Below are 57,971 nucleotides of genomic sequence, written 5' to 3' on the forward strand. Positions count from 1 at the left end.
TTAGCTAAAAGTTTAAACCTCAAATTTCTCTTTTCACCTACACATTGTTTGCTGCAGGACCAGCATAGTGAGGAAGTGTTAGCAGTGGGAAATTTAGTAGAGAACCTTTATTACTTGAATGAAAGGTCCTTTTTACCTAGTAATATACAAAATTACATTACACATTCATGTAATTCAGTTGCCTTGTCATCTGAAACTTTGATTTGTAAAGCTTCTGCTACCAAAGAAATGAAATCAAAAGAAATGTCCAGCTCTTGTCACTTTGGCACAAGATATTAGGACATGCTTCTTTTAAAGTTTTGCAACATTTCAATTTCATCACTTCTTACTTTACACAGAATCAATTACCTTGTGATGTATGTTCATTTTCAAAGCAACACAGATGGCCATTCCCATCAAGCCAAATACACACCAAAAAACCATTTGAGCTGGTTCATTTGGATTTGTGGGGGGCCATATAAAAGTGCTTTATTGACAAGAGCACATTATATGCTAATGCTAGTGGATGATTATAGTAGGGCAACTAAAATTGACTGCTGAAATTTAAGAGTCAAACTTTCCAAACCTTGATGCAGTTTTATAATATGGTTTTAACTCAGTTTGGATGCAAATATAAAATATTTTCGATCAGATAATGGAACTGAAATTTTAAGCAATGAATTTTAAAATTTTTTAACTAATAAAGGGATTTTAGATCAAAAGTCTTGCATTTATACACCACACCAAAATAGTGTGGTTGAAAGAAAGCACAAACAACTTTTGCAAATTGCACGAGCGCTTATGTTTCAATCAAATTTACCAAAATATTTTTGGGGGCACTCTTTACTTATGGCTACTTTTTGTTATCAACAGGTTGCCATCTAGACTTCTTGAATGGAAATCCCCTTTTGATCTTCTTTATAATAAGCAGCTTGATTATAAGATGATAAAGTGTTTTAGGTGTCTTTGTTATACAACAAACACAAAACCAATAAAAGACAAGTTTTTTGCCATACCAACCTAGAAAAAAAAGCCTACAAATTGTATGAATTAAACACAAAACAAGTTTTCCCTTCCAGGATGTTATCTTTTTCTAAAAATGTAATTCCATTTCAACAAGAACAGGCCTCTGATTTACCTTCACCTATGCCTTTTTGACGAAAATAATAGCCTTTTTATGGAACCAATAGATCGAGAATCAGAACCTCAAGCACCTACTTCATCTGCTATAGATCAAAGATCATTTTATTACTTTTTATAAAGACTCAATGACTGATATTATTCTAGTAGAAATCCAAAATCAAACATCTTATGATCTATAAAATACCACGAGAAGTACTAGAACTAAAAAGAACTGTCTTGGATGGAAGACTTTATAGTAAATTATTCCTCTACTGAACTCACTGTTGTTACTATTCTAGCACCTAAAACCTCACCCAAGTCCACAAAATACACACCTCAAACATATCTTTATGTTCAATCACTAGTATTTGCACATGCTTATTTGAGTTTTCTAGCTAATGGTACAGCTATTTAGGAGCCTATATCATACAAAAAAGCTAGTCTTAAAAGAAAATGGGTGCAGGCCATAAGTAAAGAATTAGAAGCTTTAGAATCTAATGCAATGTGGACATTGATGCCTTTACCAAAAGGAAAAAAACCTATTGGCTCAAAATGGGTCTATAAAGTTAAACTAAAATAAGATGGGACCATAGACAGATGTCTCATAGTTTAAGGTTACAATTAGGTTTCAGGGGTAGACTATTTTGAGAGTTTTTTTCTAGTTGCAAAATTTTGGTTATTATTAGGATATTTGTAGCACTAGCGACAACTTAATCAAGGCTAATACATCAATTGGACATAAATTGTGCTTTCCTTCATGGCTTTTTAAAGGAAGAAGTGTATATGTGGCCACTATAGGATTATAAAAGAACCAAGAATGTAGAGGTTTACAAACTCGGAAAAATCATTTTATGGCCTTAAATAGGCTTTAAAGGAATGGAATTCAAAGTTTTGTAAGAAGTTGAAAATTTTTGGATTCGTGCAATCTCAACATGACCATTGCTTTTTTGTTTTGAAGACTGCATCCTTCTTTCTTGCATTAATAGTTTATGTAGATGATGTTCTAATTATTGGAACTGTAGAAGATCAAATCGCAACAATTAAAAGGCTTTTGGATGCAGAATTTACAATTAAAAATCTTGGGTACGTAAAGTACTTTTTAGGGATTGAAATTGCAAGAAGTCAACAAGGAACTTATATAAATCAAAGAAAATATGCAATGGACATTGTTGTAGATGCTGGTCTATTGGGTGCCAAACCAACAATAAGTCCCCTACCTAAAGGCCTGAGACTTACAATTCAAACAAGAGAAGCTCTTCATGATTTAGAGAAATATAGACGATTGGTGAGATGATTACTATATTTAAATCTTACCAGACCCAATCTCACCTATTCACCTAGCAAAATTCATTGGGAAGTTGCCTTACATGTGCTCAAATATTTAAAAGGACTCTCATCAAAGGTCTTCTTTTTCCAACTTACACCTTCAAGTTGGAAGCTTACAATGGTTCTGATTGGGCTTCATGCCCTAATACTCGCCACTCGCTTACTGGATATTGTATTTATCTTTGTAACTCTCTCATCCCATGGAAAAAAAAAAAAAAAACTACCATCTTTTGTTCTTCTGCAAAAGCAGAATATCGAAGCATGGTACCCACTGTCTGTGAGTTATAGTGGGTAACCTTCATGTTTCTCTCCATCTACCAATTCCCTTATGGTGTGATAACAAGGCCACCATTCATATCACTGCCAATCTTTTTTTTTTTTTTTTGAATGTACTAAACATTTAAAAATAGATTGTCACCTAATACAAGACTAGTATAAGAAGGGATTTGTTATTCCTCAGCATATTGCTATAAATCGTCAACGGATAGACACTTTTACAAAAGCCTTGGCTCCTCCTCAGTTCTCTTCAATGTTATCCAAGTAGGGAATGTTTGATCTCCACCATTATCCAACTTGAGGAGAGATGTATAAATTAATATTTTCTCATATTTCTATATATTATTTTTTGAATTGGTAAATATATTAGCTGTAGAAATAGATGAGCTAGGACTGGTAGTTCTTATCGTTTTTTGTACTTTATTATTCTTATTATTATATAAATAAAAACATACTGACACGGAAATATGTGACAATTTTAAACATTATTTTTTTATCAACTTATATATATATATATATATATATAGAGAGAGAGATGCTTATTATGTCTATATTTTTATGAACCATTAAAATAACATCAGACATCATCCTTTCAAAAAATTTTAGTCTTTTTGCTGAAATAGATTTAAATATAAACTCTAACTAAGGGTCAATGTCTATAAAACTAAGTAAAATTTAAATATTGTGTTTTAATCTCAATTGAATTATTTTCTCCTAAAAAATTTCAAAGACTGAAAGAACATAAATGGAAAGCAACAATTTGTTTTGACGTAATTTGACGATGACAGAAGAAGGGAGAGAAGAAAGCAAAGAAAAGAAACCATTGCACACAAACCTTTGACTTTATAATGAATTGATGTTTCATTTTCTTGGTAGCCGCACTTTCTTTTTCATCGGTGATCTTGCCTAATTAACTTTGTTTGGAGTGTGTTTAGAATTATTATTGGGTGTTTATAAATATATTTAAAATTATTTTAATTTAATATTATTAATTTTTTAATTATTTATAAACTGTTTTTCAAATTTGTTTTTGAAAAAGATGTCAATTGATCTGTTTTTTATAAAAATAATTTTAAAAATTTTAAAAAATCATTATTTCTTCAACCAATATTGAAAAGAGTTTAGATTTAACTGCTACAAAATTGAGGAATTATTTATGATATTATCTAGAAATAATTAATATCAATTTATTTTAAATTTATTTTATATAATTTAGAACAAATAATTGTTTTTAGAATTATATTAATAGCTAATAATTTTTAGATCAAGATCATTTTATGGCATTTGAAATATATATTTTTTAGAATAATTTTATAATAATAAATAAAATTAAGTTAGATAAAATTAATTATAGTATTAAAATATTATAATAAAATAAATATCTATAAAAAATTATAACTTTAATAATTCTTAATATATTAATAACAATAACTAATAAAATTTTATTAAAAGATTTACTAGCTGTTAACTATAAGTTATCCATCCATTATTGATCAGTTAATTAAACAGGTTTTTATTCTATCAGTCTCATATTATAATTGAATGAAATCCAATTCAATTTAACCTAATATAACAAGTTAAGTTTTACCTATTGTTTATCTATAATTAAGAAGTTAAACTTTCAGTTGTATGGTACATTAGGTATACCTTAGAATTAGCCTTTTTTATATTACTTGAGTGACAGAAGGTAGTACATAATTAAGTCTCTTATATAAATTCCTTTTCTAGTATAATAATAACATTTGTATCTTAAAACAAAAAAAGTTAGCATAATAATGACATTTGTATTTTAAGAGAAAAAAAAATCTAATTATTAGTTAATCAAATATATTAATATATTTATTAAGTTTTTAATTTATTTTTAAAACTTAAACAGTAGTACTTAAAAATTATGATATTTACCTATATATTTTTTATTTATATAAATAATTAAAAATAATATATGAATTTATTAACCACTTAAAGTAGTAAAATAACATATATAATTTATAAATTATCTTAAAAAGTAACGATTGATTATTTATAATTAAAAGCATAAACTTATAATGATACAGTGGCATTATATTACTCTAGCTTAATTATAAGAGAAGTATATATAAAAATATATCTTTCTTACTAAAAAGTTTATAAAAATACGTTTCTTCAAAAACTAGTAGTAATAATAAGGATAAAAAGAAATACTAGCAATATCTTTTTAGATAATTATTTTCATATTAATTTACTTTATTTAACTTTCCAATTTAATAACTTACTATAAATTAAATTAATTTTTATTCTCTATTAGTAAATAAAAATAAAATAAATTTATTAATTTATGATTAATTTTTAAGACATTTTATTATACGAATAATAATATTTTTTTATTTTTAATGATCTTATATAGGTTTTATTCATGTAAATAATTATAAAAGTGTAAAATTATTAAAAAAATATTACTACCCACATAATAAATATTTAAAAATTAAAATTAAAATAATGAAAGTTTTAAATTATAACATATTATGTATATAAAATAGATTTTTTAATTTATTAGTAAATATATTTAATTTATTTTTATCTATTAAAAAAGAATATAAAATCAGTTTAATTTTTAAACATATAATAAATTATTAAATTGAAAAGTTAAATGAACCAATCCATATATATATTAATTTTTAAGACTTAAGATTTTTTTGATATTTTTGTTTAATTTTTTATATATAGAATTCTTATTTTGATATGTGTACTTATTTTTGACACATGAATTCAAACTAATATGTAATTTTATAGTTCTTTTATTAATTTATTAATTATTAAGTTATATTTCTAACTAAATACTAATTCTATTCCTAAGAAATAATATATTAATTATATTTTAATATTATATTAACTAATATTTTAATCAGATAGTGATACTAATTCTATTATAAAAATAGCATAATTATATTTTAATATTATTGTAATTAATAAATTAATAAATTAATTTTTGATTGGATAATAATTTTAATTCTAAAAATAACAACTTAAATTATATTTTTAATATTATATTCAATAATAAATTTTTAAATTATATAATAAATATTTTATTCTAAAAAAATAATGATATCATGATAGTATTGATTCATAAAATTTAAAATTAATTAATAGATATTTATATTATTATATAAATAAAAAAAATTAAAATTTTAAAAAATTATAAAAGTACTTAAAAATAATTTATTTACTATTATTTTTATAATTTTATTAAATTATTTTTATTAACTTATTTTATAACTGATAAACTGGAATAATTGTCTAAAAAATAAATTCAAAGCATAGTTTTGCTAGTATTTTTATATTATGAGAGGACAGGTGACGCAAAGTCAATGGAAGGCCCTACGTTGACAAGCATGTCAAATATCAATTTTCAATATGTCCTGTTTGCGTAAAGCAACTAAAGCAAAAATTATAAAACCGCACGCAAGAAAGACAATCAAACCTATGTTTGATAAACTTTTGAAGGTACGAAAGTAAATAATGATTATTTTCCTTTTTTTTTCAAAAATAAAAAGATTAATTTCTTTTATTTTCTTTTATCTCTTGTTTCCGAACGTTGACAAGAGGCAAGAACACTTTCCAGCCAAGTCCCATTAATTGATCATTACGATATCGTTGAAATGCTGCACGGACGGACCCATATACTATATATAGAAAGAGAAAGAGAATCACCTTGATACTAATCCAAATCGAGCCCGAAATCTTTTTAAAAATAGAAAGATCTAGGATAGGCAGCCAACCTCTTGGAGAGCCATGTGCATGGACCAGGCGAGTAGGGATGCAGCTCCGTGGCATGTCAAATGTCAATGTGTCCGGTTTGCTTGACTGACAAGTAAAGCAACCAAAGCAAAAATTATAAAACTGATAAATAATAATCTTTTTCATAAATTATTTTAATTTTTTTGTAAGTATTATTATCTACTAAAAGATAAATAATATTATGAAAAAATAGACTATTATAAAATTTAATAATTTATAAAAATTTCTATTTATTTGATTAAAAATATATATAGTTTATTGAAATTTAATTAAACAATTAGGAAATTAATATTACTATTTTTAAAATTACATATATATATATATATATATATATATATATATATATATATATATATATATCATCCAATTTATCGTAATCGATTAGTTAACATATTGGTTAGCTGTATTCAAACACGGAAAAAAATTATTGGTTTATCAAATTATCTATCGAACCATAAAAATATTCAATAAAAGATAAAAATAAATCTAATATACACACATTTTATATATATAATATAAAATTACACATTTTATTAAATAAACGGTCACGATTTATGAACTGCTAGAGAATGATTTATGATTTTATAACATTTAAAATTACATCAGAATTGACCGACTGTAATTTACTGATTTAGTTCTGACAATTATAACACAGTATAAAAAATATTAATTTTTTGTTCAAATTACATATTCTTTGATAAATGATAATATTTTTCATAAATTTTCATAAATTATTCTAATTTTTTTTATAAGTATTACTATTTGCTAAAAGATAAATGATATTATGAAAAAATGTACTATTATGAAATTTAATAATTTATAACAAAATTGATAAAATTATAAAAAATAATAAACTTTTTTGTAATAGCGAAATTCATTGCTAAATTATTAAAAATAATATATTTTCATATTTTTCATAAATTATATAAATTTTGATAAATTATATTAATTTTTCGTAAATATTATTTATAAAAAATAAATAATATTAAAAAATAATTACTCTTGTAAAATTTAATAATTCATAAAAAATTAATTAATTTATGAAAAATATTAAAAAATTTATAATTGCAGAATGTATTGCTTTCTTCATATATTTCACAAAATATTCTAATTTTTTATAAATTTTAAATGTGTATAAATTTTTAAAATTATTTTACGTTACTTTAACAAATCTCTTTGTAATTAATAATATATAATTATAAATAATTAAAACTAAATTTTTTAATTATATAAAATAAATTACTTGTCATAAAAGAAAATAAAGTAATTATAAAGTTTTCGATATATATATATATATATATTAAAGAAACCGAAACAAGATAAATTAATTCTCAATTCACTTCTCTTTCTCTTTGTCTTAAGCTTTTTCTTACATCTCTTTCTTCTTCTTTAACCACTTTCCTTTTTACTTGTCAAGTGTATGGGTATCTACTCTTTCACTCGAAGTTTGTTTTGGTCTCAAACTCTCCTTGATTTTTTATAATTAAGCATCAAGAAACGAGAAAAACCCATTTTCTTCAACAAAAAAAAAGTTTTCAATAGTCAATAGTTTACTGTTCATGAGAGAATCCCTTTTGCTTTTTTTTTTTTTTTTTTTTGAAATGCAATGTATATCAAGAATACAGACAAACTCCGTCTGGGGAGCAAAAACCCAGGCAGTTGGATGAACAAAAGAGGCCAACCAATCCACTGCCACATTAGCTTTCCTATTGATCCAAAGGAAACTAGCAAAAACAAAAGAAATACGAGTATTACAGGATTCTTTATATGGTTCATCTCACAAGTCATAAACTTCAATCTTCATGGCTGGAACAGATTTTGCTTGCAAAGAAAAATGTAACTAAGATCTTTGGAAATTTAAAACTTGTATTTACTTATTTTATTTTAAAAGAACAGTCGACTCTTCTTTCTTTTTCCTTAAAAGAAAAGAAAAGAAAAGAAAGAAAGATGATGAACTCTTTAATATCAGTCAAGTGTTGAAAAATACGATATTATCAGTGCAATGGCTGCGTATTTAAATGTATTTGGTATAAGCTGGTGAATTACGGAAGAAAGAGTGGATGATGAGTAAAGAGGAAAAACTTGTGGCCATGTTGTAGCAAAGTTCTGTCTTATTCTTGTCCTGTTAGTTGTCAATCTAGTAGTACCATTTCTCAGTCCTTTCATGCCGGGTAATTAAATTATTTTGTGTGACGTGAAATTGGTGTCATTAGTATTTTATTTAATAGAAAATAACGATGATATTTTTTAGAAAAAGTCTACATAATCAGTAGAATAAAATATAAATATTATTAGATTTTTTATCTATATTATCTATAATGGATAAAAAAAATAATCTATTATTCGATGAGTAAATTTTTTATTTAATAATTGTAATTCAATTTAACGAATCTAATGATTTAAAATATTTATAATAATGTAATACCAAATTAATTGCCTTTTATGTCACATCACCTAAATATAATGGCAATTCTTTTAAAAGTTAGTTTCAGTTTAATGAGTAGCTTATATAACAGTAAAAATTGAATTTGTAGTTTATTTAGTCCAAAAATTAGTTAAGGAGTAAGATAAAAGAGAAAAATAATAGGCAAAAAGATATAAGAATGTTATTTTCCTTTCAGATGTTTGGAGAAAAAAAGAAAGGGAAGATAATTTATGAGCCCACAAACTATTTTCTCTTCAAAATGAAAAGAAAGCGGGAAAATAAACAAAATTACTATCTTACTTTTTATAATAATTTATTAAATAAGAAAAGTAAAATATAAAAGTGGAAATTTATATTTAAAATACCAACTTTTCTTCTTTTATTTTCCTTCTTTATCCAAATATAAAAGGAAATAAAAATTTCATTGATTTTCTCTCGTTTATTTTTCTTTTTTATCTTTTAACTACAAAACATTCATACATGTCATCTATCCACCAAGCAAAATAAAATAGCTAATTCGTTCCTAAAATCAAAAAAAATAAATATAAAAAATTATTGATAAGTTAAAATTTGGTTTAAAGAGAAAGAAAAGAAAAAAGATAGGATGGATATAAGCATTTATTCATAAATTTCCACTATATGTGACTGGTACAACAAATTTCATGACAAGATAAGAGACCGTTAAAATGCTTATCTTGTGTAATCTTCTATTACAATCTCCTTTATTAATGAAATATTCTGTCACGACCCCATCCGTGGGCCCGTGACCGACACTAGGGAATGGGTAGGCATAAGACCACCGAATCTCGTAATAAGCCTAACACTAACTAACTTAAATAAATCTCAATCTCATTTTTCTAATGCCACAATTATCTTAACAATTAAATTTTACATAACTAATTCGGTCTGCCAGAAGAATTTGGCGAGACCCAAAACTCAGAAAATTTATAACTGATACATCTACTTGCGGAGAATCTAAGATTTTATAAATTAACATACCAAATCGAATACACTACCCAATGATGAAGAAGTCGGATTACTGATTAAGAGTTGCGGGAAAACTAACAGTCACGAATCTGAAAAAAAAAAGTAAATTGAGACTGTTAGTGTCGAGAGTGAGTTAAAATCAATAATCTAGAGACTATTGCAGTCTTTACAGAAAATATTAATTATTCGAATCAATATATCAAATATTGAACATAAATCCAAATCATAATATAATCACACTATAATAAAAAATAAATAAATAAAAATATATTTTTACTTTTACAGGATGAGTGGCTCAGTAGAACACTAATCCCAAATTCTAGTAGCCTTTTAGCTCTTTTAATCTAATAAGACTGGCGCCTAGAGAGCAATACTCGAGCAGGGACCTTACCTCCAGTCTGGTCACTTAAGTATCCAAATAAGCCGGCGCCCAGAGAGCAATGCTTGATCAGGGACCTTACCTCTGGCAATTTACTCAAATCAGCCCAGAGAGCCATGCTCGACCAGGGCAAAACTTATAATCATCTTATTACCTGTCCAATGATCATTACTGGTGCGCACGCGGTCCTGATGTAACCCATCAGGTGGCATGTTCTACGAAAGCCACATTCCCAAATCGCAATCATCACATTTAATAAATATCATTATCTAATAAAATTATTCAACACATATCGAATTAAAAATTTAAGGTAAAGCAACGTGCAATTCGTGTGAAAAAATAATAATATTTGTATTATTATAACGTTACTAATAATAATATTTATATTATTTTCAATAATTAATAATCAAATGAAATGATTTATATTACGATACTAGTAATCATATTAGGCATAAATTTCTAAAATAGCATATTAAATTCAGACTTAGCAATAGTGCAATGATTAAGTGACTTTAACTCACAGATTTGGCGACCTCCTAGCTCTACTCCGGTGCCTCGGTTGGAGCGAGCCGAACAGACAAATCATCTAATCACGGAAAATAATTTATCAATTACACTGAACAATTGACAATTAACCCTAGGTCTAGATTCCTATGATTGACTGTCTAAGAATCTCGACTCAAGAGAATTCTACTGAAAATCCGGCAGAACCTCCCCTATAACACGGATATTTACCCCCGTAAAACGGGTCCAGGACCTGCCAGAAAAAAACTTCAAATATCCAACAATTCAAAACAACGGGAGTCGGGTCCCCAGACTTCACTATTTTTCCGACTCCGTCACCTAGCACAAAACACAAGGGCAGGCAAACCGACAGACAATTATTTTCGACTCACAAATATCATCTAATACTCAACACAATCAATAAGCATAAATTACATCAAAGAATTCCAAAATGAACGGGCGAGAGAAAATTACCAAGACGCTTGATCGCTCGGTCGACTCGCTTCCAGCCGCCGGAGTCCGATCGACGATCCGAGCACACCATCGGACTCAAAACGATGCGCTGACGATGATCCCCACTTCCGATTTTCCAATCTGACCCCCGATCATCCGGAGAGATTTTCGAACGATTTCGGCCGTCAATTTGCAAACGGAGCCCGATCGCCACGAAACCGGTGCCATTGCGAAGCCTGTGCTGAGGAGAGTCGGGATACGCCCTCCGATCATCCATAGCTCTCTGGAGCTTGCCGAAAAAGCTGAAAAATGCGGTTGCCGCCTACTTCGTCGGAACTCCCTCCTCCGACCACCAAAGGGAAGTCACTTCGAAAGCCGCCTCTCTTTCTTTTTTTTCCCGCCGCTAACGCTAGACTACTGTACTTGATCGTCCACGGAAGGCAGCATGACCGATCTTCTCTTTCCCCTGCCACTTTCTCTCTCCCCGACATCTCCTTCCTTCCTTTTCTTCTTTCTCTAATTCCTTTCCTTTAAATACCGACATTTGACCCCTGAACTTTTTCTTATTACAATTTAGCCCCTCAACTTTTTAATTACTTACAATTTCATCCAGCAAATTTCCAATTAACCCCTAAACTTTCCTTTAGCCTTTCAATTAAGCCCTAACTAATTAATTTGGACCAAATTAGAATTATTAAAAATACATAATTAGATATATACCCCTGACCGATATATTTATTTATAAAAATACCAAACTTACAAATTTCCATTAAAACTCCATAATAATAAAATTATACTTTTAATCCTTATTTCAAAATAAATTTCTAATTTAGTCCTAACACACAATTAAATTAAATAGACAATTTGCTAAATATTTTTCAATTTAAAATTAAATACCACTAGCTAATTAAAATACTAATTTTTCTAAAATTTTTTTATAAAAACACCCTTTACAAATTCTTTCATAATTCTCCAATATATATATATATATATATATATGAGAAAATTTTGAATAACCAATAATATATTTATTCCTCCAATAATTTACTTAATTAATTTCTTAAGATTCAACTAATTGGGTATAGAAAAATAACTCATTTAATTGTCTAATATTAAAATTTCCATTAAATCATTTCAAATTAAACCAAATAAAAATAAAATAAAACTAATTTAAATAAAAACTCATTTAGTAATTATTATTAATATAATCATTATTAAGGGAAAAATTACGGGTATTACATTCCTTTTAAAACATTCTCTTATTGACTACTGCACATAATATCACTGCATGTCTCTTATAAAATTACATTATAAAAAAAAAAAGAGAAAAAAAGATTTTAAAAACATAATGGTAAAAATAATATTTTTACTAAAAAGACGGTAATTTTTAAGGGAAGAAAACATGAAAAGAAAAACGCAAGATGGATCATAAAATTCATTAATACTATATTTAGTTAAAATTTATAAAAAAATTTATTTCATTTCTAAAAAAAGATATGAGAAATAAAATAAAATAAAATGATGAGATTGAAAAAGATATTTTTGTGTTATGAGATGTATTGACTTACTAACGTAGAATTTATTTAAAAATTCTATCTATTTTATTAGAATTTAGTTTAGCTATAACGAAACTCACAATAATTTATTTATATAGAATATTAAATTAAATTTTATTTTATTTAAAGTATATAAATTTTATATTCATAAATTTTGTAAATTACAACAAAACATTGTGTAAAAAAAAACTTGCATTCTAAAGACATTACATAAATAAAAGGGACTAACACAGGGTGGATCAGTATCAAAATTAATTGTAATTATGGTTTCTACACTTACCTGATATAGGATTAGATTAGCAGTAGTAATTATGATTAGTAGCTATATATTTAGGGATAAATATGCAAATAAATGCCTTGTATTCTTCTTTACATCCTGTGTAATTCCTCAATAGGTAAAATTACAACATACACTAACTTCTATAGATCGCTTTGTACACATACGATATTGGAGCAACAATGACCACCGACCATCAATTAACCATTTGCAACCTCTCTTTCTTTCTCTTCTACCACTGCTCACCATTTATTGACTGTCAAATTCACAAAAAGGAATTACTTTAGCATGAAAACTTAATCATTTTGCCTCTTCTTAACTATCAAGACCCCATGAAATGCTATAACCTTCTTTCCTTTTAAATAATGACCATAAAAATTTATTTAGATAAAATGACTATAATATTTGAAACAAGTTACAAACAAAAAGAATTCATAAAGAGAAGACGTGAGAAAGAAATAAAAGTAATATAAAATTTATTTGAAAATTCTATTTATTAGTTGAATTTTAATTTAATTAAAATGAATTCCGTGAATTTAACTAAGTAAAAATCTAATTGGAATTTCTTTTCAACCAAACATACAAATTCGTAAACGAATTTTAAAAATCATTGAAAACTGCAAGTAGAAAAATAAACATGCATTTATAATTACTTTTTCTTTTGAAGCATTAATAGGTACATTCCATCTTCCTTTATTGGTTAAACTAGCTTATTCAGCTACTTCCTCAAATTAAATGCACCCAATAAGGAAATAATTTATTTTGTAGCCTTTAGGTAGGACTGCCAAAATTACAACTCAAGTTAAATAACGTACAACAGCAGATTAATTAGCTATTTTCCACATATAAATATCATATAGAAAGAAAAAAGAATTTATCGTTTGATCCTTTGCTTATCCAAAAAAAAAAAAAAAGAGCAAACATCTCAGGAACCAAACAACTTTCTAGTACATATCAAAACATGCAATAACAAATGTTAAGGCTACTTCGTTTCTACAAAGAAACCCGCTATCATGTAAATGATACCTAAAATCGTTCTTTCAGCAAATTCATTATGCAAATACATCACTAGCCAAATCAATAACACCAAGGCTTTTTTTTTTTTTCTATTATCATCATTTCAGTACAAGTATCAGAGTTCTGGCATTGCAAAGCTTTACTCAGATCATCTAGCAGTTTTCACACACCAAAGCTTCACTCTACGAGCCATATGTAAGCCTAAACCGCTCTTTCAGGTAGTCTCCACTGCGAATTGGAGGAAATCTGCAAAACAAGCCCATACATGTTATCCCCATTTCAATTAAAAGAGGATGTCTAAAAGAATAGTATTCTAAGTACACATATTGTTATTTATACAAAAAGTGTGCATCTTGTAATACAGCCTTGAATTTGAAGGATATCACAGTTAATAATGAAACCTTATTATAACGGTAGCATCAGCTTGTTGAAAGAGGTCCAAATAGATTGCAGAAATTTACAAGCCAAAGCACCATGTTTTCATGATTTATACAGTCAAAGCAAACTAAAACTGCAATTATTCATGATTGGATAGATGAAAAAGTCTTAAAACTTTTTATTCCCAGGTTGATACTACCAATCAAAGCAACTGAAAAATGTAATAATAAGCCAACCATCAAGAGATACCTTTTGGGACATGATTCACTGCAACAACTCTCCAAACATTGCACAATGCAGTTTGAATTAGGATCTAAAAAGAATGCCATCTGCAATATCAAAACTCAAAATATGTCAACTAATTACAGAATCATCAAAGTAAAGAGAGTAAATTAGAAATAAAAAGCATGTTTAAACATTCTTACAGATAGAAATCATTCTCACATTCTGAGTAAATGCCACATAAGGTCATGTTCCAGAATCTTTCAGATTAAATGTTTAGGCGTGCTGATATAATCTGTTGTGTGATAGGAACAATCACTAAAAAAGTGCCACATGCATGACATGTGATACACTTTTTCAATTCCTACATCTATATGCAAAAGTTTCAAGTTTAGGGACTTTATTGTTTTGATATTTTGCACAAGGTACATAAGCATCATCTAGTACAGGTTCAGGGTCAACTTCTTCCCATAAGCCGCAACTTGCCAACCAAACATTTTGCTCAACCAGGAGAGTTCTTTAGCATCCAATCCATCCAAAATAAAAAAATTAATTTCTTCAATAACTAACTAATCTATCTTAGAGGCATTTCTTCCTGAATCCTGATCAAACCTTATGATATCATCTAACTCAGAAAGTATAGGCAACAAGTTTATAATCCATGGAAAAGGTTAATATAATATTTTACAAATCCAAAATATACCAACAGGTTGAACTCACAAGCACAGTTAAGCTAAGTTGTAGAAGCATTAATGACATATAAGATGAAAAAAAAGAAGGAAGTAAACATAGAAATTAATAAATAATTACAGAGTAGCGTTCTTGTCCAACTGGCATCACACGGTGCAATGTGGACCTACAAATAATTGACCAAGCACAAATAGTAAAAATATTAAAAGAAGAGAAACATCCCAAAGCAAAAACTTTACTTATATATTTATTTGCATTAGAGTAATAGTTTTCATAAGCATCCAGAAAATGTTTCAAGGTGCAAAAGAAAATGGAATGCTTTACCGAAAAGAACAATTAGTCCACCTCTCCATCATGTCCCCAATGTTAACTATGAAAGCCCTGCAAGTTCAAATTTAAAGACCTATGGTTGAAATGGTGAATACAAACCAATTCGTAATAAATATGCCATGAGAATCAGACTGCCAGATAAAAATATAAAGTAAAACAACTACTTATGCCCACAAACACTTATTGACACATACTACATGTCAAGATATCTTCCACAATTCAAACTCAAATTATTATTAAGAACATAAAATGAATTTCAAATTAATTAGAAACTTCAAGTCCAAAATATCATAGTCATCTATGACACTCAATTTGACAGCCAAAAAACAAGCATGAGCAACCATAATACTTTAATCATTGTTTAGGTTAATATTACTTCTGAATATGTCAAAGGCAAACCACCTCCTTATCCAAATAATTCCTCTATACGGACGCAGACAAAAGAAAAGAAAAAAAGAAAAAAGACCACTTCGCCACAACCAACTTACCTATCCATCTGTAACACATCTTCCCAGGTCCGTGGTTCTTTAGATTTTTCTCTACAAACCTGTTATCAGTGAGAAATCACAATACATGGTTATAGAATTAGCACTTGAAGTTGTAACTCTAAAATTAAGTATGAGGAAACTACGAAGATAGTAAGAGGGAGAAAAACATATATACACATGCCTGAAGTCCTGGTACACCATCAGTTGCCAAAAGAGTGATCATTCCATAGTCTGAATGTGCCGAAGCACCAAATATTTTTTCCTTGGAATGCCTCAATTCACCTGAGATTAACAAAGTTGTTTTTCCAAAATTAGTTAAGTATTTTAGGGTGGGATATGTTCACTGTTGGATCTACTTGGATGGATTTCATATCCTAATATTCTCACGCCAGACAAATTAGGCACTATTCAGATTAGGACCTTGGAAGATTCTAGATTATGAAGCTATACCAAGGGAAATGATCTGTGAGCCTGAATCAGAATTTCTAGATGAACTGATGTTGAATTCATACCTAGAATTAAAATGATTATTAAGAGAAAACTATGAGGTCAATCTCCTTGGAAAACTCAGCTGTAGACATGAGCATTTTGTCTAATATTATTTCAGAAATTTAGCTTTTTAACAAAACCTAAAAGATCATTAAATAACCTAGACTGCGGTCTTAATTGTTGCTTTCTCTTCAATTACAGCATCCCATCTAGTCCATAAAATTTGCTGTCTAATTATATTAAGAAAGAGAAAAAGAAACAAAAAGAAGACAAACTGAGCCCACCCGGATAATGTAAAAGGCGAAGAAAGGCTTCTGGTTGATCCAAAGCTCCTATTTTCTCAAAGTAATCTTTATCCAAGTTCAGAGCCAAAGCAATCAGAGAGATTAGTCTTTTTCCAGCAGACCTGAGGGAGCATGTAGCACCAAGTAAGAAACTAAATCATTTCTTTATCTATTTGCTGTCTAAAATTCTCCAACTTGCAGGTTATGAGACTGCATATAAGATGATGCCACGAAAATAACGATCCAAGCAAAGCTAGTTTTATCCATGTTTAGCATACAGCCATCTTCCATTTTATGCATAAATACCAAATTCATACTTCCAAATAAAAGCGCACTTTTCAATGAATAATTAGGGAAATAAGAATAAATTAAATATAAAAATTAGATAATAATGGAAATCAAATCTTTAATGGGTTACTTTTGAAACTCATCTATAAACACACAAAATTAAACATAATAAATTGAAAAAGAAAAAAGACTAGGCGGATTAAAAGAAAACAACTTACAAAGCTTTATTATAGTAAGCCTCCATAGTGGGTCTCCAAGATGGGAGAACTTCTGAAATTTCCTAGCCACGTGAACACCTTAAGTAGTGATCATAACACTTAATTGCATAATGAACATCTCCAATTCAAAAAAAAGGAAAAACAAGAGAAGCGAATTATCAGCAATTAGGATACCTTGTGATGGCCATTGGTTGAGATCACTTTTCTCTAAAGGACCAATATAGAAACTTTCTTTACAGTCACCTGCTTTTATTCTCAATTTATTATTCGATCAAACAATTATAACTAAAATTAACAAAGCATATCACTTGTTTGGGATAAAACTATTGCAAGATGTCAACTGAACTGAATGCTTACAAAATCATATCACTTTCACATTTCATTTCTTTCAAAACTTACTAATACTTTTCAAGTTGAAGCAATTGAATTCTAGCAATTACCAAACATGAGAATTAATTTTTTATTGCATTTTTAGACTTTCCAAACAGGCTTATCATAACCAAATACTTTGCATAACATATCATTAATACAAACTTAAAAATAAGAAATAACCTTTGGAATTAGAAAGAGAAAAATCGAGATTCTCAGCGAACAAAGGCGTGTAACCTCTGTGTTCGTTTCGAAGCAATTTCATTTTCTCAGCGAAAGGTAGCGAGAAAAATTTCTTGCTCTCTTCAAAAACTTTCGCAATTAATTCCTGCTCTATTCCATGATTCACAAGGTAAAAGAATCCATATTCTACACATGCCTGCGATATGTATTTGAATAATCCATAGAATTCAGAACTCATGCAGTTAATCAAAATTTACACTATTTGTTTGTTTTTTTTTTTTTTTTTTTTGAGTTCAATCATATCAATCAAACCTGGCGGATTGAATTGGCGGTAGAGAAGTGATCGGGTAAGGAGAGGTCTACGATTGGAAGCTTTGCAGCTTCTATCATTGTCATTTCCTATTGTCTAATGATTGAAACTGCTACTTTGCTGCTGATTTTTGTGAAGAAGATGATGATGGTTTTCAAGGGACCAACTACTGAACTAAGGGTAAGTAAGGCTGAGGTGGGAATTGAGTTTGCGAAGCAACCTCAATTTTTTATTTTGGATTATTTTAGTTTTAAAAATTGCTTTTTAAAAAAATAAGTAAATAGTTTTTTTTTTTCTAAACATATGTTTGGAAAAAGTAATTTACTAATAAATTAAAAATAAGAAAATTTAAATATTCTTTTTGACAAACACTAAAAAATTGACTAGTGATTATATGAGCTAAACAGTAAATTTGACCCACGAACTCAAAGTCAATGCAACTAGCTTGAATTTTAAATTTATTATTTATATAATTTATACCGATTAATTCTTATAAATAAATTAAATTATCACAATTTATAATTTTGATTATTAGTTTTCATAATAAATATTTAAATATTCAATTAAAATTGAAATTTTTTAACACAATTCGACTAAATTAGAATATATAATTACACGGGTTTGGATCTAAAATAAACAAATTCGAGTTATAAACGAGTCAATCTATTTATTACATAAAAATAAATTAAATTTAAATAGATTGATATGTTTATCCCGCGAATAACACAAATAAATATATTTATTTAACGAATTCATAGATAAAGAGATATATATAATACATATAAACAAATCTAAACGTATTTATTTTCTCTTTTTATATTTATATAAATAATTTTATTATTTATAAAGATATAATTATATTTTAAAATAATAATTTAAATTTAAGTTATTTTATAATTAATATATATTTTTAAGAATTATAATAATTAGTCAATACATTTAATCTAATTAATAAATATGTCTGTATTTGAATTTGATATTTTGATACAGTTAGTTAAAAATATCGTGATCGAATTAATCATTTTTATGTTATATACATCTCTCGACACGACACGACACGATATTAATTATCAATTCTACATTCAATTAGATTATGTAAAATTAAATAATTTAAATTTAACTCAAAAATATAAGATTTAAAACTTAGTATAATTCAATGATCAAACTGAATCCTTTATTCTTTTATTGGATCGAATTAGTTATTTTTAACAAATTAATGGGCAACTTTGTTTTAAAAATTGAATTCAAATGAATTGCTTATGGGTTTCGAGTTCGGATCAAGTTAATCCTTTACCCAACTTCGACATTTATGATTTAGGACCTCATAAAAAAATGGAAAGGAAAAATGAATTATTAAAAAATATACATATCATCAATTCTTCGTTTTTCTGTTATATCATATCAGAATCATCTATTTTAATATTTGCATATATAAAAGCTCTAATATTTGAGTAACTATTTATTTATATATATACATATATTTATTTATTTATTTTAAAAATATATTCATAATTTACATACATGGATAAGATAATTTAATTTTATTGTAGATTGATTAAATGACATAAACAACTTTTAAAATATTAAAAGTTATAGTAACTTTTAGAAATTTAATTATCGATACCATTGTTTCAATTTGATTCATCAAGAGCGAAAAGTTTAAATAAAAAAGCTACCAAAACAAAATAACATTAACTTTTAAGAAGCTAGAACCAAACCAAACCGAAAGGAATAACCAAATCAAATCAAACTAATCTGGTTGGTTGGTTTAATGTTCCAGTTTTTATTCTGTTTTACGACCCCCACCCTAGGATCCGGCATGACCATAATTTATATACAAAATAAACTGTCGGGCCTAACCCACACAGCATCCAGGCCTCCATTGGGTTGGATACAGAGACGAAATTCTGACCAAGCCGATTTACCAAACTTTAAGGGCATTTTAGAGATTCAACCCTATAAAGAACTCATGCCAACCATGTGGGGCAGCAATATTAAGACGAGCAATTGCATTTTGAAAAACAAATAGAATACAAGTTAATAAAAATTGCTGGCAGCAATCGAGAAAAGGAAAATGAGAAACCTGATGCGAGATTCTAATTACTTGACATGATACAAAAATGAAGACCTCACATTTGATCAAAAGAACAGCAAGAAGAAACAGAGATGATCCTGAATCTCAATTTTCAATTAGGAATCAGTATGTAGTATGCTTATATACCTCTCCCCGCGAAACTCACAATTCAGCAGTGCGGCCCTCGTTAACCAAAAAAATTTATGGCTTTGTTTCACTGCTCACTCATTTTGCTTTAGTGGTGCATCCCTCTCAACCAAAAGAGTTAATGGCCTTTTCTTCTTTTCGCTGCTGATTCATGCTGCATCCCGCGCACCCCGTCTACAACGAAAGACGATCATAGGTAGTCACAGGAATCAATAGTATACAGAATGGCCAACAACACTCTTCATCTTTTAGCAAACCTACTTCTTCTAATTCCTCGTCCGGGTGTTGTAAAAGAAGCTACTCCAACAGCCCTCTCCAAATTATGCTCCCCTTCCTCATCACTGGACTCATCAGACCTCCATCTTAGCCCACCATTTACATTTCCTTCATCGACAGTGAAACCCTTCTCTCTACTGCTAAGATGTCAGAAAACAAAATAAATAACACAGAAAATGGGAATGGAGGATTAACATTGCAACTAAAGAGCAGGAGAAAAAGGAAAATGCAGGAGAGGCTTCTTGTAGCAGAAAAGTTTAATAAGCAATGAAGGCTTCAAAAAGGTCAGGCACCAAAGTTTAGAAGAGTTCAGATTTTACCTTATACCAATGTCCATTGGATCAGCTTCAGAAGTCACATTCCAAGATCCATCATCTGGTCTATAAGAATGAACCCTTTTAGTAGACGAACGTGAAGAATCATTAAGAAAGCCACGACTGCCACCGGACATAGCAATTGGAGTTTTAACCTTGTGGACATAATGGAGACTTGTATTTTGAAACTGCTCACTGAATCCATTTTGTTCCATTTCTGGTGAGAATTCATCCAATTGACCATGATGCAGGTGGCTGTCAGAAAGGACATTGAATGAAGTTTTGCTGACATCCTTTAGTCGTGTGGCGCTCATGGGACTAACACAAGGAATAACATGATTTGGGGTTCCATCATAGTTAACACTCTTGTGAGTGTTAACTTGTGGCTTCAGTCCTTTTCCTGCATTTGTAAATAACCTTTCATGGAGAACTGATGGAGGGCCATTATCGCCAAGGCCAAAGTGAGGCTTGTTGACAGATCCACTGCGTATTGAAGTTTCAGTAACTGATGATTTAAATGGAGTTATATGATTTGTCTGCAGAAGGAGAGAGGAATTATCAGATGGGGGAATCAGTAAACTGCTTGACTTTAGCTGTTGGACCATGGGTTCAGACTTTGCTGGTATTTCAACTTGTTCGCGCCAGACATTATAAATCTGAGGCAACAGTTTTCCAGTCTTTGCTTGCGGCTGTTGGGCTTGTGGTAGCAACTCAATGGATTTAGCCTGTAAAAAGCACATAAAATTCAGACAAAATTATGTCCCCAAATTGCAAGAATGTCCCATGTGCCTATATACATCCTCCAACTTGCATCAGACAAAAAGATAAAGATGAAAATAACAAAAATTAAAGACAATAGTCAGCAGTTAGGCCTCTTCTTGCCAGGAACGACAGTCCAAAAACAAAACATACCCAGAAGAAATTCCAATGTTACATGTAGAGTGCTTGTAAAACAGTCAGTCTGTCATTGTGCTCCCGCATAAATCTAGTTGGCCATTGTAATTGAACGCGACAAGGATTAAAGTTGAACCAAATCAAACTTAAAACCCATGAACATTTCTGTTTAAGTTTGACATGTGTAAAAACAAACTTTTATCCCCTCAAAGAACTTGGTTAATTTTGGACAAAAATGCATTCCTTGGTCCTACAAGTTTGAAGCACTTACAACAAGTCCTGTTCTCCAATTACTAGCTGATCTCATTCTTGATAAAACCTCTTCATTGTCAGAATTCTTTGACAGGAAGTCCTGCTCCACATTCTGAAGTTGCAGATCCACTTGGTATGCTTCGGCATATCGGTAGCGCTGGAATAGTGAAAGAACATAAGTTCACATGTTATCAGCTTATGCATCATAAGATCTTAATAGGAAATATGAAACACATTTCTCATAAAGTGAGTGCCATTATGTATAAGCAATGTCATCATTCACAAAAATAAACACTATCTAATGGAATCTTATTCGTCATCAGTTCATCCTGTAGCTGGGACAAGAAAACATATCAAAACTTTTGTTTTCAGCTTTATAATATATATATATATAGGTGAAATACAATATAACAACTTTCATTCCTGTTCATCTAATGTTCAACAGTCCAGTCCCTGGGTTCTTTCCAGCACCAGAAATCCAGAAGCACCCTATCTATGTCACAATGAGAATTCTTTTATAACAATTCAATCACCTTACAACCTGATGACCTGAGAAAAGTCCTTTGATATTATATGGTGAAAGAATATAGGCATGCCTTTTTCAAACTCATAGAAGATGATAAGTTCTAAAATCCTATAAAACAAAATAATAACGGAAAAGGCAGGTTTCCCATACCAATTCATACCCCACAGGAAGAGCCTAATGCATTGCTGAAAGCTCACTTTGACTTAGAAATGAAGTGATAAACATGTGAAAACCAGACTTAGAAGTAGAAGATAAATTTTAAATAATAACCTGGTTGTAGTAGACACACTATTGAGACATCTTGCAGTAACTTGAGCACAATGTAATTCACAAAATAAAGTGCAGAATGTCACTTATCCACAAGATACCATAATATCATTGAACATGGATCATTATCAAATAAAAGGTCCCTCTAAAACCAAAGTAAAGTTTAAAAACAAAAAAAAAAAGAAAGAAAGTTTAGTTTAAGAGAAGAGAATATCAGTATCACTATAAACTATTGTTATCATCAATGTAGACCTCGTTAGTATGCCAGAACTTATAAGTTGATTTCATCAAAATAGTCAATGCGCATCAAAATTCATGGCAACCACCATTTCTTTTCTCAAAAATTATACTCACTGATAAAAGTACACACCATGGAATTTCCAACTCAAACCTAGCTCAAATCAGCTAAGACCAGAGCTAGTAAATACCTGGAGATAAAATACAACCAGCAGACTTCCAGTGGTTGATGAAGGATCGTGTGTTGCACATTCTAAAAGACATTTATGGATATAGTTCTCCTCATCTGAACTCCAAGGCAACTCTATCATCCGGTCTACCAATTTGCTCTTGATGCAAAGACAACAGATTTCAGTAACCAGCACCTCGACCCAGTCCTCCCAAGTCTTGCAATCACCTTTTAATTCAGCGGAAGCATCCTCAGGCAGTCCATCCTTCCGCTTCTTTTCCTTAACTTTAGTGCAAAGCATTCTCTGATGCATAAATGCTTCAGTGAGAAGTCCACACTCAACCCTCACACGAATAGCTGTAACAGCCTCACTAAGTGAAACCATTTGTGATCCATCACGCCCAGACCAACGTAACACCATCAGAGCTACTTCCGGTGCTTCCCTTTCTAACAACACTTGAGCAATCTTAGGATGTGTTGTTGGGCCTCCAATCTCAGGAAGCAGGTGACAAGCTTCCTAAGCAATATAGATTTGAATAATAATCAGCATATTGAAATTAAGAAATAGGATAGATCATAACACACTAAGAAGCTGAAAAACAGATTCATCAATATCATACCTACAATGCAGCCAATTATACTAAACTTCTTAATACAAAAACCTAAGTTAGTATATCACATTGAATTTAATGAACTTCTCATGCACAATGCACCAAACTAATTGTTTAGTCTCAATAGGATCTTTTCCTTATGTTTTCGAAAAGTAAAAATATTACTTTCTTCCTGAAGAGTTTTTGCCGGTTATACAGAATAATTTCCAACAACTTTACAAAAGAGAAATGGCAGTTATATAATGCTGCAGTCTGAGCAAAAACAAACATTCATGATAGTGAAAATGACATTTCATAGGACAATCAAAGTACTATATTACTTAGTAAGCTTACCCTCTACCAAACTATTGGCCTCTCACAAATTCTTTCACATCGCATCTATTTCCTTGATCAAAATGAAAGTGGAGAGCAATCCAATTATTCATTATCAGCAAAATTATATTCAATTACCTTTAGAGTTTCATCTGTGTGGTCATCTAGAAGATAAAAGGCCAGTGATTCGAGTAATGCATGCCTGGTTATACCAAATGTAGCTGCAAAGTCATCTATGAGGTGCCTCCAAGTTTCATCAGGCATTGTCCAATACCGATCAAAAAGGAAATAAAGTAACTGATATCATGTTAAGGACAAAGGGGAAAAATTTGTCTTCAAACTGAAAATAGATGCAATCATCAGGACCGTGTATACTTAAAGATTAGAAATGAAAAGAAAAAAGATAATGATAATGACATGACCCAAACAGAGCAAGGATACGATTGCTTGCTTTGCAACCACCAAATCAGAACTTCCATGTAAAAAGAGTACATCAACGGCAGCTCGAAGACTTTCAAATGGATAGCATCCTGCCACCCCCTCTATCTTAGACCTAAAAAATGACCCACGGTCCTTCTGTAAAGATGCAAGTTCTAAATCCTCTCGGATATCCTGTAAATATCCTTGTTCTATCCCAAGATTTGATAAAGCATCTTCAATGAACAAAGAACCAGTCTGCATACTGGAGTCAGCAGATTGATTTATTATATCTGGCCAAGAGCGCGTAATTGCAGCTGATTTTCTCTCACGAACAATAGAACGCCATGATGAAAAATTAGCATGACGAGACTTAATATTCTCCAAAAATTGATGCTTTATGCACCATTTCATAATCTCCATATGCTGAAATAAAGCATAAACACCATGAAATAGCTAGTAATCAGAAGTCAAAAGAAATAAATTCCAACTTTCGTTTTCATTCAGATTTGCAAAATTGAAAAACCTAATATAAGTTCAATCAATATTCAAGATCCACTAAAATTATAATTGTGATAACAAGATGATCAATAATGTAAAGGACAACTTCAATCCTCTTTCTTGCAATTGCTAGTTTAGGTAGTTTTTAAAATTGACCTTGATGAAATCTAAACAATTAAAATCCAAACATTTTGAAGATTCTAAAATGCTAAGGGAGAAGCATTATTCAGATATCAGAAGGGAAAAATAAAAGAAAGGTAATAATGACATCGCTTATATAGACCTAAGAAAAGACTAAGGTTTAGAAGTAAAAATAAAGAAATTATAAGAGATATTTGCACATAATAAAACAGTAGACATATACAGCATTCCTTTAACAACTCGATTTTTTCTAAGCAACCGAACCTGCTTTGTCTTTAAAATGCTCTCTTGAAGAAGCTGCAGGTCATGGAGCCGTGCTGAAAGATTACCCTTAAATGATGACTCCAAAACTTCAAGCACATCAGACAATCCAGCCAGACGTACTGAAAATTTAACAAGAAAATTCAACCTAGTTTTCATTTCTTCTGCTTCAAGATTATCTTACACAAGTGTTAAGGAGATCACACTTAATAATCAGAAAACTAAATACATAATAAACAAAAAAGTAACAACATAAATCCAATATCAAATTTAAATAAAGGATACAAATCCCCTGAAGTTCCAATACAATATTTCTGAAGGTTTGCTTGCACCAATCCTTCACAACAACTTCATCCAGCAAGAAAGCAACAACAGGATCACTAGACACAGCAGTTTCATCCATACAAACATCTGTAACATCTGTTAAACTTCTGTTAAGGAATATTGTTCTGTGATCAATGAAAATAGAGTTTTACACAATAAGATTCTCTCAAGTTTCTTTTTTTGCTCTTCATGTTTTTCTTTGGAAAATGAAAGTATAGTGATTTATTACTGAGTACATAGCACTGTCATATGAATGAAGGTACCAGACTGTCTACTTCTCAAGCATCTCTCTCACTGTTAGTATCTTAGTTTGTTAAAACATTAAAGTAATAAAAAATAAAAAATGATGCTTTTATATTTTAGGGAACAGCCTTGGCAAGGATATGGAGCGATGAAGTGAGTGAGAATTTATTTAAGCATATTTTAATCCTAAAGCAATAAAAGGATACAGTGACAAATCAAAGAAACCAAGTTATTTTCCATAGAGACATCAAATAAAGAATAAAGCCGCTGAACATCAGCAGTCAATTGATTGTCTCCATCATCTTTCTCCTGAAATCTTTCATCATATTTTTTGGAAATAAGGCCAGCCTCTATGCACTCATAGTAAAGGCGAAGTCGAAGCCTATTACTATTCTTAGGGATAGGGACTCTACAAATGGGACAAAGATCACACCGTTGACTACATTCTGAGCATAAAGAGGCATGTCCACATGAGACTAACACAGACTGCACGTAGCGTCCACAGCTTCTTAAATCCCTAATTGCTCGACATCGCTCAACTTTTGCTTCACTGCATAACTCAATTAGATCAATAGACGCCAAGTGTTCCAATGCTTCCTGCAATAGGTATTAGACGCACATTTCCACATAAAACAAGTTACGCTCAACATTCAGCGAGATAAGCTTTTAAAAGCACTTACTTACATTGCTTTACCATAATCAACACCTCAAATTCAAATTTTCAATTTACTCCAACAAAAGCAACAAGAAAACAGTACGATAAGCGCATTAACTATTGCAAATTTAAACACCATTAAACCTAAAACCCTAAAAGAAATAGCAAAACGCTAGGGTTTTACAATTTAGTTCATGTTAATTAATTAAGAGTATTAAGAATAACAGAAACACGTACTTGAACTGCTCTGCTAGTATAGTTAGGTTGGATATGCATAGTCGTCGATCTGGAAGTTTTACCGCGATCTGCGGAGGTGGAAGGTGAAATCCGACCGTTGACAGCGTTTCGCTCCATTTGTTTCTTGGTTCTTTTTGAAAGGAAAATAATTTGCAAAGCTTAATTAAGAAGCAAAATATATAAAAGTTTTAGTGAAAGAAGAGAGGTCAGCGTTTACATGGCTTAAAAGAACGGTGATGGTGGTGCCATAGGCGTAGCAGCGAGGGCGAGAGGCTGTAAAATTCAAATTAGCATTTTTGGAGAATGCATTTTTTGCGGTTGCGATCGCGGGTTCAAGATTTTCGGGTCGGGTACTGGGCCTGGTAGTTGTGGTACAATTTGGCTATTTTATGGCCCGTGCCCAGCGCTACACACATTATTCAATGGGCCTGGATGGGAGGGGTAGGGTGGAACCACTTGATTTGAATGATTACAGGATTCTCAAAAAGAATGATTAAAGGGAAAAGGGTTCAAATATGCCCCTTACATTTACTCCAATAACCACATCAGTTCCTTATGTTTTTCTTGAATAAATATGAACCCCAAGGTCTCTAAATTAGTGCAACTAAAAACTTGTATGGCCAGTTCTCTTTACTTGACCAAACCCCACTACAGTTTTGCTAATATGATAGCATAGACCAACAAACAATGACACATCATTCATCAAAAATAATATTGTAGAACAATGTAATGTTTTACTAGTTCTATTCATAGCTTCTATGTAATTAAAGAATAGAAACCATGAGGCAAAATTCTTGTTGGAAAACATAAAATTTATAGGTTTTTAGGATAAATTTGTGTCCACTAATTTTTTGATCGCAAATAAGTACTCTTTTGGTTCTACTTCTTCATACATAACCATTTTTTTCTTATTAATAAATCCTTTTCCATATCACTTCTTACTTTTATTTCTTCTTCGACGAATTATCTGTAATTAAAACACATAACATTAATGCAACTATGTATAAATAGGTTATGAAATGCCAACATAAATAATAAGAGTTCTACAAGGACTTATCGTTAAAGTCATGCCTAGTGGTAGATTTTTGGTGCATTTTCACTTTGAAAGTATAAACTCCTTTTGATTCATAGTTTTGACTGATTTTGTGTTAAGCTTACTGGACATAACATAGACAAAGACTTCCCTAATCTACATTCGTCAACAATCGCTGGATTGGCAATGACATCATGATGGTAATGGTGAGTAGTGTATGAAAAAGGAAAATGGTGGTGATGGTGAAAAAAAAAAAAAAGAAGAAAGAAAGAAAGAGGAACAAACTGAAAGCAAGGAGGATGATATTATGAGAGTAGAGGATTAAAGAAAGAGCCATGTGTGTGATTGACTAAAATAGGCATGAGAAATGAGAGACTAAACTAAGAGTGGTGAATGAGTTTTTGCAAAGGAGAACGTTGTCGTCTAGGGAGTTTTTAACTTTGTTGATGTATGATTCAAGGGAGCATGATCTTGAAATGGAAAACATCATAGGTATGGAGATTTGACTATTTCTAGTAATGGATTTGTGACTCAACATTTAGTCTTTAGGTCTACTTCTTAACTTTGGCGCATTATCATCTCTTCTCTAAAATTATTTCTCAATGGAACTTACTAATACTCTCCTATTCTTATAAATCAAGATTGTGAATAGTTTGTACAAATCACTTGTGTTATCTCAATTGTGCTATTAGATGTAAATTACTCTTTCAGTAATTTTAATATTTGAATTTGTAGATTTTATTATTGATACAAGTAAATAAAAATTGAAAAGAAGATAAAGAACAAAAGACAAAGGCGGACAAAGGAATAAGGAGAGGGTAATTTTAGAAAAATAATAATTTACATTAAATTAGAAATTGAGAATGGCATGTTAATTAAGAGTATTTGCAGAAAGCTAATAGTAATGCTTGCAAAATTGTCTCCATTGAACATTCTCTCCAATTTACTAAACACTAAACGGATTTTATTATGAAATATCACATAATTCATTGAGATGGTTAAGATAGATGAGACTGGAATGCAAGGATAATACAAAAATGAGGACGAGCATGGCAAGACATAACGATTATCAATTGTCAGTATTCTCAAAACTAAAGCATAATATTTTGCAGTCTAAGATGAGAGTAACCTACTAGAATTCTTGAAATCCATATGGTCTCGGTTCAACAGAAACAAGCATGAGAACAAACTTCTTATACTTGTGATAAATTACAACAATGTAGACTTATATACTTTCTTTACAAATCCAAGTATAGCTCTCAAAATTGGTAATAGGTGCTAATTTTAATATCTCTTCTCTCCTCCAATTTCCCATTTCCTATTTTCCACTCTAACACTCATAGTCAATCGCAAAGCTCCACATCTCCTTCCCAACTAACCAACCCATCACTAGCAGCACTACTGCTTCGTCAAAAAAGCCCAATGTAGAAACCATCTTTTTCAAAAAATAGAAATTGCATATTTCATTGACTCTGAAACCTGCATCACATGGCAGGGTGAGAGGCCCATTGCATTGCAATCCAAATTCTTCTTCTGCCATGTTGAATAGCTGTATGAACATTTCTTTTTTAAAGCAAAAAATATCAAAAAGATGATGTAGATGTGAATAAATAGACTGGAGAAATTGGTGGGCCTAAATAATTTTCTTTTGTTTCTTCCATTGCCCGAAACTAATAAAAAAATTTGCTCCTTTCGGTGTTCCCTTGTTGAATAAGAGCTGAGCTCACGATTTAAGTTGCAGAAAAATTCTGACTATTTTGGAGACGCGCAATTTTTTGAAAAGAAATATAATAGTTAAGTTGTTGGTCTTTAGTGCAATTTTATAAAATTTTAGATTTTAAAAGATAAAAATTACTTAATTTAATTTTTTAAATATTTACGTAGAAATCTTTATAAAAAAAAAAAAGATTTTTATTAAAGTTAAACAAAGAAAAGAACTTGGACTCATTGTGGTTACTAAAAGGTAAAAAGACTATAACCAAAATAAGGGTAGTTGTGATTTATTATATATTTTTAGATTTAATTGTCAAAAAAAATAATCTTATACTTTGCACTTGCTAAATGTATTATTTAAATTTTCAATTTTAGCATCAAATTATAATTTTAATTTTAATTTTAATTTCTAATAAAATTATCAATAAAATTTATTAACGTGGCGCGAATTCTGACAATAACAATAAAAAAGAAGAATTGAGTCAGTACCCTCACTATTAAAATATCATCATTTAAGCACAAAAGATTAATAAAAGTTAAGGAAAGAAAAAAATATATATTATATATTTAAATGATAATATTTTAATAATGGAACGAATCAACAACTTTAATATTAACTCGATTTGTTTATATTGTTGCCGAAATTTATATTAAGCTAGCATATTTAATAAATAATTGTATTAAATATAAAAATTAAAATTAATATTAATGTACAGTATTGAAATTAAAATTTAAAAATAACAAGTTGATTTGATAATAAATATAAAATTCATGATTTTTTAGTAATTAAGCTTTTTATTATATAAAATCTTATACGTAATATATTTTGAATAAAGTAATTTTCCCCATGCCTAATGAATTCAACTCAATTCACCAAGGGACCTGCCCTTTTAAATCATTGATCAGAATTTGAATTTTTATAATAAACTATAAGGAAAGTACATTTTATTTTAAAATCAATTACAATCTCGATTGACCATTCAAATTGCAGATTGTTTAAATCTTACCAAGTTAGAAAAGATTACAAACATGAATCTAATACGAAAGAAAAAGTGAGCTATTGTCCCTTGATACTAGTGAAATTATAGATAAATAATATAAAACAAAGAAAAAGAAAATCTTATTTTACATTTTAAAATCTAAAAATAATAATTAGATAAAAATTAACAATAAAAGTCACATTGTTTATCGACCAAACCGCAAATCTTCCCCAAGCCTAAGATAACTTTTTGAGCTTCCACAGAATAGATTTTAAAATAACGTTTGTTTTCTTGCAGTGCTGCAATAGTAAATAATAATAATGTGTAATTGCCTGACAAATTAAATTTTTCCAAAATTGGAATTGACTCGTAATGTTTATAAGGTAGCAATCTCAAAATCCAATGGTGATGGATGTGAGTCTAGCAACAAATTCAAGAGTTCAAGATCTTTCCATTTTCATAGAAACTCAATTACAATATTTAGAGTTAAGAAGACAAAAAAAAAGGCCTTAATTGACTTATTCAAAATATTTATGCTAAATACATAAATAATTTCTTGAATTTGTCTTGATTTTATAATTAACCATCTGAATTCAATTTTGATTCAATTGGACTTCTCAATTTTACGGATTGTTATTTTAACATTTTTACTATCGGTAGTAATAAAAAATTAATATTTTCACTAACCACATTATTTATAATAGAAAAAATATATAATTGAATTCTAGAACTTGTCCTATTTTTGTAGTTGCTCTTCAAATTCAATTTTGATTCAATTGGATATACGAACTTTACCAACTGTTATATTTAAATCCTTTACAAATAGAAATAAGCGTGTTGGATTAACCTATTGTGAAAAGTGCATTCCATTAATTTTAATGTATTGTTTACATTAAAATTATTTTATTAATTATATAAAATAAAACAAAATATATAATTTCCAAAAAATTAAAATGAATTATTATAATTCTTCAGCTTTTCTACCATTAAAAACTTATTTTTATGCTCAAAGTTGATATCCACGCTAGTAGCCGTAGTAAGGAATGTATAACAGACAATAAAAATAATAAATTTTATTTAAAAAACTAAAATTTATCATTTTATTCTTTTTCTTATTTTATGTTATTTGTTTATTTTATATTTTAAATATATTATTATTTTATTCAAACTTACGTGTATTTAGTTAATATAAAATATACGAATATATACGTCGGTGATTAAAGGAGTTAACAATAACAACTTGTAAAGTTGAAAAATCTAATTGAATCAAAATTGAATTCAAAAACCAATTATAACAATAAAATAAATTTAGAGGGCTATTAATGTATTTAACTGAATATAAAGACACTAAAATTCTTGTTGAGATGGATTTAGATTCAAGATTTAATAATTTAATTTAATATATTGGAATTTGAATAATCCAAGATGGTTCAAAAGATCAAACTAAGCTAATTGGGGCATATAAAGAAGTTTGAGCAAAATTAGGCTTGTTTAACGAGGTCGCACGTCCCATAAGACTAAATTAAGATTTTGTAACCTTAATAGAACAAGTTAACTTGTGTAGTTTATTTAGAATCTTTTGGGAGTATTTCAGAATTATTATAAAATTAAGACATAGGTACGGCTCAAAATGGTAAAATAAAATAGTCAATAACACGTCCTTTAAAGGGATTCTTTCAGCTGTAATTGTATTATACATTTTGTTAAAGCCGTTGACTTGCCGGATCCACTGTAATATGTTTTAGTATTACAAAATTCTTTCTTTTTAGATTTTTAGAAAGTTTATTACTGTTAGCCTTATTCTGAACAACCATTAAACCAGAGTGTATTGGCTGTGTGATTGGCTAAGAGTGTTCTGTTTTGTGTTAGTTATAATTATGAGACTGTAATTAACTTTTATTTTATTGAGCTGTATTTCAATTTAAATCTTTTTATTTACAATTAAGAAGTTTAGGACCTTTTAGAAGCCTATTCGAATAAGTCTTTTGATTTGAACAGTTATTTTTATAATAAAAGAATGATCAAATGTTTTATTTATTAGAATAATTCAACTGATTAATAAAACTCACTGGTATTAAGGTTTAATTCTGTTAATTGATTTATTACATAAATATTTATAATTGATATTAGAAATCTAAAATAACTCACCAACTTTGTATGCTAACATTTTTCGTGAAAAAAATCAATTTTTTCAAAAATGTTTAGTGAAAAAAATAAAATGGAAATGTAAAAATTGAAAAATTAGGATAAAATTTAAAATATTTAATATTTTTATCAAAACTAAATCCTTATTGGCAACGGATATATCTCATTCTAATTGTATTGCATTGGCAATATATAAATTTTATAACTATAGTAATAACTAATTTTAAATATATATGAAATAAATAAAATATATTGATTAAAATGAAAAAAATAAAATAATTGAAAAAAAAGAGATAATTCAAAATTTAGTGTATGTCAATAGATATTAACATGGTGCTATATTAGAGTTTTAATAAAAAGAATTCATTAAAAGAAAAGAATATCAAATAAAGAGAGGCATACTACATTACTCTTATTAGGAATATTAATTCATAATATATATCAATACCATAATTTTTAATTTTAAAGTTTCTAACTAAAATTGTATTCAGTTATTTAATAAATGGTAGCTATAAAATTTCAATAGAGTTAAAAATGTTGAATATTACTGATTATTAAACAATTAAAATTTAGTTGAACATTGTAATTTTAACATTATATAAATTATTTTTTAATATTAAAATTTTAATTTAAGTTTAATAATTATTTTATTTTTTATTATATAAATTTAACCGTACATAAATAAAAAATTAATATTAAGTAGCCGAATATTTCAATAATTGATAACGAATAATATTTTATGAATTTTAACTTTTTCTTAGTTCTTACAAGTGTTATTTTGAACTTGTAAACTTTAATTTACCAATTCAGTTTTTTATTACTTAATTGAGACATCTTCTACTTTTAGTATTTTAGATTAGTTTGACATACTTATAAGGTTTAAGATGTTCATCTAACCCTTTTCAAAAAAAGATTTTCATCTAAAATAGATGATTGGACAAAGCAGGGATGGTGACTTATGGAACTAAAAAAATCTCTCTACAACTATACTATTGAGTTTTAGCAAAAGAAAGTAAGAAAATATTATGAGATTTCTTCACAAACATTTTGAGATTTAAAAAAAAAAAAAAGAATATGAGCAAATTAGCAATGAAATATATAATTAAAGAAATTTCGAAGAGAAACAATTAATTATGTAATAGCGTTATTATTTAAGATAAAGTATCATAAAATTAATAGTGTTAATTAAAATGTAATTATTCCTAATGCTAATTTATAGTATGTTGATATATGTCATTTTTAATTTTAATTTTATAAATTAATTTTAGTATATTTTTATTTTGTATGTATTTTTTAAATTATTTTTTTTAAATTTCAGAATTTTTTTATTTTGATTTAATAAAAAAATATAATTTTTAAACTATAATATATATGAAGCTTTTATAAATAGAGGTATTTATAATTGAGAGAATTTAAAAGGGTTAATCTTAATAGTCTATTCCACCGAGCCACCTTGAAAACCAAGACATCAAACTTGCTACCGGCAGAATTTTGTGATATAGGTTAGGTTCTTCACTGTAGAAGCTTGAACTCATTGTTATTGGCGAATTTTGATTAGCCCACCGAACCGCTTTCTAGAAAAAACTTTGTGATTCGTAGTGCAAAAATCCGTTCAAATTGGAATTACAATTGAAAAATAGTGGATAGTGATGAGGTGGAGCTGTCCAGGAGCATAAGCACATACGTGCCACGCTCTCTATTGCCCTGCCAAATAAGCGAGCAGTGCACACATGGACAACTGCCAAATATGTATCCACTATTATTCATTCAGTAATATATACTTCGCACGCCCGTTAAGCTGCATCTCACCTACTGACCTTTGTTCGGATAGAGGAAAAGTAGACGAGAAATTAATTTATTTTATTTTTAAAAAATTTAAAAGATTATATTATTATTTTTTAGAAAATATAAAATAAAATAAAAATAAGAGATAGAAGTAAAAAAAGTATATCATCTTTTTCTATCTATTCAAACAGGAAAAATAAATAAATAACTTTTTTGTATAAATTAAATATAAAAATATTAATGATTTGAATATATTGATAATTATTTAATTTTTTCCTTTTCAAAAATATTTATGTGAATGTGAGTGACTAATATAATATCATGAAGAAGGATAAGATAGAAATAAATTTTCTTATAAATGATATTTTAAGAATTAAATTATTAAAATTTAAGTTGATATATAATTTTTTATTAATTAAATTATAATTTTTATATAAATATATTAAAAAGAATTTAGAGTTTTAAATTAATTAAAATTATATCTATGTTTCAAAAAAAATATTAAATTTATAATTAAATCAAGCTGGCTAATATTTTTATTCACTGATAAAAAATTAAACTTTTATTTTTTATTTTTGCGTGATTTCGTATGATTTGTAAAATGAGAAAATAATATATTCTATTATAAAAAAATTTACTATTTTTTTTTCTAGAGATTTTACTATAAAAATGAAATTGAAATTCTAGAAATTAATATATAAAACTTTAATTAAAGTAAATATATAAATGATAAAATAATTTATTTTAAAAAGTCTATTTTGATTCAAAGTTGAAATAAATTAAGGTGGGTCTTGTTTATGGAAATTCCACTTCGAAACTATTTGATTACTAGAATACTAATTTGACTGTTGCCTTCAAAATTATCTAAAAAATACATTATGATGTAGCAAAAACATTTCAACAGTATTAAAACATTTTACAACATTCAATCCTCAACATTATTAGTATTATTATAAATACATTTGGATTGGAAAATATAATTGGGGTCACATGTAATTTACTATTCAGATTACAGAAGAAAAGTCAATGATACAACAAATTACCATCAAGAATTGATTTACGAGTATACAAGCATTTAAAAATAAAAAATATGAATTTAAGTTTTTATAATTTGTGAATAATTTATTGGGTAAAAAAGAACTCGCAGGTTTTTGTACAGCAGCAGCTAGAGAAAAGTAATACATACGCACGCAATATAACAATATAAGACCCTCTTCCTCTGAAAAAAAGAAAAAAAAAAACAAACAAACTCTCTCTATCTCTCTCGCCCCCCATATTTTTCTTGCACAAAACCATCTTTCTTCTTCTCCTTTCTCCTTTCTCTCTCTAGGGTTTTTTTCTCTCTCTACTGGTCATCTTTAACCAGTAACCGCCAACACACAAGCCTTCACATTTATATAAGATATATATCGAAATATTTATATATATATATACGTATGTAAATATAATTGTTGTGTTTTTGTTTTCGTTTTAATGGCAACAGCACCTGTGAAGCCGCAACAGTTACACAACTTCCCTATTTCTCTCAAATGGGGCCAAACCACCACTACCACCACAATCAGCGCCAATCACCAGCACCACCACCACAATCGGAGCTCCAGTAGCAACAACCAGCGACTAGCAACACCTGTGCATGAGTCCGAAACTGAATCCGACCCGGACCAATCACAATCCACAATCCGACATCCTCGCGTCGGATCCCGTTCTGCACGTGTACATCGCTACTCATTTGCATCTTGCTCTACTCTTCTACCTAAAGCGAAAACGGAAATCCCGCAAAAACCGGAAGCTACTGAAAAGCCGCAGCAGAAGAACCTCGCCGTTTTGGAAAATAATAATAAGAACGAAGCAGAAGAAATAGAAGAAGAGGATTCATCATCCAGGCCGTGGAAGTTGAGGCCAAGGAAAGGGATATTAACTGGAAGTAGTAAAGAAACGGCGACGCTTCTTGGAAATGAGCAGAGGGACAGTACGACGCCAAAATCGATGAGACTAAGAGGATTAGTAGACTCCACATCGTCAGGATTAGGAGTAGGATTAGGAAACGGTGTTAGTTTGGAGAAGAAAGAGAAAAGGAAGTTTTGGGTAGCCTTATCAAGGGAAGAAATTGAAGAGGATGTTTTTGTATTGACTGGTTCTAGACCTGCTAGAAGACCTAAAAAACGTCCAAAAAACGTACAGAAAATTCTTGATGTATGTGATCTTTTCTCAAATATTGTTTTAGGTATTAATAAATTTATTTTATTTTTTATTTGATGTGGTTTTGTTGTTGCAGAGTGTTTTTCCTGGATTATGGTTGGTAGGCACTACAGCTGATTCTTATAGAGTTGCCGATCCTCCGGTGAAGGTACTACATGTGACCTATAAGTGTAATTACTATTACTATTATTATTTGAAATTGAATTTGATTAATTGAGGTGTTTATGATCTACTTTTATGCAGAGGTGAAAAAACTACATATGGATCATCCGATACCTTCTATGGAATCAATTTGAGGGTGTAATCAATGACTTCTATAGAGATGGGAGATTGGAGAGGAGGTAAATCTAAAATACAAACAAAAGTTAAAAAGAAAAAGCGACAGAAATGATATTAAGAAAAAAAGAGAGGCTCTGATGCAGGGGGAGGGGCATAATTTAGTCTATTTGTCTTACTCTTTTTTTCTTTTTGTTTTTTCTTTGCAGTGGTAGTTTCTTAAGGTGTAAAAACATTTCCGAAAGACAGATTAATAGATAATTTTTATCGCCTTGTCTTTTAATTATTATGAGAATGAAATTTTCTTGACCTTTTGGTTGATATGGTTTTATTTTGTTGGTAGAAGTATATCTAATATTGTCGATTATTACTTACTATTTTTGACAGGCTTACTTAAAGCATTTGTGGGGGTTGTTAGCTTCTTGTTTATTTGCAAGAGTTGGTTCAAATATATGATTTCTCAATGGAGATAGTACTTTGCTTGCTTCCTTGATTTAGAGGCCCTCTATTGAATCAGCTTCACCAAGTCAAATTTCCTCATGAGGTTGCATGCTTATATTATGGCTGATGAATTTATTCACTACATAGATTTTTAAATTGTTAAATCATAGCCGTAGTAAAAAATAAAGCGGACAAGTGATTTCTTTGTTATGATGATGAATTTGATCAATCATGCTCACTTCTAGGAATACATAAGTATAAAGGCAATGTTAGGGGCAACATGTTTGATACTCAATTGTGATGTTTTGTAGATTGAGTAGTGCTAAGAATCAAATCAATACATATGAGTTGTATTAATCTCAGGATTCTGTTATCATTGTGGTACATTAATCAGCTTTTTCAAATCTGTTTACTTGCTGAGGATTACAAGTATACCTGTTTCCGTAATAGTCAGGGTCCTGCAAAGCAAAGAGGCAAGCACATTTGGAGGATTTCCTAAAGCTTTAGATTGTGGTCAGGTTCTTCGACTAAATCCTCCAGATCCCTCAGCTTCCGTTTCTCAAAGATTTAAACATGTTGTCATGAATTAGAGCTTGGTTGCATCTGTTCTCAGAAGCTGTTTGTACTTGCAGCTGGAGCTTGAGATCTGCAGAAATGATTAGTCAGGAATGGGATTTGATATTTGGAAGTTACTTGTATGAACCAACTCCTTCTTTCCTAGCAAGTTTGGTTGCTAGGCCATTATTGGGAGTGAAGAGTGGCTTCAAGCATGCTTTTTAGAATTTTTTTGTGGTATATATTGTTGCTATTTGGTCGATGATTGTTGTAAACCAGAGCCGCCAGAGATCCAAACTTGGACAAACTGGGATCAATTTGGAACTTTGAAGAATACTTAATGGTCCTGGTGAGTAAGGGACTGAAAGGATCTAGACAATTGAATAAATGGTGGAAAACTATCTTGTAGTTCGATTAATGACTTTTCATGTGCTCTTCAATCAATGTCATCTTTGTTTCTAGTGATACTGGATGCTTGTCTTCTAATTATTCCATCTCTTTCTGGAAAGTGGAGAATCAATGGATATTGAAAATATATGTGTAGTTTTTTGAATTCATTTCTCCTGTTTTTTGGTTAAAATGGTAGCTGAGTTTTCTAGCTGGTAAGGCAAAAGAAAGGTTAATCTATCTGATGTTTTAAGCTTCTTATTAAAGTTCACTACTTTGAAAATGCATCTTTAACAAAACTATTCTTGCAGTGTAAATGGTCAATTGCTTTTCATTCTTACCAAAGGTTTGTGTTTGCCTGATTACTTGTAGTTTAGATTATGTGGACATGTTCTATGGAATAGAGCAAAGGGAGATTCACTGAGAGTTGTGCAGACATATCAAGTGCAAAATTGACTTTTGGTTTTGAAGCTCTTGCTTTATGGTTAACTTTATTTTGGATAGCTTTTTTATTTGGTTTAGTTCTGTTTATTTTTATTTCTTCAGGGACATTGAAATTGTTACTGCAGATTGGGTTGGTTACCATTCTAATGGGCACATAGGATATCAGAGGTCTGCTGTTTTGCTTACCAGTATAGTCATAGAGTAGTACAGGATGTCTGTTAGAAGGTGTAATTTAGAGTTCTGTTTATTGTCAAGGCTGAACTGCGGACTACTTTTTCATTGTCATTATTCTGCATCCAGAAAATCAGAACATCTGTGGTAGTACTAAAATGTTTTGAGTTACCATATGTGGTTTTAATCATCACTTGCATAACCTTCAGTCAGTCTGTTTGCATGCTGCAAGTTGCTTTTAGAAATCTCGCTAGATGGGTTAAAGATAGGTAATCCTATTACAAGCTCAAATAGGAAGTTCGGAAAACTAAAAGTCTACCTATGTGCACTCACCTTACATGATTTTAAGATAATCAAGTTAGTGGACAATGCGATTGCAACAATTCTTTGTGGTGTGCTTGTCCATAATTGGTATTGTGCTTATTGCTCTATTCTAATTTCTACTAGTACTGATGCACTTTCTTTTTCTTAAATATGAGGCTATTTGTAGGTTTTTTAAATTTCCATTAGTGTTTCTGGCACTATTATCCTTGGTTTTAAATTCTAGGAGTTCCTTCAGTTTCTACTTCTGTGGGATATCTCAAGAGGATTTCTTTGAATGATATTGGTTGACAGAATATATAGCATCTTTCTGCTCATAGGTGACAGACACTGCAGTTTTGGTGGTCTGTCATCTTAAGGAGTGTGGCATTGCATGTTATTATATTATGAGGCAGGCTTTGTTTTGTTGAACTTCATATTTTGCAAGTCTGTCTTCTGTGCCTTTGCTTTCGCTAATAGTTTGAGTTGTGAATGCATTATGATTATGTCATGCCAGATTGCAACTAACTGATCAATTGATGTCTGTTAATGGTACAGGACTAGCATGGCGTAACTTTGTTGTTCTTACTCTATATCTATGTCTGGAGCTCATATGGTGACTATTGTGCCTCATATTGCGAGGAAATTTGGTTATTCTCTAAGCTATGATTTGGGGCTGATAAGCCGAGTTCATACCTACTTAAATCTGTGAAAGAATTATTCCATCCATGCCATTATTCCATTTCCTCTTTTCCCTTTCCACTTGACATATTCAATTACTAATTGACAATATAAAAGTGTCTTTTATGACCGGTCAATACGATGGGATCTTTTCGTTTGAATGAAATAGCCAACCTTCGATTAGAATAATAATTGTAAGAGTAAAAAGACCTCAACCCAGCATTTCTTGTAGGGTGTATATGCCTTCTTGATAAATGAAGACTTTTCTGTGTCCTGTTTATTGCATTGCATATATAAACAAGGAAAACTTATGCCGTATGCATATTCCCATGATCAGTTTGGGAGGGCACTGCTATTGCAAGCTTAATTAGTGATGTCATTTGGACATAATAAGATTAGCCTTTTTTTTTTTTTCAATATCAAAGTAGATAATTTTGTTTTTGGCCAACTGAAAAATTGAAAAGTTATCCTTACGAAAAAGACAAAAAGAAAATAGTGGTGCAAAGATAAATAAATCTTTAGGAAAGCAGAGGACAGAAAAACTACAGATTATTCGAGTGGGCACAAAGACGTAAACCGTGGGAGATCTAACTGTGAGATTCTTCTATATCAAGACCACGAGGGCAAGCAATTTAATTCAAACTTCCTTTTGAATCTTGATATTGAAATTTCACCTCCTCATGATGACTAAACATAGGTTTGGTAAATTTCACTTTCATCACTAAATTAATCATCATTATGGGTTTGTTTTGAGCTAAATAATTATTTATCCTTTTAAGTTTTTTCTCTTATCACCCAGAAAAGAAAAAAAAAATTGTTTTCCTCTTCTACTTTGTTAGATGCCCACAAAAAAATTGATAATTTCCGAGTGACAAAATTATTTGCAGTATGTACTTGCTCCAATTTGGCAATCGATATTTAATTGGTTGCACATGAGTAACCCAGTTCGAGGCCCACCTCTCCTCTTTTTCTTTTTTTCCCTTCAACTTTGCTTTTGATTAAAAGAAAATACTCAAACCTGGTTTTCTGGCAGGCTGGAGGGGAAAGAAAACTGGATCTAATGGGCTCATATTTTATCAGTAGAGCAGTCATGTTCCCAATCTTAGAATTGAACTTATGTTGTGTGAGAAATAAGGTTTTGCATGGATGTCGATGATATCCATTGGAATTCAATAACCATATCAAAAAATATCAGAATCGAAATAACTGAAATTTTTTATAATCGAATTGAAATGATCCGAATTTTTTTACTATTACGGTATGGTACTGATTTTTTTAGTAAAAATCATACCATACAACCGATTAAATCTTGTCTTGTCCGGACCAAATCGTAGAACCAAATTTTTATATATATTTATTATTAATTATTTATGTTATATAAATAATACCTATTAAAAATAACTATAATATTGTAAAATACTTTATACTCTATAAAAAAATTATTTTATATTTATTATTTTATCTAATTCAAGCAATTATTATCAAAAATAAGAAAAAAATACTACATATTAAAAGTAACTATAATATTATAATGTACTTTATACTCTATAAAAAAATATAAATTATATATTAATATATCATATAGTATACTGATACTAATATATATTACTCTAATACTAAATTTATAATTTACTATCTACTAATTTAACCCTAATACCTTTTTTTTACCACATACTACGAGCCTACACCTAACAATTCGAACACACCGTCTTTCTCTTTAGAACACACCGTCTTTCTCTTTAGAACACACCACCGCACCTTCCATTTTGCAATTCAGAAAGACAAAATCTCTAAGGTAAATTTCTGGACAGAAAATCAAAAGGAAGAATGAAGAAATTGGCTCGCGTAAACATCTTTCTATTTAGAACGCACCGCCGCACCTCTCAATTTTTAATTCATAAAGACAAAATCCCTAAGGTAAATTTCTGGACAGAAAATCAAAAGAAAGAAGGAAGAAATTGGCTCGCGTAGACGTCTTCCTCTTTAGCATTCTCTCTTCCTATAACTATGCCGCCATTACTCAGTCTTGGATATTTTTCTTTTCTTTTTTACTTTTTCACTTTTATTTTTGCTGGGTAGATTGTTGGCTGCAACTGCGAAAAATATTTTGTTTTAATGATTGCTATCTGCAAAATATTTTTATGCTCGCAGTAACATATATTTTAATGGTTTATATTTGAACACTGAATGAAATATTATATTTATAAGTGACTAAATTGCAAAATATATTGTTCAGGAATGCGATTACAATTCTAATTCAGATTTTCATGCTATTTTCTTTAGGTTGGTAATTATATTTTCTCTAAATATATTTGACTAAAGATGAGATTAAAGTTGTGTTTTTAAAATTTTTTAGAACCAAAAATAGCACCGAACCGAACTATATTTAACTATAAAAATTGGTACAATACGGTACGAATCCTTTTATGTTTGGTATGGTACTGGTACTTTCAACTTTAAAAGAACCGATATTTGGTATGGTACTGGTGATTTATAAATAACCAAATTGGACCGATCCGTGTTTAGCAACAATGACAAACATATTTATATGTTTCAAATTCAATCTTTAAAACAGGTGGGCTACCCCAGTAGGGCTATAAATGACCAAGAGTCCATGGCATTTCTAACAGATAGCTATGCGCTTAATGGCCTACTTTGGGTCTCAGTGCAGCCCATAATACGTTAAAGGATTCTTCAAACTTCTATTTCTAATTCCTCGATAGCTTTTTGTTTCTTTTGTTTTCTAGCCATGCCTATCAGGCGATAACATTAGTACTCATCGTATATTCTCCTAAATCTCCATTTTCTTGTTTTTATCACAAATAACGAAATGCTACTTAAACTTAAAAACTTTATTCTATTTGATAACAGATTAAAACTGTAATTCAATTGTTCGAGTTAAATAACTAAAGTTTTAAGTTGAAATATCTCGAGATTGGTATCATATTAGCTACGAACTTGAATACTGAGCATAATCTACATCAAACTCTATTACAATATAAAATTAAGAGACTAAAAGCACAATTCTTATTCAGTAGAGAAGAGGCAAGAAGTTTATTAATCCTGCCTTTTTCTTCCTTTTCCATTTCTTTTCTCTCTTATGCTTTCACCTTTTTCCTTTTTAGTGAAGGCAACTTGTGGCCAGAGAGGAAAAAAAAGAAGAAAAGAATATGATTATTTGTGGTTAAAGTAGTGTGATAAGATTTTCTTTTGTGTTAAAAATATTTTGAAGAGAAGCAGCTTTTTCAGGCTAATAACATGAGCATCTATTACAGAACAGAGAGCTAAAAGATTTTATAAGCCCATAAAAAGCAAGCAAACATGTTCGCACGTGCGTCTACTTTCAGGGGCAATTTACAGTTTGTTTGAAATGAGAGAGAGAGAAAAAGAGTGGAAAATATTTGCTAGTTTCCTTTCTTTATTTTTCCATTTGGCCATTTGTTTTTTTGGTGAAATTTAATAAATCTATTTTCTTTATTTGGATATCAAATAAAAAAATACATATTATATTATTTTATTTTAATTTAAAAAATCCAAATAAAACATATACGTATGTTTATCAAGTAATGCAAAAAGATATAAAAAAGGAGGTACTAGATTATACTTTTTTCTGTTTTTATTTTCCTTTTTTATTCTTTGCCTTTTTATTTAAAAATGGTATTAATTTTATTTTCTATCTCAAAACTATTAACCAAAAAATATCTAAAAATGTCATATTTTTTTCTTTTTCTGTACAAAAATTAGCCAATACTAAATTTTTTTCGCTGGGGCCACTACTATAGATTCTTTACACCTAATTATTTGGATTTTACTATTCACAATATAGGCAATTCATATTTAAAATAATTAAGAAAACAGAAAATTTGAGAAAATAAAAAATATAAATTTTCGTTTGGTTTTTATGTTATTTTATGAAAATAAAAGTGCTATTTTGTAATGATTAGATTTCTCAATTAGATGGAAATATAAAATGAGTTTTATGTACAAAGATTTCTTAAAGTGCATGCAGCAATGAAAAGAAAAAGAAAAATGTGGTTGAAGTTCGAAATTGGAACATTGTAACTAGGCATAAAGAAGATAAAGAGTCGTAGGAACACATAACATAAACCAGAGCGGTATTATAGATTACAGGACAAAACCCAAATATACAAATTTTGATACTAACTCAAAGTCGAATCCTTAAGAAATTATAGTTTTGAATAAAATCACTTTGGAAAACTAAAAGATATGGATACCATGTTATAACCTAATAAAGTCGTGATTTTAGAGATATCCATAAAGATTTACATTATACGATGAACAATTTTTTATAATAAATTATCTAACACACCGTAATAAATAAAAAAAAATATATATATATATATATATATATTATATTTTAATATAATATATTTATTTATTTATTTTAAATCAATAAATATATATTAACTATCTATTAAATTAGAATTTGGAGATAAACAACTAGACTAAACAAGAATTCTCTTCAAAACGTTTTTCAACAATCATTAGATAATCCCAAATATGGACCAAAAGTTTGCCTAATTAAATAGAAAAACCATATGTATATGCTTTACAAGATGATGTGGGAGATTAATAATTAAAGAAAAAACAAAAGAGAATCACCAGTGCAAGAAAAGATGCGATTATGGAAATTAATATCGTATTTTGATGATGCATTATTAAAGTAATAAAAGTTACATAAGATTTTGTATACCAACCCAAAGTATTCATGATACGGTATGGTCTTTTCAAGTTTGAGTTGATTTTCAAATGATTTAATGAAACAAAAAAGGTTCATGCCAGCTTAAGGTTGTCTCCTTAGTTTTCTAATACAAGTAGACCACGTTCATGTCCAATTGAACACTTGTGTTACTTTTAATTATCTTTCCAAAGGTATAGGGAACATATAATATATTTATAAATTTATACTTACTAGGAAGCTACGAAAGTATGGTTTATGTATTGTTTAATCAAGCCACGTACGAGAGTATGGTATTTGTATTGTTTAATCAACATGGTCACCCTCATGTTTACAACCAAGCATATATTTTGTTATATCCCCAAATCATCATTAGTAGTGCCATTATTTATTCATTCAGCTCTCCTTTTAATAATTGGCCTCCTTATTAAAGGTTTTTATTAATTACTGATTCTACAAAATTTTGAAAGTAAGGTTTGAATATTTTGTTTGTTTATTAGTGTATTTTTATCCAACCATTGAATGATTTTGCCATGATGTTTAATTTAATTAAGAATATTAAAAAACATTAAGTTCAATAATGTATATACGTATCATATATTATGATATGATATGATTTAAGAAGTTAAGAACTGTACCATAGATACATTAGGTAGAGAAAATGATTAGAACTGTCATTATAAAATTTTAGGATGCAGGGGTTCCCCAGATTACTATTTTAAAAATACCTTCAAGTGGGTTCCTATGTACTAAGAAATGCAATTATCGTATCACTAATATAGTATTATTAAATATACGATGGGTCCAACTTTCATCATTTTGAAGCAACGGTATGATTAGTGTTTAATATATATGCATATAAAGTTATCATTCTAAATGATTAAACTATGATATTCCATTAGTATATGTTATTTAGAATTCCCAATTAATTTAATTTTATGAATAAATTAAGTCTACCAACCAAACATGCCCTCCAAACAAAATCCTCAAACTTATACAATTTTTCCATTTTCTATCCCAGCAATGCCCTTCTCATCCGCACGTGAAAGCATTATTCTGGGTTTAAGTAACCATGGGTATGAATGTCAAATGAATTATTAATGGTTAGATAATATCAATGCAAAGCTATGCAAATGCACGTGCAATCCAACTATTAGTGCTTAACAAACACTGATTAACCGTTAATCACATGCTCACCAGCTCACCCGGTCACATGGTCTGGTGGAAATGTAGGACCCACCTTTCAAAACCTAAATCTAAGCAAAGCTGGCTTTTCTTGGTAATAGTTACGCATGCACGTGCGGCAAATCTAATGATCAATGGCTGGGACTGTTTTCTTGGTCATCCGACGGTGGAGAAGGAAGACTGCCTGCATGCCAGGTCACCGACTGTGCCGGTTAAGAAGGTGAGAAGGAAGGTGTGTTTGGTGTTGGGGTATAATTGAAATATTAAAAAGATTAGTAACGCTAGGGAGGGAAATGATTGGGGGTTTTGACCGTTGACCAGATCCAGCAAAGACAAGGTAACTTTGACCGAAAGTGCACGTGCGGGTTCTAAGGATACACGTGTGCTTTGCTGTCTGTGTGCTGTGTAAGGGGAATGGTGCGCCACGTCGGACCCACATGAGCGGTAATAATGGAGGCTGAAGGTGCTTGTGGGAACCCTAGGCCAGCCCTTTTTTTTTTTTTTTTTTTTTTATCTCAATTGGTTACTGCCTGCTAATTGCATTGCATTTAGAGATGGAGAGGAATAAAAATGTAAAATAACTGTGTATACAGCACAATTTTTATATGGTTATATATTTGATGTTAAATTAATTTATAATTATAAAAATTTATAACTTAATAGGAGTAATTTATTTTGTACTTGATATATAATTTTATCGATGAAATAATTTTTATAAAAATTTATATTTTCAATACTGCAATTTGAAATAATAGTAAAATTTTATAATTAATATTTTTTTAATGTTTGTATAATTAATCATATTAATATAATATATATTATATATATATAGATAGATATTTTTATTTCGATTAGTCATCATTAGCTTGTTATACATATTTGATGACGTTAGTTTGAAGCTTAAGAATTCATAATTCTATTATTCAACCACTAAATTGCAGTTTAAAAAGTCATTGATCTAAGATTAAATTACCAATCAAATATTAACATCTTTGAATTATTAAGCTTTAAATCTACACTGTCAAATACAAAAAATATAATAATAATGACTGATTAAAGTGAAAATGGCTAAACAATTGCTAATTGATATTTTTTGATGGTGAATTTTTTTTTTTATAATTTTTAATTATATATTTATTTTTGTCTAAAGAATCGCATACTAAAATTTACCAAATGATAAAACTAGAATGTATTTTTTTATACTCATCATTTTTTTAAAATTATATTTAAAATACATAGTCATCTTACAACCACCACATTATTTGAGATGTGGTGACTGGGTTGTTTTTTTGAAACAAATATTAAATAATGGTGATTTTTTTTTTTATAATTCTGATAGAACGGGATAAAAGTGAAAAGAAAAGTGTATGGTTTAAGTATTTTTAGCTAATTAGCATTTTACTTTAATGAAAAATCAACATTAAGTTTTAACCGATGATAATAGTAATAGCAATATTGAATTATTATAAAAAATTATAATATTTATTACTATTGTATGCAATGAATCTATAAAAATAATATAAATATAAATTACTTCACTTACTTGATAATTTATAATTAGTTTAACTGTTATAAAAAGAAAGGAACTGAAAATTTCCGTTGATGAAAATTACTTTTAAAATTATACTTTATGAACTAAACATGAATAAGATGAAGGTATTTTTTTCCATTTTGATCCTCTCTTTTTTCACAAACTAATAAGCCCTTAAACATCATTTAAAAAAAAAAAAAAAAAAACAAAAACCTTACAGACATCAGAAGTTATTATAAGGATGAGATTTTTGTACTATTCTTCGTTGAGTAGGGTTGAATTTTGGATGCCTTAGAAATAGCTAGACTACATTAAAGTGCCTAGCATTTTAAGTATACAATCTTTGGTCCTTCAATTTATGAAACAACTTGCACTTTCATCCATGGTTTACTGTATTACAGAACAACTTTTAGTCCTTAAGATCATGCACTTGTTTTAAATATCTTTAGAAGTACTAAACTTATTATTAAATTCCAAATAACAATACTAGTTTTAAAATCAAACTCAACTCATATAATATACTATGATATAAATGATCATGGATATGTAAGTATTATGTTGATGTGTAATTTTTAGGTTAATCATATAATTTTTTTAATTAATTGCTTAAAAAAATTATTTTCTAATTAAACAAGCTTATGATAATAGAAAATTTCATTTTTAATCACATTTTTAATAATATGTTAACTAAAAAATTCATAATTATATAATGATTCCTTTAGGGTATGTATTATATATTTAATATTAATTATATACAGTGACAAATAATAATGAAAGAAATTCTATTAAATTTATCCAATAAATTCAATTTGTATTATTGTTAATATTATTAAAATAATAATTGAAAGATTTACTTTACTTTGTGCATTTGTTCTTGATCTTTGAAATATAATTTTAACCCTAACATAAGCTGCCATATAAAAGAAAGAAAAAAAGAACATAAGAAGAAAAAACTCAAGAAAATGTATAATTATTTTGGTAATCGATTTAAATGTTAGGTAATTAGATAATTGTCCTGTCGTCAAGAAATGAAGAAATAATGCTTTTTTAAAATTTGTCAGAAAAAGAAAAGAAAAGAATCAATCACACATGAGACACAGTCACATCCCACGTAAAAGTGTTTGTACATAAAACTTGTGTTGCAGTGTTTGGTTATGATTGAAAGGAGATCCCTTTGCAATATGGTAAGATATCTCCCCCTCGTCTCAATCAAAAACCATCATTCATTTCTCTACTTTTCTGTTGTACTCTACAGACTAAAGTGACATCAGTTGTTAAATAAGTATAAGTAAAAATATATAGCATGTCTTTTTATTTTTCTATTAATTTTAAATATTTTTTTTTTTTCAATTTCAGATGGAAAATATATACAGTTATAAATTATAGTAAAAATAAATATTTTACAATCAAAAAGTTTTTATTTATCATAATTTAATTATTTTTATTCAGATCATTGCTATTATACTGTCTATATTTAATAATTTGAATATTATTATTTAGTCATCAAATCAGTCTTATTGATTATTGATATTTTTATTGAAATACGATAGTTAATTAAGAAAATTAGAATGGCAGAATACATAATTTGATCATATCTCAACTATTATTTAAAATTTATAAACCACTTCTTGACTTCTATTTTTGATATCTCAAATTCTGTTTCTAACATCTTCATTTTGTACATATATTTTAATAATTTTTATCACTTATATATAAAAAAGACATGGACTAAAAAGATAAGTAAGAGTATGAGAGATTGAATTGGTAAAATTTAGGAGTGAAATTATGTATTAACCTGAAAAGAATTTATGGTGTGATGAATGGTTGAGGTTATAAATTCCAAACTGCCAAAGGCTATTTCATGGACAAGTTGTCATGTGAAGGCGTTGTAGTTTGTACTCTATTATATTATTTTGAAGGAATAATCGATATGCCATGCAACTATGGGAATGAGAAGGAGAAAAACATCTCTGCGTCCCTCTTCTTTTCTAAAATATAAAAGAAATTGTTGGCCATGGAAACGATTCTTGAGAACCTTACACCAAAAAGACAGAAAGCCATTTAAAATTGCAAAAGAAACAAAAGAAGTCAATATAACCATATAATATATGTTATTCAGATATTTCTATTAATGGGAAGGTTCTCTATTTACAAATGTTGCCTGGAAAGACTGTTCAGCCGAGCTCGAATTTAACCCCATCACAATCATTTCAAGACTAAATTATTAAGATTCTTTCTATTTTATTATTATTATTTAGCTAGATGGAGAGGGATAATCATTAAATTCTCATAATCTTAGGTCAAGTGACTCCCTATACATATTTTTCTATCAATATTTCAAATTTAAATTACTAATATTATATCTTTTTTAATATCTATTGTATATATATAATAGGAAATAATTAATCTATAAAATATATTTATATTAGTAATATTTAAATTATTATAGAACGATATTGAATTAAAATTTATTTTTATACTTAATATAGCGGGTAATACTTTTACATATTCTAGTATAGATACTTTTACATACTTTTACATATTCAAGTGACTCCCTATACATACTTTTACATATTGAATTAAAATTTATTTTTATACTTAATATAGCGGGTAACACCAACGGTTAGATGTTACTTTTCACATAATAATCGTCAAGACGGAGCTCAAAATCAGCTCTTTGAATTACTCTAACAGCTTGATCTCGAGCTTCAGTTAATTACTATTAAGACAATTCTCAAACGTTCTTTTTAAATTGATTACAAACAACTGAAGAATCGAGCATTACATCTTCAGATTTTATTATTGGTGACGAAAAAATAAGAATAATATTGTATTTTCCTTTTCTTTTTTCTTTTAATTAAGTGAGAGAAGAAGGAAAAATCGTATGTATGTGTAGCACACAACATACAATTATAATAGAGTTTAAGACAATTATATTTTTCTATATTGTTATCGGTTTAAACATTCTATATTAACCGGTTCAAACCTAGCTTCGGCTAATTTTAAATTTTTATATTAAATTTTTAACTTTGTAATAGAAGGAAACATGTTATAAAAATTTTAAAACTACTAACAATCGGTAAATTTATATATATTAATTGTTTACTCAATGATTGTTTTTATTATTTTAGTGCACACAAGTAAAATAAATATTAAGTTTAAATTATTTTTTAAGCATGATATATAAATTCCAGTCATATTTAATTTAAATATGATTTATAGTATTTATTTTTAATTTTTAAATAATAAAACAATTTAACTATTAATTAGAAATTAATGGTTAAAGATGTATGATAGTAAGATATAGGGCAGGTGGTTTTAGCATAAGATAAAGACAGAAAGGGGCATTCAATGAAGTGAGGTTGGTGGGCAGCAACAAACAAGCAAGTTGCAAAAGAAAGATAAAAGGAAAAATAAAAAGAAAGGCTTAAAAGATTCTCTATGATGATCAAAAGGACATGACCAACGCAATGAGAAGTCTAATCAAAAAACAAAATTTTATAAAAATAATTAAAAGAGGACCCACTCACCAATAGGAGTGCCTGAATCTGAGCAAATGTTAAGTAAAGGCCACCAAATGACTGAATGTCATTGGATTTGCATATTACAAATAATAAGACAAATTGGTCATTGTTTGATAGGAAACCAAGTAAAGGAGGGTCCGGATTCACGTGAGATTCACATGAACAATACTTCTCGTACTATTTCTTTTGGATTTTTTCTTTCACTGATGTTAACTTTATGTTTGGAAGCAAGCAAAATCTGAACCAGAGAAAATAAACCAAATATAATGTCATTAAAATAATTTAAACTTTTCTCTTCAAAATAGGAAAAATGAAAAGACTGTGCGGGGAAGAGAAAGACCAATTAAATTAATTATTCCTTTTCATATTTTCTAAATAAAATCTTAATTTCTTTATTTTCTCTGCTCTTATTTGTTTCCCTTCCTTTCTCTCCATACTAATTTATTTCCAAACAAAGAGTAATGATACGGTCCCATGATGATGGGATTGCTTGCTGGATCATCACTTCACTTCCAATCATTCACTTCCCTTTCCCAATAATTTTATTTCAGAACTCCTTCAAATTCTTTTCCTTCCAGAAAGAAAAGAAAAACCAAAATGCAATTCCTGAAACTTCTTGATCATAACTCTAACAGAAGCTGGTTAACTATATACCAAATTTCACCTACTTTTTCACTAAATGAACTATAATATATTTCTTCTTTCTTTTTTTAGTGAAATTAATGAAATTTCAATCATAGAGCTCACTCTCAAAGTGATTTCACTTTGTTAGTAGATTGAAATATGAATTTAAGTAGTTTCTTTTTATGATCAAGTAGGAAAGAATGGTATGGAAATTTAGTTAAAATAGAAGGAAAGTATAAAACACAACGGATGGCGAAATTGACCCCAGATGGGATGACAAATTAATATATAAGAGTAAGAAAACAAAAGAAATAAATAAAAAGACAAGAAGAGATGGATGATAATGAGAGGATAACGTGGGTAAGTTAATGGAAGAATAATAATAAGAAGAAACCTAACAACCGTTTGCATTCGTCAAGGAGCCAACTTCACGTGGGCATCACATGGTCATTGAGCCCCGTACGGCCACCCCTTCTTTATTATTTATTATTTTCATTTATGGGGCCCATCCTTTGGGCCTCCATGATAGGAAATTGTCTCTCTGATTTATTATCTAGTTTATTCATTTAATTTATTAATATATCTTATATATTTAAAATGAAAACGAAGGGGACACGTGGGACAGATATCATTCATCTCCAATCATCACCCGACATTTTGTCTATTATCATAATACACATCATCATAGCATATCATACTCTATCATTATTATTATTATTATTATTATTATTATCACTTCACCTGGTTTTTCATTTTCATTTTCATTTTCATTTTCGTTTATTTATAACTTCACTTGCTCATTGCGGCGTGTGCTTTACACCAACGGTTGGTGATTCTGGATGGCAATTTTCGGGTTTGTCAAAGATGGAGAGAGTGTGGGTTTGTTTGGGATTGCATGTAAAACTGGTTCGCTTGGAATTCTGAATTTGGATATTTTTGCGTTATTGTTGACGGTAGCACTGAGCCAACGCTAGCATTATTATTTATATAAAATAAATTACTAAGACCCGCTCGAGGTTTATAGAAATGTACTAATCCACACCTTATTTTTTAAAATACATTGAAACACTCGGACCATCTTGATTTATTAATTAAAAAATCTTTCTATTAATAGCATAAAAATGACAAATTAAATAAATAATAAAAAAATACAACTATTAAGAGAATCTTGTAAGTATCATTTTTAACAATTTAGACAAAATAAAAAAAAATTTAATCAACAATTCTAGCAATGCAAAATTTCACTCATCTCAACTCATATCTACCATGTATTTATAACCATCCACCATCGCCAAACTTCATATTAAAATTCATAAGCTCTTGACAAAATTTTATTAATTTTATTAATTTTATTTTATATTTAGTCTTCTATATTTTTCTTTTTTGTCAAAGACTACTTTAAGATTTATTTTTACCCGAGACAAATAACTTATCATTCGTCTATACGATCTTTAGTTATGATAAAGAACAATTTTTCGGCATTCTACACTGACTCTAAATGATAAAATAAGTGGTTGGAAAGAAACTTGGATCTTTGGTGTGATTGAAAACTCAAGAATTTCTAAAGTAAAAAGAGTTAGAGTATTTGTTTGTTGGGTGAAATGTAATTTCAATGCTGCTCTTTTCCGGTCTAATAGTTTTCATGGCTATGGTTGTGTTATTAAGGACTAAAATGGCGACTTCATTGCGACTAGGTGTGGTTCGACTCCCGGTTCATTGATTCCCCCATGTTGCAGAAGCATTGAGTTTCAGAGAGGCTTTAAGTTGGAGTAAGGAGTAAGGTTTGGTGAATACTATATTTGAGTATGATTGTCTTATTGTGGTGAATACTATATTTGAGAAAGTCACGTTATCTATTAGTTTTTAGTTTGATTTTAGATGATTTTAAGTTGATCTTGAGTGCTATTCGTAATGCACATGTGGTGTTTATTAAAAGGTCATTGAATTAAGCTGCCCATAGCTTAGCTTGGATGGCGGATTTCTTGTCTGCTCTTGACTGTGGCATAGACAACCCTCTCATTTTTCAGTTGATGTATTAACTATTGATTTTCTTCAGTAACGAAAGCTCTTCTTTGTTTTTCCAAAAAAAAAAAAAAAGAGAAATTAAGAGTTGGAGTATTATTTGTGAATTTGGGTAATCTTATTCTTTTGATGTGATGCAAGGTTATTTTTGGTATTTCAAATATAGTAAACCTATAAACAGTTGAAAGATGCTTTTGACTAACAGATGCTGAAGGAAATTAGCAACGGAAGGGTTTTTTAATTAATAAACTAAAATATTACAGGTATTTTAATGTATTTCTAAATAGCCAAGGGATCCATTAGTATATTTTCATAAACCTCAAGGGTCCAAGTAATTTACTCTAATGAAAAGTATCATTTTTAAGAAGGCAGATCAAAGTGCATAATAACTCAAAATTCTAAATTGAGATTTATAATTACTCTTTAATTTAATATGCTCCAAATAAAATAAAAAAAGAACAAAAAATTAAAAAGAAAAAGAACTAGTCTATTAGCACGAGTAGTTTCTTTTGTACGCTCAATTCTCCACTGTTTTGGAAGAAAGTGCTAATTATTAAAAGAAAAAAAATGGTATTAATTTGGGTGTATTCAATTTGCGAGTAAAGAATGCAATAATATAAAAGTATATATATATATATAGAGAGAGAGAGAGACACACACACAACAAGATATATGTAAAATGATTTGCTATTCTATGATATGGAGTCAAACTAACAATATCAAGATAATACTTTTGAATATTAAAATATTAATCTTTATAATCAAGCTAGTCAAGATATAATCAAGTTAATTTAGATATTTCTCTAATTATGCTAACATAATATATATATATATAAATTGCTAAATTGAGTTTCTTTACTTTTGATGTTTTAAAAATAGAGTGGTAATTTTAAATATTATTTAGTATTAAGTAACAGTTTCTTAAGACTACTGTTTCTTATTACAAGTGGGGAAAAACGAATTCGAACCAGTAAAAGAAACTGTGAGATAATAAGTCAAATATGGTTTTTAGAATTCAATCCACTGATATCCCATAATTAGTTCTTACAAAATACTGAAGAGGAAAAGAGTGTTGTAAAGTAATATCCAAAGGAAGATAAATATAGGGAGTGAAAAGTCTGAAAAGTTAGATTGAAAATGGGTCACAGAAAATATAAGCACCAATAATTTGATTTAGTTCCTGAGGTTAAGGTGTGCCCTACAATTTCATTTGAGATAAAAGTAGCAAAGAGTGCCATGCGGTCATTATTAGTAAGTGGGACTTTAGATGTATACCAAATTGCCACTCTCCTCTCCTCTTTTTCCTTATGTGCACAATTATTGATAGTTTCATGTATCCTATCCTATTCCCTATAAAGTGCTAACTTCATTTGTCTAACACCCAACCAAAGTCAAACCAGAAATGATCACTCTTTTTTAACCATTCAAGCATATCAAGTACTCCTTTTTTCTTTTCCTTTCACATAATCATTTGTCATTTCCCAGTTCATGTGCTGATATGACATAAATACTATTAATAAGTCCCTAAATTATTGCATTGGGCCATATTGCACCTTTTAATTTTTTTTGTCATTTTTAACAACTTTCTAACTTTGGGTCGGCTAACCTCTTATTTAGGAGAGTTAAGAGAGCATAACATGTACACTTACGTAATGAATAAAAGTGTCATTTAAAAATGTTAGAAAAATTATTTCTTTTATTTTGTACTAGGTTTATCTTGAATTCAAAACCCTAATTTCTAAATTCTCTAACTATAATATTGCATTTTGGTTAAAATAATTTTATAAAATTTTGATAAAATTCATTTGTAAATTTGAAATTTATGTGTTTGGTTGAAATAAATATTTATTTACAATTCTACATAATTAAATCTGTAAAATTGATTATAATAAAGTAAATTTAAATAAAATTTTACATTATTAAGTTAATATTTTCTTATAAAACCAAATTACTCCATTCAACTTGATATTTCTTTTCTATTTTTTCTTTTACATCTTCTTTGTATGTAATTTTTTAATTTTAATGTATTCCATTGACTTCATTTTTTAATATGAAATAAACAGTATAATTATTATTCTAATAACACCAAATAGAAAAATTTATTTATAAATAAAATGGATCTCTTAATTGCTATTAAAAAATAGAATTAAATATTGACATTTAGTTTATACTGAATTTATCTAAGAATTTCAGTATATGCTACTGTCTCTCAATTCTTAAAAAAAAAAAAAAGAAGCTAAATGGACTTAAAATTGTAGATTTTTCTATTAGAATTGGCAAAAACAAGTCAAAATTAGAGGAATTGGCCTATAATTTAATAAATTTTAGAGCAAAATTGGATCTTATTTCTAAGAAAAAAGTTAAGATTAAACATAATATTGCGTTGCATATTCATCAACAATTGTTATCGAGGCTGTAGAATTTTATCACAAATTTTTAAATTCATTTTTCTAGCATTTCACTGAAAGTAATTTGTCAAATAATTAAAACTTATATACAGCATAGAGTTGAATTTAGTTTAAATATTAAATTATTTGAAAAGTTAGTTGACATGATATTTGGTATTTTGTATGGCATGCATAAATAATCTGAATGAGCGGTATTATTAAGAATAGGGGCGAAGGCATGCGTACTTGGTCCTTTGGTCGGGCCAAAATAATATAAGATTGTATCACCTATCTAAGTGTGTGGCGGATAAATATATGATTTTTATATATGAAAATTGAAACAAAAAAATACATTTATAGGACCCCTCCAAGATCACCCTGACTCTACCCTTACCAGGACTATGTTGAACGAAGAGATATAGTTATTCATCATTAATCGGATAGACATAGACACTTTTTCATTATTTATGACCATATTTTGATATATAAAATAAGTGATCTAATATGTATATTTAATTTTTAAATATAAATTATGTATAGTTTTATTATTTTTTATATTAAGTTATCGATTAATAAATTATATTTTTAATTTAAATAATAAGTTTAATTCTATAAATTTTTGAATTATATTTTAAATATTTTAATTGACTAATAAATTAGTTTTATAATTATATAATAATTTTATAATCCTGAAATTTATTTATATTTTTGTATTTTTAATATGAATTATATAATATTATAAATTATTAATAATATTATTAAACCAATAAATATAATAAAAAATATAAGAAACATATTTAAAAATATATAAATAATATTTAAAAAATAACCGAAAAATATTTAAAATTATATTAAAATCTATCTAACCAACTCAATTCATATTATTATTTATAATTAAAATAATTAAAACAGTTATATACTACACACATATAAATAATTAATTTTAACTTAAATGTTACATTGTTAAAAATCATCATATAAATTTTTATGTATTTTATATAAATAAAAGAAGTTTATATTTGATAAAGTTTTTAAATAAGTTATAACTGAATTGAATTTTATCATATATAATAAATTTTTAAAATAAAATCTAAAATTATAAGACTGCTCAGCGACTATTATCTTTTTTTTTTTTATCTTTAATTTATTTATTCCTTTTATTTTCTCATCTATTCAATTCTAAAATTGTGTTGGAATGCATTCTTGATGATGTATTTTGTTTGAGTGATTGAAATGGAAAAGTATGATGTGGTAATGTATTGTGTGTAATAGAGGAAAAATAGAATTCCCTTTTATAATAAGCTCATTAATGGTCAATGGGAACCGACAAATTTGAATGACACATTCCTAACCTAATGATATAGTCACCTTTTTTTTTCTTTTCTTCCAAAGATCCAACTTAACCTTCTCTGAACACCCGACAAGAACCAAGAAAAATTGAATGCTAGGAAAAAGGATTTTAATTCAGTTATACCTAAACCTTTTCTCTTAAGAAAGGAGATTGTAATAATAACCTACTTTGTCAATGATTAAAGCATGCTATTTTGTTCATAATTACGAACTTAAATGATTAGATCATTATCCTCCTGCTGCCGTGGGAATAGGGATGTAATCGTAATTTCACGACTAGGATGAATATCGCACGCGCGGGGAAGGAGAGTGGGAAGGGAGAAAGGGGTAAGAATCGGAGAGGAGATCAAATGATTG

General features: G+C 28.8%; 3 protein-coding genes across 19 annotated transcripts; 1 reads left to right on the plus strand and 2 right to left on the minus strand.

Annotated features, from left to right (window-relative positions):
* Nucleotides 1–13,983: 13,983 nt before the first annotated feature.
* On the minus strand, nucleotides 13,984–18,560 carry LOC8286623 (2-oxoglutarate-Fe(II) type oxidoreductase hxnY). Of its 2 annotated transcripts, XM_002531413.4 has the most exons (11): nucleotides 18,327–18,558; nucleotides 18,015–18,210; nucleotides 17,637–17,705; nucleotides 17,463–17,514; nucleotides 16,957–17,078; nucleotides 16,365–16,465; nucleotides 16,184–16,242; nucleotides 15,690–15,746; nucleotides 15,486–15,531; nucleotides 14,703–14,782; nucleotides 13,984–14,321 (listed from the first exon to the last, which is right to left on the minus strand). In XM_002531413.4, exons 1-11 carry the CDS (start codon nucleotides 18,408–18,410, stop codon nucleotides 14,258–14,260), a joined length of 930 nt encoding a protein of 309 aa, XP_002531459.1. In that variant the 5' UTR covers nucleotides 18,411–18,558; the 3' UTR covers nucleotides 13,984–14,257. The 2 variants fall into 2 exon arrangements, 1 of the variants encoding a protein (XP_002531459.1); XR_007216021.1 differs by lacking the exon at nucleotides 15,486–15,531 and having other exon boundaries at nucleotides 18,327–18,560.
* A 1,745-nt stretch (nucleotides 18,561–20,305) lies between these two features.
* LOC8286608 (E3 ubiquitin-protein ligase HOS1) lies at nucleotides 20,306–27,547 on the minus strand. 2 transcript variants are annotated; one of them, XM_002531414.4, is made up of 11 exons: nucleotides 27,400–27,547; nucleotides 27,183–27,312; nucleotides 26,497–26,887; nucleotides 26,009–26,143; nucleotides 25,727–25,902; nucleotides 24,845–25,246; nucleotides 24,542–24,700; nucleotides 23,503–23,997; nucleotides 22,301–22,438; nucleotides 21,142–21,860; nucleotides 20,306–20,961 (listed from the first exon to the last, which is right to left on the minus strand). In XM_002531414.4, exons 2-11 carry the CDS (start codon nucleotides 27,297–27,299, stop codon nucleotides 20,787–20,789), a joined length of 2,907 nt encoding a protein of 968 aa, XP_002531460.2. In that variant the 5' UTR covers nucleotides 27,300–27,312; nucleotides 27,400–27,547; the 3' UTR covers nucleotides 20,306–20,786. The 2 variants fall into 2 exon arrangements, with proteins under 2 accessions (XP_002531460.2, XP_015582263.2); XM_015726777.3 differs by having other exon boundaries at nucleotides 20,306–20,958; nucleotides 27,183–27,484.
* Nucleotides 27,548–35,930: 8,383 nt separating this feature from the next.
* Nucleotides 35,931–40,453, plus strand: LOC8286610. Of its 15 annotated transcripts, none has more exons than XR_003080659.2 (6): nucleotides 35,931–37,031; nucleotides 37,114–37,185; nucleotides 37,281–37,378; nucleotides 37,701–37,857; nucleotides 38,209–38,658; nucleotides 40,170–40,453. XR_003080659.2 is itself a non-coding variant. In XM_002531416.4 (3 exons), exons 1-3 carry the CDS (start codon nucleotides 36,312–36,314, stop codon nucleotides 37,284–37,286), a joined length of 798 nt encoding a protein of 265 aa, XP_002531462.1. In that variant the 5' UTR covers nucleotides 35,934–36,311; the 3' UTR covers nucleotides 37,287–37,634. The 15 variants fall into 15 exon arrangements, 1 of the variants encoding a protein (XP_002531462.1); XR_007215983.1 differs by lacking the exon at nucleotides 40,170–40,453 and having other exon boundaries at nucleotides 38,205–38,272; nucleotides 38,387–38,776; XR_003080661.2 differs by lacking the exon at nucleotides 40,170–40,453 and having other exon boundaries at nucleotides 38,205–38,267; nucleotides 38,387–38,776.
* Nucleotides 40,454–57,971: the final 17,518 nt, after the last annotated feature.

Source organism: Ricinus communis, chromosome 5 (assembly GCF_019578655.1).
Source record: "Ricinus communis isolate WT05 ecotype wild-type chromosome 5, ASM1957865v1, whole genome shotgun sequence".
Taxonomy (NCBI): Eukaryota; Viridiplantae; Streptophyta; class Magnoliopsida; order Malpighiales; family Euphorbiaceae; genus Ricinus; species Ricinus communis.

Excerpts from the sequence above, each read along its gene's own strand:
- LOC8286608 (XM_002531414.4), bottom strand. The coding sequence starts at position 27,299 with ATGGAGCGAAACGCTGTCAACGGTCGGATTTCACCTTCCACCTCCGCA. Across the intron at positions 23,998-24,541 it reads ACACAGATGAAACTCTAAAG|GAAGCTTGTCACCTGCTTCC; the intron begins GTAATTGAATAT and ends TATATTGCTTAG. Across the intron at positions 20,962-21,141 it reads CCAATGGACATTGGTATAAG|CAGTAGAGAGAAGGGTTTCA; the intron begins GTAAAATCTGAA and ends CTGACATCTTAG.
- LOC8286623 (XM_002531413.4), bottom strand. The coding sequence starts at position 18,410 with ATGACAATGATAGAAGCTGCAAAGCTTCCAATCGTAGACCTCTCCTTA. Across the intron at positions 16,466-16,956 it reads TCGCCTTTTACATTATCCGG|GTGAATTGAGGCATTCCAAG; the intron begins GTGGGCTCAGTT and ends TGTTAATCTCAG. Across the intron at positions 15,747-16,183 it reads GATGTGTTACAGATGGATAG|GGCTTTCATAGTTAACATTG; the intron begins GTAAGTTGGTTG and ends TTGAACTTGCAG.
- LOC8286610 (XM_002531416.4), top strand. The coding sequence starts at position 36,312 with ATGGCAACAGCACCTGTGAAGCCGCAACAGTTACACAACTTCCCTATT. Across the intron at positions 37,032-37,113 it reads ACGTACAGAAAATTCTTGAT|AGTGTTTTTCCTGGATTATG; the intron begins GTATGTGATCTT and ends TTGTTGTTGCAG.